This window comes from Delphinus delphis, chromosome 6 (genome assembly GCF_949987515.2).
Source record: "Delphinus delphis chromosome 6, mDelDel1.2, whole genome shotgun sequence".
NCBI classification, from domain to species: Eukaryota; Metazoa; Chordata; class Mammalia; order Artiodactyla; family Delphinidae; genus Delphinus; species Delphinus delphis.
In genome coordinates, this window is record NC_082688.1 from 57,241,052 (window position 1) to 57,313,140 (window position 72,089).

Genomic DNA, 72,089 nt, shown 5'->3' on the forward strand with positions numbered 1-72,089 from the left:
GTGAGCTGAGTTGGGGGGTGGAAAGGTGGAGACTTGAGCCTCCACTAGGGGCCACCAGACACCACAAAGCAGCAGTTTCTGCTGTCTGATTCAACGTTAGCCACTTGTGTGGAGTTCTTGCAAGCCACTTAGCAGAAGAATGTGTCATACTGAGTCCTAACCTAGACTTGCGCCCTGTCCTCTATTTGCACCGAAAGTTTTGGTGCAGGATTCGGAGGCTTTTTGCTTTTAGAGAGCTTTGGTGAAAGATTCTCCTTGAAAGGATGGAATGCTTCGGTGCTGAGAGCTGTTTTTGCAAATCGTTCTTTTCTTACAGAGAAGCTGATAATTTAGAAACCACTTGGCACAGTCTCTGGTATCCTCAGAGACATAAGTGATGACTGAGTTCTCAGTTGACACTCAGGGGGAGAGTCTTTTTCATTGGACTTCTGATTGATTGCATTGAACTCTCGTCAGTTACTGTGAGAAGTTCCCAGTTTAGGGAACAGCTGGGAGGATGCTTTACCTTTGCCTGTTTCTGGGCCATGGAAACACTTTAAAAGCCATCTCTTTAGCACTTGGGAACCTAATCAATTGGATATCTCAATTTTGATTTTTAAATATGGTCTCTGAGTCTTAGGTGTTAGATGCAATGAAAGTGATGAGTAGCTTGGAAATGCTCTCCTGTCCTGCTGAAGCAAGCAGTCAGCATCCTTTCTGTGGCAGATCCAAGGCCTGTCATTCTCTTAAAAAGTCATCTTCTCTTAAAACCAGATTAAAATCCTTCAGTAGATCCCCACTGAGTCCAGAGTCCTTAGCCTGGCAACTGAGGGCTTCCTTAGTTGAAGCTGACCTTGATGCCAGGTCTTACCTGGCATCCCCTCATAGCCCGATACTCCAGCTATGGGGAAATGAGTGTTGTTCGTGGAACACACCAGGTTTTTCCACACCTTTGTGCTTTTGTTTATACTGGTACCAGAATATCCTTCCCCTTTGTCCATCTGGTAAATACCCACTCGTATTTCAACACTCACCCCCTCCCTAAATCCTTCCCTGAACTTCTGAGAAATCCCAACTCTATATCCCTTATACCTCTGCTGCACCCTGTTTTATAGCCTCTTTAGGGCTTTGTTGGAATGATTTGGTCATGTGGCTCTCACCGTTTCTATATCATAAGAACTTTGAAGGCAAGAACTTATGTCCCAGCTAGCTCTGTGTTCCTAATGCCTGCTGTCTAATAGGCCTTCAAGAAGTGTTTATTGAGTAAATGCAATGTGCTTCGATTTCTGCAAAAATCTTGTAGTACTGCTAGTTTAACAGTGATGCCAGGTAGCTTTTTCCCAGTAAGCTGGATGTGTTATGCTGAGGAGAAAGATTTCAGCTCAGGATTGGAAAGATCATGGTGCTGTCCAATCCTGAGTTCAGGTCAAAGGCACCACTGAATTATCACCATCTAAAAACTGGGAAAAGGATTTTATTGTAATTCATCATGTATGGTTTCTCTTAAAGAGATTGTATTGCCATTAGGGAGTCAGCCAATCAAGACTACACCCTCATCTGAGAAGCTCCAAAGAAGCTCTTGAAATTAACTTCTGGAGAAGCCTTGCTTGAAGGGCAGATTCTAAGCAAACTGTGACACAGAGCAAATTTGCCTTTACCCAGCAATTTTTCCTCCTCTCTGGTTCCCACCCTGATCTCTCAGATTGTAACTAAGAGATTCAAGATGCTCCTTTTGAAGATCGTCGACTCTCTGAATACCTTTGATTATTAATATGCCTTACCGTGTATTATAATCACATGTTTGTATGGTTATAGCCCTGTGAGACCTTTGAGCTTCTGGACATCAGGAAAGTATATCCTATTTACCTTTATATCCTTGGGCTCTATATAGTGCTACCATAGTCAACACTCAATAAATGTTAGTTGAATAAATGTCTAAATAAAAAGTATACAGATTTCCTACCTCATACTATGTTTATGAAGTTTCCTCAAATTTTCCTGGAAAAAACTATGCCCCTATAAATTTCAGATTAAGTAAAAGAACACAAAACTTAGCACACTTTTCAAGATTGCCCTAATTTGCAATTGGAACCAGAAGATTTCATACCCTCCATCTGTGGAGTACTTCATAGTTTAAAAAGCATAGTCACCACCTCTTCTCTTATTTGGTTTTTCTCATGACCCCGTGAGATGAGTGTTACTCTCAACATTTTACCAGTGAGAAAACTGGTGCTCAGAGAGGTTAGTGACACCCCAGAAGTTGCACAGTTAGCAATTTCCTGAGCCAGAGCTAGAACTTCAGTCTTTTGAAGATAACTCAGTGTTCTTTTCAATATAATACACCGCCTTCCCAGCTTAGTAACCTCTGGGCCTAGTGAGGTCTCTGATGGTAATGCAATACCAATTTTGGTTGCAAATTTAATTGAAATATTTTAAAACACGAGACTAGTGTTAGTGTTTTCCATTATTCCAAGAATTATGTAGTAAATCATTGAAAAAGATATGCTTGTATTTCAAGCATAACGTTAATAGTACACCTACTGCAAAACAGAACCACTAAAATACTCTTAGCTCTCTGCTGGTACAGTGTATGCAAAGCATGCTATATACTCTAAACTTTTGACTTAAACCTAACATAAGAGCAATGGAAAAATTCAGTAAGTGAAGATATCTGCAGCCTCTTCAATTTGTGTATTTGCTCTACCTATAGTATTAGGCAAATATGAAACTTTGTCATATCTATGCAATGTTTAACAATGAAATGCTTGGGAAAATAGCAAACCAAATACATGTTGTGCAGTAAATTTGGAAATCTGACTTTTTATAACCTTAGGCTTTGTCAGATTCTCTACAATGCTTCTAAATCCTTTTGCTTTATGGTTTTCATATATCGGCAAAAGATAAGTGTATGTAAAATTGGATATTTTCCAGGCAATGTGTCTTTCATTTGTAGTTCTTGAAGAGCTCAGCTATATGCAGTAATGTATTTATGTTTTAGAATGCTGACTATGGAATAAAGTACTACACTTAAATATACAGTACCTCTACCAACATTCCTTAAACTATTTGGATAAACGTGGTTGTGACTTTTATATAATTTATTGTGTTCTGTCAAATCATACTCATAACTCCTACTTTGTATTTTAGAAATTTGAAAACATATCTTATTTCTACCACTGGAATATGGTTTCCTTGAGGGCAACATCTGTAACATTAATAATTGTGTTTAGCTACCAGTAGCAGCAAAATTTACCAAGGGGCTAAAACAAATAGGGGTTGAATTATTTCATAGAATGATATATCCAGAGGAAAGCAGTTGCTAGGGTTGGTTAATTATATCACAGCAAATTTTGTTGCAATTTTCTTGGTCTTTTCCTCATGCTTGTTACCTCATGGTTGCAAGAGGGCGACTATCCCACCAGCCATCAAGTCACCAGTAAGGGCAGAAAGAAGAGGAAGTAAGCAGCAGCTATTTCTACCCCTTTTATTTCTCAGAAACCTGCTAGTAGAGTTTGACTTATTGTCTCTTGGCCAGAGCCATGACCTGGCCACTCTCAATTGCAACAAGGGGTGGTAAAGTGGGTATTTATCGCTTCTGGCTTTAATGCGGGATGGTGGCAAGGCAGGAGGTGGTTGGGAGGGACCAGCCAGCAGTGTTTGCCACCGAGTCCTCTGTCATCTCTCTGAATCTCCTGTAGCCCTAACACAGTGCCTTCAACTGCATAGTTATTTCAAACAGATGAAATCACTTCAGTATAATCCAATTTAGTAATTATTATGTTGGCCTTATTGCTGCAGGTGTTCAGGGGAAAGGAACTAATGTGAGTACCTGTGATGTGCTAGTAGGCAGTCCACATACTTTGAATCATTTAATCCTCAGAACAATCCCCATTTTATAGCTGAGAAAACTGGAGCTCATGTGGATTAAGAAGCTTGAGGCTGTAGCTAGTGAGGTGAAAAGATGGTTTTCAAACACGGATCTGAGGCCAAAGCCCAAGCTATTTCTTTCTTTTTTTTTTTTTTTTTTTTGCGGTACGCGGGCCTCTCACTGTTGTGGCCTCTCCCATTGCGGAGCACAGGCTCCGGACACGCAGGCTCAGCGGCCATGGCTCACGGGCCCAGCCGCTCCGCGGCATGTGGGATCCTCCCGGACCAGGGCACGAACCCGTGTCCCCTGCATCGGCAGGCGGACTCTCAACCACTGCGCCACCAGGAAAGCCCCCAAGCTATTTATTCTCTACCACACTGACTATTGAATGATTCAAATCACCTTGATATGAAGATCATCCTAGTATACTGGCACATTCTTGATATTCCTTATAACTGTGAAATGGAAAGTCTAACTCAATACTGTCAATGACCTTCTGTGATAAAGTAATAGGCTGTGACATCATTAGTTAGTTGTTCTAAACTGCATTTGTTTTTGAAAAAGTATGTCTGTTAAGCAGAGGTTAGGTGGGCTGCCAGAGTTGGGACTGAGCGAGAGGTAAGGTTTATGCCAGGTCCTGCTACATCTAGGGGTAGAGGCAGCACATCACCTTGGATTTGACTTTGTTCAGGGAAGGTTCATTTGCATGGGGCCTCTTAGTTATGCAAACTGAAGGTGAATACATACTCCTTGTTCAAGGAGGGCAGAAGGACCTTTGGTTGCTTCCTTTGGATGGCCAGGTTTGCAGAGCTGACCACTGGGGAGAGCTGGCACGAGTCCAGAGCCTTCAGGGCAGGAAGCGTTGAGACTCCAACCCCTGCTACTGAGATTCGTGTTAAGGAAACTGATTCGTTGGTCCATTGGCAGAAGATACCAGGGGATCAAAAACAGCTCCTCCAAGGGAAGTCTGAGGTGATGAGCAGAGCCAACGCAGCATGTGGCAGATCTAGGAGGCCTCTGGTAGGGTGTCCTAATCTGAGGAACGAGAGTGAGTAAATGAGTAGAGACTGGGAGCGCGAGGACTCACCACGGCATGCAAAGCACTGATAGAGCTGGCAGGGCCGGCCCTCCTCTGCAGCATCCTACAGCTGTGGGAGGCAACAGCAGGAGTGGCCTGTCAAATTCTACAGTTCTCTGCTTGCTTAGGGTTTGGTCATGACAACTTCCCCGTGGACTGGATGAGCCCAGGAGCTTTGGGGTGAGCTGTGAGAATCCAAGAAGGAAACCCCCAATTTGCAGCTCCAAAGGGTTAATGTAGAATCTGAAGTCATGCTCTGGAGAAGAAAGCAACTGTATTTTACAGAGAGTATTGTACATAGGTAATACCACGAAAGTCAATGACATAAAAATACTGCTAAGTTGAGGCTCTGCTGAGGAACTGAGATTTTTCTAGGCCTTCAGGTGGAGGCAACTAAAGGTACAGCTAGATAATTTGGTATTAAATTGTTGGGTCTGGAACCTAGAGGTAGAGAAGAATGTTAATGAAGACACCTTTTTAAGGAGAAGTGATTCCTGATGCAGATCGACAAGACAGAAATGAAGATTACGGAAGACAAGCCGGGGGGTCAGAGTGTGTGTTCACGCAGAGAACACAGAGTGACTAAATTGATAGGAAACAAGGGGTGGAAGAGCTGGGAGCAGAGATTAATGGGGCTAACCATGTAATTTATTTGTGTTTGAATAGGTAATAGGTTCCCATGTTCAAAATTCAAATGGTTCGAAAGTGTATAATAAAAATGAGTCCATTCCTGTCCCATCCGCTCAGTTCCTTGTCTTAGAGGCAACCAAGGTTTGAGCCCCTTACACACCTCTGGAGAGATATTTTATGCATATATAAGCAAGTATATGTGTGTGTGTATGTGTAGCTGCACGTTTTTACACAACTGGTTTTATAGCATATATAGCCTTCTGTATCTTGTTTAAAAAACTTAGCAATATGATTTGGAGATCATTTCATATTAGTACAGAGGGAGCTTTGCCATTCATTTTTCTTTCTTTAGAGCTGCAAACAACCTATTGCTGGCTGTGCCACACTTGAGCCAGTCCTCTCCTTATGGACATTTTTGATTGTTGCCAATGTGTTACAATGATTAATCTTGAATGTATATCGTGTGTGTGTGAGTGTGTGAGAGAGAGTCTTGCTAGAATAAATTCCTAGACAACCATGTGTTTTAACATGAAGATTTATTTATAAGGATCCTGACTCTGTTCTCTACAGCTACTAAAGAGACCAAGAAGACACCAGCTTTAGTTATTGGGTTTAGTTGAACCTCAAAGACTCCATTATAACAGTTAACAAGAAGTTCTGGAGAGCCTCGTTTGTTTTCCATCTTGCCTGAGACTTCCTAATTTTCCCTCACAGTCTGGGGATGGATGACATTATTTTCAGTCTGTAGTGAGATAGCAGCCTGAGTAGATACCTCTAGATCTTCTAAGATTGGTGCCTCTCCCCCTCCCACAGTCTCAGCAGGTAAAGGAGATGTTTAATTTTAAATGCTCCTACTCCAAAGGCATCCCTTTCATTCAGGTATAAGAAAGAGGCAAAGTAGAGATTTTGGTAACAAGGAGGGTTGGGCTGGGAGAGCAGACAATCAGGTCAATGAGAAAATGAAATTAAGATTTGTTATGGTGCATCTACTTGTAGATATTTGAGAGTTGGTTGTAATTGAATTTTTATTGTTCAATCGGAATGCAATATATCCACTGGCCTTTAAAATTTTTAATTGAGGACCCATATTTAAAGTTTTAAATTACTAGATCTATTTTGCTTTGGCCACTATATAAAACCAGAGTCCGTCTATAGCAGCACCTAACAGTTCCATACAATCAAAGTATGTTTCTCCATTTTATTTCCTGCCTCTACTATTAACTTGTCACTACCAACCTGCTTTTATCCTTTCACATGGTGTGTGATGGATTAAACTAGTTAGCTAGCCAGGTAGATTATACAGAGTACATTAACGCTTAGTGTTTTTGATGGAGCACTGAGCCAAACAAAAGCCATCTCTTACAGAAGACAATGAAGCCTGCTGCTTGCCATGTTCCCAACTTTGTGGTTCTCACTTTCCCCGAGTGGGCAGATAATAGCCATGTAATCATTTTAGTGCAGGCGCATTTAATTAGCTTCTTCCTTAAGAAGCTTCTATTATCACCTGACGGTCAGTCCTCTGAGTAGCCAGATATCCTTGCATCAGGCTTTCCTCTCTCCTGCCTGGGTCTATTTTTAGCAAAATGAGAAATTCCTGAAGCAAACTAACTCCATAGGGTTTCTGTTTCTAAGAAATGGGCCTCTGGGTTTCTGAGCAGGCAGCTCCAGAGGTTTTTTCCAATTCTCAGTGTTTTCGTTGCCCCAAGTTCCCGATGTTTTATTTTCTGCTATGTAGAGGTAGGATCGCATCGCCCCGCTGCTCCTCAGATCGCCCGCCACATGCACCGCAGGCCTGGCTGCTCTCTGCCTCACCAGGTGAGACGGGTGGCCTGTGATTAGCCCCCAGCTGATCCCAATTGCTGCTCAGGGCCCACGCCAGTGCGCACGTGATGCTGCTACGCGCTTGCTCCTAGCAGGCTAGAATTGGCCAGTCTCCGAGGAGCCGCCATACAGTTTCAGCGCGTCCTTGGGAAGGGCCTGGAATGTCTTTCTCTGATTCCGCACCCCTGCGGCCCGGTCCCTGCTTCTGAGGGATTCTAACACCTTCGGTCACCTGGACCCACATCTTCGGTAATGTTTGGTTTCTGGGCTCTAGGGCTCAGTTATGTTTTCTGGTTTTCTTACTTCCATGTGGATTCTAAACTCCTGCAGCCGCTTCTGGGGCTTGCTGGCTCGTTCGGGTCTAGGAAAAACAGGGAAGGAGCTGAGGGAGAGGCTGGTCGTCTGTTTTCTCGTCACCCCTGTAGCAGTGGAAAGTGGTCCAGTCCCAGGGCCCTGGTGCTGTAAACTCGCTGCTGACCCTCTCACCGTGGTGGCCTGGCAGTCATGGAATGAAAGCTGATCCCCAGCACACGCTCCCAGAGGCTGGCCTGGGCCCCACTGGCAAGCGAAGTGGGGGACATGGGGGTTGGGAGTGGGCAGTGAGACCCAGAGCTTTTCCTCCTTGCTTGTCTGTGGGCAGAGGCTGAGTTGTGTCCACCTCTCCTTCCCCACAGAAGAGGAGCACAGGACTTGGAATAAGCAGCTGCTCAGCCATCGCTCCAGGTCACTGCTACCTTTTTTTGTTTTTTTTTGTGTGTTTTGGCTGCGCCTTGGGGCTTGTGGGATCTTATTTCCCCCCACCAGGGATTGAACCCTTTCCCTCAGCAGTGAAAGTGCCCAGTCATATCCACTGGACCGCCAGGGAATTCCCCACTGCCACCTTCTACTAGTAATACTAATAAGGGTTACAACAGGAACAAATGATATCTTCCATGGTAATCAAAATGGGGCCTCTTGCCAGGATTTTTTTTTTTTTTTTTTTTTTTTGCGGTGCGCGGGCCTCTCACTGTTATGGCCTCTCCCGTTGCGGAGCACAGACTCCGGACGCGCAGGCTCAGCGGCCATGGCTCAAGGGCCCAGACGCTCCGCGGCATGTGGGATCCTCCCGGACCGGGTCACGAACCCGTGTCCCCTGCATCGACAGGCGGACGCTCAACCACTGTGCCACCAGGGAAGCCCTTGCCAGGATTTTTTAAAACACCAGCTCTCCCCACCCTCCATCTTAACGTCATTCATAACCTTCCTGAGGCGTGAAATGCTAGGTGCTCACATTATTGATCTACCATGTGTGGGTACTTCACATACACTAGTACCGGTCTTCTCAGCATTGAGAGCCTGCCTTTACCAGTCACTATATCCCAGGTGCTGTTTTAGGTTCTGCAGATCGTTCCGTTCTCATGATAACCCTGTATTGTAGGGCTCTTATCTTTCCCGTGGCACCATGTCCCCACACCCTGTTTAGATCAAAGATGTCTGATAAATTAACAACAGAAGCAGCAGTGGCAGGTGCTACCAGTGATTGAGTACTTACTCTGCACCAGACACTGTTCAAAGCCCTTTGCATATTTTAATTCATTTAATTGCCACAACAACCGTATGAGCTGTGAGGAAGGTGTCATTATTTATCTTCATTTCACACATGAGAAAAATGAGGCAGAGAGGTTAAATAACTTTACTAACCTCACCCACTGATAAAGCTTTCTAGCAATGCTAACATTATTCCTATTTTAAATGTTAATAATAAGAAAATCAATGATATTTGAGAAGCTCACTGAATTTGAGCAGATTGACCCAAGAGGAAGGTAGAATTTGTTCCTCTTTCAGAGACAATTATTCTTTTTGTTTAGGAAAATGCCTTAAGGAGCCTGTTTTGTTGTTGGAAGCAAGGTCTCTGGGCATGCCTGGAATTGAAGTTAGAACATAGATGAGGAAACTGCTCTGCAGAGTAAAGTAATAGGAAGTTTGGAGTTATCCTTTGATACCTTGAGGTGGTAGAAGGACCTGGAAGAGAAGAAGGTAGGAATGGAAGAGAGAGAGTGGAGCTCAGTAATATGGTGGGAGGTTAGGTTCCTTGAAGGAAAGCAGTCATTGACAAATTCCCCTTGGAGGGAATGGTCAACAAATTTCTTGGAACTAGGATAGCTGAAGTTGTTTCTGCACATGTTATACTCTTCTCTCTTGAACTCAAACCTGCAACATAAGTTTGCTACTCACTCAGCATACTGCTTTGGAGGAGTAAAGAGAGAGGACATGGGCCAGGCTTTCTAGGCATTGACCAGAAGTGAAAAGATTTAGACACTTGGGCCAGAGCTGGGGGTGAGTCTGAGTTAGGTGGCAGCAGAGACACAAACAGAAGTTAGACTCACTTGGAAACTGATGGAAGAGACCCCCACGCTAGCTAAAGGATGTATGTACTTTCAGGACTTGGTCTTAATTAACTGAAAACATTGTCTCAAATGGAACTAAACAAGGAAGTTTATTATCTCCCACATTAGGTGGTACAGAGGTAGGGTGACTTCCGGTTGGTTGATTCATTAGTTCAACTGTATCATTAAGGATGTAAATGCCTTTAGTTCTCCTTTGCTATCTTCTGGGTTGGGATCATCCCTAGGGTGGTAGCAAGATAGCTGCAAAAGGTGCCTCCCAGGCTTAGAGCTTGGATTCTTATGGAATTGAGTTCTGCTGGACATAAACTTTAGTGTCAGGCCTACTCACCTGTCTTCACCAAAGGGCTGCTGATTGGTACTTGATGTCTTCTTTGTAGAATTTCTTTGTTCCTTAGCCAGGGTACCCTGGTGGAATAAGGAGAAATGGGAGGTAGGGAGAGGTAAAACTTAGCCTTTTCTAGAAGAAAACAACAGCAATCACAACAAAAGCCCTCAGGATGTGTGGAGAAATCCATGTTTGGGATAATAAATGTATAAGGTGAGCCTGGAACATTTTATATCAGAAAATAAGGAAACCAACACATTGGCTCCTGAATCTTTTCAACACAATCCCCGAAGTCTTTGAAGGACTTCCACTGGCCAAAGATGGAACACTTTGAGAATCAAAAAGAATATAACTGTGAATGGATTGAAATACATACGATATATTATGTATAATTTATAATAAACAAAAATAATCAGTCACCTTTGAGGAAAGCTAGGGAACCAGTCCATTATTCTGAAAATAGGTAAATAAGGGCACTTTAACTTGGTTTTCCTGCATAACCTATACCTCAGAGCAACCAACTATTTGATGAAAGTTTTTCTTTTTAGAAAAATTCCAGTTAATGAATGGAGATAGATTTTAAATATCAAAATTCCAGTCCTTAATGAGATAATTGATCTAAGCAATTAACATCAATGCCTGCTAAGACCATTAGTTGAAAAGCTGATAGGGAACTTTGTAATGGATGAATGAGGCTGGCAGCACCTGAACTCCTTGATCAGTGTTAACATCAGGCTTATGTACCTCCTGATGTGATGCAATAGGAAGTACACAGCGCCACCTATGAAGTCTTCTTGCCAAAAAAATTGAATCGAAATATAATCAAGCCTTCTGGTTTACAGGAAATATTGGGACATAAGAACAGACTATAGTATATGAACTTTTTTAGATTCTGATTTAAACAACCCGACTACTAAAAAAAATATATGAGACAATAGGAGAACACTAACTGAATGTTTGATATAAAGGTATTGTTAACTTTTTAAAATGTGATAATGGCATTATAGTTATATTTTTAAAAGCCCTGTTTTTAAATAGCTACATAATGAAATATTCACATTTGAAATAATATGTGGGATTTGTTTCAAAATAATACGGTGTGTGCATGGGGGAAGTGAGTGAGGGTATAGATTGAGAAGCTTGGCCATATATTGATAATTGCTGAGGCTGGGTGATGAGTACATGTTCATTCTAGTATTCTGTTGGGCATACGTTTGACCTTTTCTGTGGTAAAATGTTGAAAAGAATCAGCTATGGTCAACCTGTTTTTTTTTTAACATCTTTATTGGAGTATAACTGCTTTACAATGGTGTGTTAGTTTCTGCTTTATAACAGAGTGAATCAGTTATACATATATCCCCATAATCTCTTCCCTCTTGCGTCTCCCTCCCTCCTACCCCTCTAGGTGGTCACAAAGCACAGAGCTGATCTCCCCGTGCTATGCGGCTGCTTCCCACTAGCTATCTATTTTACATTTGGTAGTGTATATATGTCCATGCCACTCTCTCACTTTGTCCCATCTTACCCTTCCCCCTCCCTGTATCCTCAAGTCCATTCTCTAGTAGGTCTGTGTCTTTATTCCCATCTTGCCCCTAGGTTCTTCATGACCATTTTTTTGTTTTTTAGATTCCATATATGTTAGCATATGGTATTTGTTTTTCTCTTTCTGACCTACTTCACTCTGAATGACAGACTCTAGGTCCATCCACCTCACTACAAATAACTCAATTTCATTTCTTTTTATGGCTGAGTGATATTCCATTGTATATATGTGTCACATCTTCTTTATCCATTCGTCTGTTGATGGACACTTAGGTTGCTTCCATGTCCTGGCTATTGTAAATAGAGCTGCAATGAACACTGTGGTACATGACTCTTTTTGAATTATGGTTTTCTCAGGGTATATGCCCAGCAGTGGGATTGCTGGGTCGTATGGTAGTTCTGTTTTTAGCTTTTTAAGGAACCTCCATACTGTTCTCCATAGTGGCTGTATCAATTTACATTCCCACCATCAGTGCAAGAGGGTTCCCTTTTCTCCACACCCTCTCCAACATTTATTGTTTGTAGATTTTTTGTTGGTGGCCATTCTGACCGGTGTGAGTTGATATCTCATTGTAGTTTTGATTTGCATTTCTCTAATGATTAATGATGTTGAGCATTCTTTCATGTGTTTGTTGGCAATCTCTATATCTTCTTTGGAGAAATGTCTGTTTAGGTCTTCTGCCCATTTTTGGATTGGATTGTTTGTTTTTTTTGATACTGAGCTGCATGAGCTGCTTGTAAATTTTGAAGATTAATCCTTTGTCAGTTACTTCATTGGCAAATATTTTCTCCCATTCTCAGGGTTGTATTTTGGTCTTGTTTATGGTTTCCTTTGCTATGCAAAAGCTTTTAAGTTTCATTAGGTCTCGTTTGTTTGTGTTTATTTCCAATTTCTCTAAGAGGTGGGTCAAAAAGGATCTTGCTGTGATTTATGTCATAGAGTGTTCTGCCTGTGTTTTCCTCTAAGAGTTTGATAGTGTCTGGCCTTATATTTAGGTCTTTAATACATTTTGAGTTTATTTTTGTGTATGGTGTTAGGGGGTGCTGGGAAAACTGGACAGCTACATGTAAAAGAATGAAATTGGTCAACCACTTTTGAATCTTTGCAATTCTGGCTTCTGCTACTTTGGCTGTACACAGGGAACATGATGAAAACGCTTCTGGCAAAGACAAGCGATGGTATTGTAGAGGCTGCCTTGTGAGTAAGGACTGCATCCCAGGGCCTCTTTAAATATGTCGGACTATTGTTTTTCAGGTTTCAGCCACACTGGTGTATTGATCTTACTTTTCTTGTTCTCTGCTTCCCCTCCTCTCATTCCCACCATATTCTGGACTGGTGACAGGATTCAGTGGAACAAACTGCATGTAAACTGTAGAGGATTTGTTCTAAGGAACTGTGACATTGGCTCTTAATTAGTATGCTTCTCATTGCTTGTGCTTTGATTCTGGGAGCTAACCACGGACCACAAGTCAAAAAACTGTCCTCTTCTACTAGTGGCTAAGACTTGACGTCACTTCTCTACTGCCAAACATAATGTCTTTTTTTTTTTTTTTAGTTTAAAATGTTTTTAATTGAGGTATAGTTGATTTACAGTGTTGTGTTAATTTCTGCTGTACAGCAAAGTGATTCAGTTATATACTTATATACATCTTTAAAATATTCTTTTCCATTATGGTTTATCATAGGATAATGAATATAGTTTTCTGTGCTATGCAGTAGGACCTTGTTGTTTATCCATTCTACATATAAAAGCTTACATCTGCTGACCCCAAACTCTCACTCTATCCTTCCCCCAGCCCCCTCCCCCTTGGCAACCACAAGTCTTTTCTCTATGTCTCTGAGTCTGTTTGTTCTCTATGTCTGTGATTCTCAAACACAAAGTCTTGGATCCTGTTAAAATGTAAAGCCCATGAAAAGTGGCTGACTCTGTAATCTATTAGTTTTCAAGTTAAAGTTCCAAGAAAAAACTCATTCTCAGAGGGTTCTTGCTGCTCTGGATATAGCCATTTTCAGTGACTCTAGCAAAAATGTTCAATCCAAGGATGGCATATTATCAGTTGTAAAATTTTCTCCATTCAGCTGTTTTCATACTCTTGGCATATTCTATGTGTTGTATATACTAGAATCTAAGATGGTATCTGATTTAATATAGAACTGTACACTTTTAATTTTTAAAATTTTAGTTTTTATATGTTAAATTTTAAATGATATTCCAAGAAGAACATGATGTTCAGGGGCTCTGCTACTTGATCAAATCTGAAAACAGACCACTGAGGTATAATTATTTACATTTTAGTGTGAGTAAAGGATCTGGGGGTGAGTTTGATGGGATGCAGAATAGCTATATTCTGGGTGAGAACAGAGAATAGAAAACCCCAATCCATCCCTTTTCTGGTTTAAGATTGTGTTTCCTTGACAGCAATATTTAAATAGAATGACTTAAGTGAAGATTAAACTCTCTTAAAAGCATCACTCAGGCTGAGATAGATGATGTTTAAGTGTAGTTCTAAGTTCCAAGTTTCCTGGGTGTTTGTGACTGAACTTGCCAGGTCATAGGCTGTGCGATTTATTTCTTGCTTTAAAGGATAAAGCTAGTTATAATGACACAAAAATGGAAATTAATCAGAAAGTCTTTCATTCTTTCTCATCTTTGTTTAAGTAGTTCAAAATCTTAGCCAAGGGTTGGAGACAATTGTTGACAAGAAAGGAAGCTTTCAGCCTGGGCATGGAAGTTGAACGAGTCTGAGTGGAAAGGGAGACATTTAATTTAATTGACATTTTTAATCTGGCAAATTGCAAAGAAGGGCAGGAAGCACTTAGATGATCTGCTAATTAACTGTTGTCTTAGGCATTTCCCTCAGCCCAAGGTGGCCGGATGTTGCCAAGGGACATCATGTTAAAAGGAGTAACTAGAACCCTGAAGGCTCTGATTCTTCACAGTACTTGGTGTCTGTGTATTGTCTATAGTTATGCTCTGTAGGTAGAATGTCATTTATTGCTACAAGGATGAAAACAAGTATGAAAAAATATACTCTAAATCTATGTGGTATTTCCCATTCTTGTTGGATCCAATCTGTATATTATCTCTCTCACAAGTCAGTTTCCACGCTAACTTCTCTCATGATACACAGCACGGTTGTACTGTTCACTGGCCATGTGTGGCTGCTGAGCACTTGGCATGTGGCTAGTCCGAACTGAGATGCGAGTATTAAATAAATGTTAGATTGGGAAAACTAAGTATAGAGAAAAGGATATAAAATATCTTATCAATAGTGGGGTTTTTTTTGTTTTTTGTTTGTTTTTTTGTATTTTTGTGGTACGCAGGCCTCTCACTGCTGTGGCCTCTCCCATTGCAGAGCACAGGCTCCGGATGCGCAGGCTCAGTGGCCATGGCTCATGGGCCCAGCCGCTCTGCGGCATGTGGGATCTTCCCAGACCGGGGCATGTACCCGCGTCCCCTGCATTGGCAGGTGGACTCTCAACCACTGCGCCACCAGGGAAGCCCATCAATAGTGTTTTTAAAATGTTGATTACATGTAGAAATGAAAATATTTTGGATATATTGGGTTAGATAAAACATTAATTTCATGTGTCCTTTAAAAAACGTTTAAATATGGCCATTAGAACACTTAAAATTACTATGTGGCTCACACTATATTTCTTTTGGGCAGTGCTGCACTAGGAAATACTTGTGACGTGCCTAATTTGTGGTATCTTGAGATCTGTGGGGTGAGATCCAGGGTTGGATTCCTTGGTTTGAGTTTTAGTTTTCCACTTCATACATGTGTGGTCCTGGACAAGTTCTATTCCTCTCCAAGCCTCAGTGTCCTGGTATGTGAAATGGACAGAGGAAGAGTTGCTGCTGCATTGGGTGGTTATGAGATTGCCTGTTGACAGTGGTTGGGTCAAAGCAAGTTATGAGTATTATTCTGTACTTTCTGCTGTTTCTCCAGCCCCATTGCTCTCCCCCAGAGCTACCTTCTTCTCTTGCCGAGAATCACAGACTCTGTTGAAAGGAGGTGTAGGCACCAGCCTTCCTAATTCATCTTTCCCACCATCTACTCATTTATACCTGCCTTCATCTTCACACCTATGTATATGCCCCTTGAGCGTTTGAGGATGGGGGTTGCATGTTCAATTTCTTTGTTTCACACGCAGTGTTCTCCGTAATAGAAAACACGCACAAGATCATTATTTAAATTGTGAAAAAGGGAGAAAGTGACTTATCTAGGAAATACAAATTTGGCAATTGTAACAAGTTTAAGGGGTACCGTTGGAAACATGCTGAGACTCTATGCATCGCCACCATAATGTCTTTTGTTTCTCATGGCAACCTACAGCATTGTCAGATTTATCTATTGACTTCTGCTCTAAAGCAACATCCAGCAAGGATTCCCTCCCAGAAAGAAAACCATGCATTGTTTCAAAATAAAGAGAATGTGTAATGTCTAAAAAATCTTTTGTTAAACATCATTTGCTGTTCCAAAATTCTGCTTGCCTGCTTTTCTATTTCTCTTAAGAGTAAGAACAAGCTCCTTTATGCCTCAAATGAGCTAAAATTAAATTGTGATAGGACGTCACCCTTAAACCTGACTTATGCAGGAAGGAATTTAGGATGAGGTGACCTACTGGCCCTCAGTCTTTGCTCTGAGGAAACAGAGGGGGGGACACAAGCCTTCCTCTGCAGTGCTGGAGGAGGCTTTGCTGCAGGTACTGGGTGCCTCCCCCCTTTCAGCTATGCCCAACGTCAGAGGAGCTGCTCACAGTCTAGAGTCCAGGCCCATGTGGCTAAAGGAAGAGCACAAACTTCAGGCAGAGGACAGAGCCGAGCAGGGACTGTCGTGTGGTCTGGCCCTGTATACCCTAGGGAATCAGTCTCTTGTCATAACACCCATATCACTAAGATGAAATAAATCTGATAAAGTGCTGGCCCAGACTGGGGCGGCTTCGCTGATTTAGCAGCCTTTAAGACTGGCCACCATAGTATTCTGTGGAATGTTGTTCATCCAGTATTGTGGGGTACAAGAGAACTAGCCTCAGTGACTTCACCCAGATGTAACTTGCATGTACCCACCTGAGTGGGTATTGGTGGAGCATGAGAATGGCCCCAGATCCTACTCAAAGAAACTTCACTATCAGACATATTCAGAAAGTAAAGTATAGAAAAACTCTAAATATTAATTCAGAGATTTCATTTATTTGTGGTGTCTGTACCAGAGGAATTCTGCTTCCTGAATTATAGGACTGATAAAAATACTCCACTCTCCTTGGCAAAATGCAGGGAACAAATAATTTTACACAAACCTCAGAAAGCCACATTGCACAAAGGAGGTGACCAGAAGGCCACTTGCTTCTGGCAGTTTCCTCAGACAAATTTGTAAAACAAGTAACAGTTGACTCAACAACCACAGGCTTTGGTCTTGTTTCAATTCTTTCTTCTGTGGAACTGGCCTTTTGCCTAAAGTCCTCTTTGGACCTACACTATTCTGTGTCTCTATTGTCCTCTTTTGGACGAAGAACACCCATTTTCTGTTCAGATAAAATGTGCTCTTGTGAGAATGAAACTAATAATGTTTCAGTGACCTTCCGAGGCTTCCTGGTTCCCACCATATCAATTTCAAACTCCTTTGTCAAGCTTGGGGACTCTCCACTATTGTCAAACACATAGTCTTTTCCCATGAGTGCATTCCATGCCTCTATTGATTTTTTTCATCTCATCTAAAATTACCTTCCACTCCTCAGGTTCTGGCTGACATCTAGGCTTCTTTTAAGTTCTGCCTCTCCTGAGAAGACTTCATTGTTTCTTTCAGCCTTTCCAACTGCATTTAGTTGGTCCGCACACCATGGACACACTGCCCTGCATTGTTCACTGTTGCTTCAGATGTGTAAATTGTATCTCCCAGCTCGTGGTAAGCACCAGTTGACACTTTACTTTTCACCCCTCAAACCTAGCTACTGGTAAGGATACTTGGGTCTTACTACGAGAGATGTTTCCAACAATTAGAACTGCACCAAATGGAATGTGGTCCCCTAGGACATAGTGAATTCCTTGCCACTGGAGGATATCAACTACAGACCACTTGAAAGGACCTTCCTTAGTGCATAGATTGTAGTTGGTGTTTTACACATTTTCGATGAATGACTAAATGTAGGGTATCAGAAAAGAAATTCAAATATCCAAGTGGGTATCTTTCAGAATTCTATCAGACTTCTTTAATGCTGAGCTTCTATTCTATAAAATGATTGTTCTCTAAGAAATATGCATTTGTTGAATTCATGGAAGTCTTTTCTCATTTGAAAATGATTTCGTGTTCATCACCTCTGTTGACTTTAGCAGACTTGTGAGAGGTGTGAACCTTCTCCATTATGTAAGTGTTATACATGAAGAAAATGATGGAAACACAGTAAGGTTGTGCAGAAAGTACATGAGAGAAGAGGGACACAGAAATAACCAGAACACATTGTTCTCCATGCTCTGATCTCAGGCCAGTTAGTGGAGGAGGGAGTGCTTGGAAGAGAACTCAGAGATAGTAATGGGCAAAATAATCCATAATTGAACTCACTCTTCTGGTATAGTTCTGATCTCCCCATTTGTGCTTGGGTCTGTTGAATTTTTTTTTTAATTTATTGAGGTATAGTTGATTTACAATATTATACAAGTTTCAGGTGTATAACATAGTGATTTACAATTTTAAAAAATTGTACTCCATTTATAGCTATTATAAAATATTGGCTATACTCCCTGTCTTGTACAATATATCTTTGTAGATTATTTTATACATAGTAGTTTGTACCTCTTAATTCCCTACACCTACCTTGCCCCCCTCCACTTCCCTCTTCCCACTGGTAACCATAAGTTTTGAAATACCTATTAAATCAGAACTCTATGCAAAAGTGGTTGATTTTACTCTTGAACAGAGAGTTAGAATTGCATTTGGGTGAACATTTTTAGCTGAGTCATAGTTCCTATTTTGTTACCTAGTGGTAGAGTCCAAAAAACTCAGAAAATTAGAAAATTCCAAACCATGGGTCTTCAGAGGGTATACATATTTGGAATTTATTTCCTGCTTTGGAAATGTTATTTCAATGGAATGGTTCATAGTAAGTCATCATATAACAAAGAATGCTTATTTTAAAAGTAGAATATGTTGCAGGCCTGAGGTAAACCATGTAGTATTTTGCTAATACCTTCCTGTAAAGCATGACGGTGTAATATCAATTCAGCAACAAAGTTATCAGTCATATATTCTGTGCAAATCATTTTACTGAGCTCCTGTCAAAAACTTTGGTTATGCTCCCTCTTGAAGAGGCCACCATAAAAAGACCTGGGCAGCATCATAAACATGAAGTAGGAGAGTGTTGATCAGTGTGTATGATATGTGATTGTTTTTATTTTCTATTACTGCATAACAAATTATCACAAATTTAGCAGGTTAAAACAACATATTGTCTCAACAGTTTCCATGAGCCAAGACTTTGGGCAAATCTTAACTGGGTCCTCTGCTTAGGATCTGGCAAGGCTGAAGTCAAAGTATTAGTTGAGTTGTGTTGCTTTCTAGAGCTCAGAGCCCTCTTTCAAGCTCCCTCACGTTGTTGACAAAATTCAGTTCCTGTGGTTGTAGGACTGAAGTCCCCATTCTATTGCTGACCATCACCTGGGGTCTGCTCTCTGCTCCCAGAGGCCCCTCAGTTCCTTGCCATGTAGTCCTCTCATAGGCCTTCTCACAATGTGGCATCTTATGGCTTCAAGCCAGCAAGAGAATCTCTGACTTCCTCTATGACTTACAGACCCTCTTTTAAAGAGCTTATCTTATACATCAGGCCTATCCAGGGTAATCTCCTTTTTGATGAACTCAAAGTCAACTGATTAGGGACCTTAATTACATTTATAAAAATCCTTTCACTCTTGCCATATAACATGACCTAATCACAGAAGTAAAGTCCTGTCATATTCACAGGTCTGGTTCATACTAAGGGGAGGGGATTATACAAGGCATGCACATGAGTGGGGGGAATCTTGGGACCACCTTAGGATTTTGCCTACCTCATCGGGCAATTAGAAAGCAAAAACATTATTCTGTTTGTTAGGGGTTGGGATGGGGTTACTGGAGGGTATGTTTTTTCCAACACCAATTCTCCTACACCAACTGGGTGTCCTACTGTTCAATTCTGACACTAACTACCTGGAGTTAGCAGTAGATCTCACAGGTAAGGGCTCAGTCTCACCAGATGCTCTCACCTTGGATGCCAGCTGCAAGTTCAGGGGTCCACCTGCACTCTGCCTGGAGAACTACAAATTTAGGGGTTCCCAAGATCACCCCTCAGGTTCAAGAATTCACTAAAATAACTCATAGAACTCAGGAAAGCACAGAAATATGAATACTGGTTTATTATAGAGGATTCAAATGAACGGCCAGGTGAAGAGATAAATAGGGTGGCAGGGTCTGGGGAGTCCAGGGCACAGCACTCCATACTCTCTCTAGGTGCACCATGCTCCTGCCACGTTGTTGTGTTCACCAACCTGAAAACTTCCTGAACCTTGTTCCAGAGCTTTTATATGAAGTTTCATTATGTAGGTGTTATGGACTGAATGTTTGTGTCCCTCCAAATCCATATGTGGAAGCCCTAAGACCTAATGTGATGATATTTGGAGAAGGAAGATAATTAGGGTTAGATTAGATCATGGAGGTGGGGCCCTCATGATGGGATTAGTGGCCTTATAAGAGGACAGAGAGATTTCTCTCTCTTTCTCTGTGTATGCATGTGAGGACATAGAGAGAAGGCGGTCATCTGCGAGCCAGGAAGAGAGGCCTCAGCAGTAACTGAACCATCTGGCACCCTGATCTTGGGTTTTTCTAGCCTCTGGAACTATAAGAAATAAACTACTGTTCTTTACGCCACCCGGTCTGTGTATGTTGTTATGGCAGCCTGAACAGGCTAAGACAGTAGGTATGGTTGATTAAATTATTGGCCCCATGACTGAACTCCATCTCTAGGCCCTGTCTCCTCCGGAGGACTTCCTTGGTGGAGTAGGTTTGCAAGTTCCAACCATGTAATCAGGTGGTGGTTTCCTCTAGTGACCAGGTGCCATCCTGAGGCTATCTAGGCCCCTCCCCCATGTGTCATCTCATTAGCATAAACTCAGGTATAGTCAAGGAGGCCCCTTATGAATAACAAAAAGCACGCTTATCACTCAGGAAATCTCAAGGGTTTTAGGAACTCTGTGCCAGTTACCAGGGACAAAGACCAAAGGACAAATATATCCTTTATTATACTACAGAGGGTATTACCAACTTTGTGTGCCAAAATCTTGACAGGAAGTGTCCGTTTGCCTCAACCAATTCAGGTACTTCTTAGCAATACCTGGAAAAGTTATGTAAGCCTATTCATATATGTATACATTAAAAAATACACTAAGCTACTATATATAGTATACATATTTAATATGTGTGTTGTGTACATATATATATACACACACACACATTGAATATCTGTGATTTTGTTTAACACAAAATTTCTCCACTCAAGGAAATGGTTAACCAGTGTTACTAAGGGGATAACTCTTTCCTTGCTTTGTTCTAAATTTTCTTTCTCAGTACGTTCATGGTTATTCCTGATCTCATACCAGTCTACCTCTGACAAGGATCCACGGTAGTTTGGAAGTCTCATTTCGGTGCCAGGACTGATAAAGGACCTCTGGAGAAATGTCAGTCTTCCTGGATGTACTTCGATTATGTTTAAGCTTTGTGGAGGTGCCTTCAGCAACTGGGAGTCTTCAGGTGTAGTTTGCCCTGATCATGTTTATGATTGTGTTCCTAGCCAGGGCTGAAACTCAGGCTCATTGCCCTCAGCTGTTGCCTGATGCTTAAGAAGAACTGCTTTTCCTCTCACTGTTATTTTAGTGGGGTTTTACAATCTATTTTTTACTTTGAGAACAAGAAGGGTAATCTTCATGCAGAGAAATGCTTCCAAAAGTTTTCCCCATTTTCCTTCAGATATGTCCATATTACACTCTCAGATGTGTCCCTTGGCTGCAGCTGTGTTTGTTGCCGTTTCATGTCCACGTATGCTCATGCTATAGATGTAAACTGCTTTAAACTGTTCCTCAACTCTTCCTTGGTGACTTAACACAGCTTTGAACTGACGCTGTGTACAGAATGATGAGTGTCCTTTTTATCCTTGAGCATTACCAGGCAAGTAAGCAATGCCTGTTCAAGGGTGTCAGAGAGGTCCAGGTAATTGTCAGGAGCAAGAAAGGAGAGGAAGAAGGGAGAGGAAAAAGACATGGGAAGGAAAAGATGAAAGTATAGAGCAAAAGGAGAGAAAAAGAAGCTAGTCCACCTTGTAGCAGAGGACCAAAAAAGCCTCCAAATAAACCCAAAGCTACTCCAGGTCACAATCATTGATGAAACCTATTTGAAACATAGGTTGTTTTTTTTTTTTAAATATATCTTTATTGGAGTATAACTGCTTCACAATACTGTGTTAGCCTCTGTCGACAACAAAGTGCATCAGCCATATGCATACATACATCCCCATATCCCTTCCCTCTTGAGCCTCCCTCCCACCCTCCCTATTCCACCCCTCTAGGTGGTCACAAAGCCCTGAGCTGGTCTCACTGTGCTATGTTGCTGCTTCCCACTAGCTATCTATTTTACTTTCAGTAGTGTATATATGTCGATGCTACTTCCACTTCACCCCAGCTTCTCCCGTGTCCTCAAGTCCATTATCTATGTCTACGTCTTTACCCCTGCCCTGTCACTAGGTTCATCAGTACCATTTATTTTTTTAGATTCCATATATATGCGTTAGCATACAGTATTTGTTTTTCTGACTTACTTCACTAATTTAGGTTTTTGAGGTGTTCTCCTGTAGAAGTAGCTTACGCAGGGCTCCTAATGTGCTAACGGAAGACTAGGAACGTAGATAAGGGACCAAATGGGGCAGAGAAATTAGGAAGAGTGCGTAAGTGGGCTGTGGGGAGCCTGGAAGAGATCGCAAGGTAGGGTGCAAGATGGTCCTGGTGTGGTTTGTGGGGCACCTTGCTTCAGGTCTCAGAGTGAGGGGTGACAGAGCAGGACTTAGAGAAGGGCCTCCTCACCCCATTGTGAAGCACACTGATCTCTGAGGCCCAGACCATGAAGGAGGGCAGCATGTCTGATTATGCGACCGTGACAAAATGTCAGAGAAATGAAAACAAATGGCTGAACAGTCCCTGGAGGGATAAAGAGTTCAGTTATTAAGTTCCCTGACCAGAAACATTGCGATTTAGTCATCTAGAATGATTTTATTCCATCGTCTATTATGGGCTGCACCACATAAATCTGTGTTTTATTGCTGGAGTGAGATGCTGGAGAATTTCAAGATAACTTTTGGCACTGTCTGAGTCAGCTCACTGCTGAGCCCACAAGTGCCTGTGGAAAAGTAGCAGCAGTGATATTAATCACCTTCTTTGGGGCTTTTCCCCCTACTCTGCTAGAGCTTTGTTTTGTCCTTCTTCTCTGAAAACAAGAAACGAAAAACAAAACCCAAGCCCTGCCCCGCAACCCTTTAAACTACAAGTGTCTCAGGTGGAGTTAGAGAGCGGGGTAGTCAGGAAGGAGAGGTGGTTGTCACGTGCTGGGATGATTGGTGGGCGTAATGAGGTGTCATTTGTGTGATGCTGTTGTTATGTCATGTATCTTATGTCTAGAATTCTCTGGGCTGTGACTCTTGAAAAAAGGGATTGAAACAAAGAAGTGGTGTCAAGGAACATGAGAGTTTGGCCAGTTTTCTTCTTTGATCCGCATATTCAACTGGTGCATCACAAGAGTGTAAAGGAAGATGAGAAATAGGAGGTGGATGGGTGAGGGATTTGAACACACACAGATACACAAACCCATACACATACATACATATGCTCATGGGGCTATGAAAAGGCAGTTTATTTGGGACCAACTGCGTGGACAGTTGATGCCCGTATTCTCTGTCCCACAAAACTCTCTCATCAAAAGCTAATTTAGGGCTTCCCTGGTGGCGCAGTGGTTGAGAGTCCGCCTGCCGATGCAGGGGACACGGGTTCGTGCCCCTGTCCGGGAAGATCCCACATGCCGCGGAGCGGCTGGGCCCGTGAGCCATGGCCGCTGAGCCTGCGCGTCCGGAGCCTGTGCTCTGCAGCGGGAGAGGCCACAACAGTGAGAGGCCCGCGTACCGGGAAAAAAAAAAAAAAAAGCTAATTTAATTTCTCCTCTCTACTACTGCTACTTTTTAGTCTTTTTTTTTTTTTTTCATAGTCTCAATCTTATTCCTTTTTCCTAAATTATCTCCTCAAGGTTCCTCTTCCTGCCTCTGCTTTTGGGCAACTGCCTCTGTTCATTCGGTTTCCAAGGTCTTCTCTATGTCGATGACTTCCAAATGTATATACTAAGCTCTGCTCTTTCTCAAGCAGGAATCAGTGCTGCATTGCAGCGCTGGGTGAGATAAAAGGAGGTAAGACAAAGCATAGCTTGTCCTTGCAACTACATACTTGGGTCTGTGAGGGGCAGGATGCTGATGAGCTCTGTGTAAGGAACAGGCTGGAGTCTTCCCTATGTCCTGATGTCTGAATATGCTTGATTTGGTCTGACTGAATTAAACAAGGTAGGGCCTGGTGAGGACTTGGAATGGAGGCTCTTTTGGAATTCTGTGCTTAGAAGACAATTTCAGAGTAGTGATTAACATGAGCCTGGGAGTCCAACTGCTTGGATTCAACCCTGACTCCACCACATACTGTGTGTAGCCCTCTACATATTCAGTTCCTTAAATACAAAAGAGGGTCATAATCGGATGCTCCCCTACAGTTGTCATGAGCATTAAATGAGATAATGCATGTAAAATGCTGAGCCCTGCACAAAGTAAGGACTCACTGAATCTTAGCTCTTACAAGCCATTTGGCTTCTTTCCCTCCCCAAAGAAAGAAGAACGCCTTTTCCAAGAAACCTATGACAGAAAGCAAAAGGCATTAATGCGGAAGGCTCTTTCTTTTGTGAAATAAGATGCTGCCCCCAGGTCTGGAGCTTTGTGACAGGTTCCTTTCCTGCTCATTATGAATAGGTTGATGAGAAGTAGGTGGGTTAAAGATGAGTGAAAAGCTTTGTGAGGAAGTTTATCCTATTTTCTGGGCCCAGCTCTTGGAAAGCTGATTAAATGAGGCTGGGGCTGTGCAGGCTGCCCTACTTACGGCTTTTGTCAGCACTTCTTTTATAGATTCTAATTTCCAGGGCCTAGAAAGGGCTGTGTTGAAAATATTCTCTGAGGGCTTGAGCTTGGTGTAGAAGATCTTTATCAGGCACCAAATAATCTTGTCAAGTTTTAAAAGCAGAAGTGAGAAAGAAAGGAAAAAGATGTTGGAAAGGGAGGATGAAAGAGGAAGACAGCGAAAGAGACAAAAGAGAATGAAGAGGTAGAATGGTGAGGGAGAAAGAGGGAAAGAACGAATTCCTTTAAGAGTTTCTAAGACATGCCTTTATTTTATTTATATTATTTTTTAAACATCTTTATTGGAGTATATTTGCTTTACAATGTTGTCTTAGTTTCTGATGTATAACAAAGTGAATCAGCTATATGTATACATATATCCCCATATCCCTTACCTCTTGGGTCTCCCTCCCAGCCTCCCTATCCCACCCCTCTAGGTGGTCACAAAGCACCGAGCTGATCTCCCTGTGCTATGTGGCTGCTTCCCACTATTTTGCATTTGGTAGTGTGTATATGTCAGTGCTATTTTGCATTTGGTAGTGTGTATATGTCAGTGCTACTCTCTCACTTCGTCCCAGCTTAACCTTCCCGCTCCCCGTGTCCTGAAGTCCATTCTTTACATCTGCGTTTTTATTCCGGACCTGCCCCCTAGGTTCATAAAAACCATTTTTTAAAAGAAATTGTATATATATGTGTTAGCATATGATATTTATTTTTCTCTTTCTGACTTCCTTCAATCTGTATGACAGCCTCTATGTCCATCCACCTCACTACAAATAACTCAATTTTGTTTCTTTTTATGGCAAGTAATATTCCATTGTATATATGTGCCACATCTTCTTTATCCATTCATCTGTTGATGGACACTTAGGTTGTTTCCATGTCCTGGCTATTGTAAATAGTGATGCAGTGAACATTGTGGTACATGTCTTTTATTGAATTACGGTTTACTCAGGGTATATGCCCAGTAGTGGGATTGCTGGGTCGTATGGTAGCTCTATTTATAGTTTTTTAGGGACCCTCCATACTGTTCTCCATAATGGCTGTACCAATTTACATTCCTACCAACAGTGCAAGAGGGTTCCCTTTTCTCCACGCCCTCTCCAGCATTTATTGTTTGTAGATTTTTTGATGATGGCCATTCTGACTACTATGAGGTGATACCTCATTGTAGTTTTGATTTGCATTTCTCTAACGATTAGTGATGTTGAGCATTCTTTCATGTGTTTGTTGGCAATCTGTATATCTTCTTTGGAGAAATGCCTATTTAGGTCTTCTGCCCATTTTTGGTTTGGGTTGTTTGTTTTTTTGATACTGAGCTGCATGAGCTGCTTGTAAATTTTGGAGATTAATCCTTTGTCAGTTGCTTCCTTTGCAAATATTTTCTCCCATTCTGAGGGTTGTCTTTTGGTCTTGTTTATGGTTTCCTTTGCTGTGCAAAATCTTTTAAGTTTCACTAGGTCCCATGTGTTTATTTTTGTTTCTATTTCCATTTTTCTAGGAGATGGGTCAAAAAGGATCTTGCTGTGACTTATAGAATGTTCTGCCTATGTTTTCCTCCAAGAGTTTTATAGTGTCTGGCCTTACATTTTGGTCTTTAATCCATTTTGAGTTTATTTTTGTGTATGGTGTTAGGGAGTGTCCTAATTTCATTCTTTTACATGTAGCTGTCCAGTTTTCCCAGCACCACTTACTGAAGGGGATGTCTTTTATCCATTGTATATTTTTGCCTCCTTATCAAGAATAAGGTGACCAAAGGTGCGTGGGTTTATCTCTGGGCTTTCTATCCTGTTCCATTGATCTATATTTCTGTTTTTGTGCCAGTACCATACTGTCTTGATTACTGTAGCTTTGTAGTATAGTCTGAAGTCAGGGAGTCTGATTCCTCCAGCTCCGTTTTTCTTTCTCAAGATTGCTTTGGCTATTCAGGGTCTTTTGTGTTTCCATACAAATTGTGAAATTTTCTGTTCTAGTTCTGTGAAAAATGCCATTGGTAGTTTGATAGCGATTGAACTGAATCTGTAGCTTGCTTTGGGTAGTATAGTCATTTTCACAATGTTGATTCTTCCATTCCAAGAACATGGTATATCTCTCCATCTGTTTGTATGGTCTTTAATTTCTTTCATCAGTGTCTTACAGTTTTCTGCATACAGGTCTTTTGTCTTAGGTAGGTTTATTCCTAGGTATTTTATTCTTCTTGTTGCAGTGGTAAATGGAGATGTTTCCTTAATTTCTCTTTCAGATTTTCTGTCATTAGTGTATAGGAATGCAAGAGATTTCTGTGCATTAATTTTGTATCCTGCTGCTTTACCAAATTCATTGATTAGCTCTAGTAGTTTTCTGGTAGGATCTTTAGGATTCTCTATGTATAGTATCATATCATCTGCAAACAGTGACAGTTTTACTTCTTCTTTTCCAATTTGGATACCTTTTATTTCTTTTTCTTCTCTGAATGCTGTGGCTAAATCTTCCAAAACTATGTTGAATAATAGTGGTGAGAGTGGTCAACCTTGTCTTGTTCCTGATCTTAGTGGAAATGGTTTCAATTTTTCACCATTGAGATTGATGTTGGCTGTGGGTTTGTCGTATATGGCCTTCATTATGTTGAGGTATGTTCCCCCTATGCTTACTTTCTTGAGGGTTGTTTTTCATAAATGGGTGTTGAATTTTGTCAAAAGCTTTTTCTGCATCTATTGAGATTGTCATATGGTTTTTATCCTTCAGTTTGTTTATGTGGTGTATCACATTGATTGATTTGCATATGTTGAAGAATCCTTGCATTCCTGGAATAAACCCCACTTGATCATGGTGTATGATCCTTTTAATATGCTGTTGAATTCTGTTTGTTAGTATTTTGTTGAGGATTTTTGCATCTATGTTCATCAGTGATATTGGCCTGTAGTTTTCTTCTTTGTGACATCTTTGTCTGGTTTCGGTATCAGGGTGATGGTGGTCTTGTAGAATGAGTTTGGGAGTGGTCCTCCCTTTGCTATGTTTTGGAAGTGTTTGAGAAAGGTAGGTGTTAGCTCTTCTCTAAATATTTGATGGAATTCACCTGTGAAGCCATCTGGTCCTGGGCTTTTGTTTGTTGGAAGATTTTTAATCACAGTCTCAATTTCAGTGCTTGTGATTGGTCTGTTTATATTTTGTATTTCTTCCTGGTTCAGTCTTGGAAGGTTGTGCTTTTCTAAGAATTTGTCCATTTCTTCCAGATTGTCCATTTTATTGGCATATAGTTGCTTGTAGTAATCTCTCATGATCCTTTGTATTTCTGCAGTGTCAGTTGTCCTCCTTTTTCATTTCTAATTCTATTGATTTGAGTCTTCTCCCTTTTTTTTTTGTTTGATGAGTCTGGCTAAAGGTTTAGCAATTTTGTTTATCTTCTCAGAGAACCAGCTTTTAGTTTTATTCATCTTTGCTATTGTTTTCTTCATTTATTTTTCATTTATTTGTGATCTGATCTTTATGATTTCTTTCTTTCTGCTAACTTTGGGTTTTTTTTGTTCTTGTTTTCTAATTGCTTTAGGTGTAAGGTTATGTTGTTTATTTGAGATGTTTGTTTCTTGAGGTAGGATTGTATTGCTATAAACTTATCTCTTTGAACTGCTTTTGCTGCATCCCATAGGTTTTGGGTCGTCGTGTTTTCATTGTCATTTGTTTCTAGGTATTTTTTTATTTCCTCTTTGATTTCTTCAGTGATCTTTTGGTTATATAGTAGTGTATTGTTTAGCCTCCATGTGTCTGTATATTTTACAGATATTTTTCCTGTAATTGATATGTAGTCTCATAGCGTTATGGTCAGAAAAGATACTTGACAGAATTTCAATTTTCTTAAATTTATCAAGGCTCGGTTTGTGACCCAAGATATGATGTATCCTGGAGAATGTTCCATGAGCACTTGAGAAGAAAGTGTATTCTGTTGTTTTTGGATGGAATGTCCTATAAATATCAGTTAAGTCCATCTTGTTTAATGTATGATTTGAAGCTTGTGTTTATGTATTTTCATTTTGGATCATCTGTCTATTGGTGAAAGTGGGGTGTTAAAGTCCCCTACCATGATTGTGTTACTGTTGATTTCCCCTTTTATGGCTGTTAGCCTTTGCCTTATGTATTGGGGTGCTCCTATATTGGGTGCATAAATATTTACAATCGTTACATCTTCTTCTTGAATTGATCCCTTGATCATTATGTAGTGTCTTTCTTTGTCTCTTATAATAGTCTTTATTTTAAAGTCTATTTTGTCTGATATGAGAATTGCTACTGCAGCTTTCTTTTGATTTCCAGTTAAATGGAATATCTTTTTCCATCCCATTACTTTTAGTCTGTATGTGTCCCTAGGTGTGAAGTGGGTCTCTTGTAGACAGCCTATATATGGGTCTTGTTTTTGTATCCATTTAGCCAGTCTATATCTTTTGGTTGGAGCATTTAATCCAGTTACATTTAAGGTAGTTACTGTTATGTAATATCCTATTACCATTTTCTTAATTGTTTTGGGTTTGTTATTGTAGGTCTTTTTCTTCTCTTGTGTTTCCGTCCTAGAGAATTTCCTTTAGCATTTGTTGTAAAACTGTTTAGTTGTGAAGTCTCTTAGCTTTTGCTTGTCTGTAAAGGTTTTAATCTCTCCGATGAATCTGAATGAGATCCTTGTTGGGTAGAGTAATCTTGCTTGTAGGTTTTTCCCTTTGATCACTCTAAATATGTTCTGCCACCCCCTTCTGGCTTGCAGAGTTTCTGCTGCAAGATCAGCTGTTAACCTTACGGGGCTTCTCTTGTATATTATTTGTTGTTTTTCCCTTGCTGCTTTTAATTTTTTTTTCTTTGTATTTAATTTTTGATAGTTTGATTAATATTTGTCTTGGCATGTTTCTCCTTGGATTTATCCTATATGGTATTCTCTTCACGTCTTGGACTTGACTGTTTCCTTTCCCATATTAGGGAAGTTTTCAACTATAATGTCTTCAAATATTTTCTCTTATTCTTCTGGGACCCCTATCATTTGAATGTTGGTGTGTTTAATGTTTTACCAGATGTGTCTGAGACTGTCGTCAATTCTTTTCATTCTTTTTTCTTTATTCTGCTCTGTGGTAGTTATTTCCACTATTTTATCTTCCAGGTCACTTATCCGTTCTTCTGCCTGTTATTCTGCTATTGATCCCTTCTGGAGAATTTTTATTTCATTTATTGTGTTGTTCATCATTGTTTGTTTGCTCTTTAGTTCTTCTAGGTCCTTGTTAAACGTTTCTTGTATTTTCTCCATTCTGTTTCCAAGATCTTGGATCATCTTTACTATCATTACTCTGAATTCTTTCTCAGGTAGACTGACTATTTCCTCTTCATTTGTTTGGTAGGTTTTTACTTTGCTCCTTCATCTGCTGCATATTTCTCTGTCTTCTCATTTTGCTTAACTTAGTGTGTTTGCGGTCTCCTTTTTGCAGCCTGCACGTTCTTAGTTCCCGTTGTTTTTGGTATCTGCCCCCAGTGGGTGAGCTTGGTTCAGTGGCTTGTGGAGTGGACTGGTGTTTGTGTTCTGGTGGGTGATGCTGGATCTTGTCTTTCTGGTGGGCAGGGCTGCATCTGGTGGTATATCTTGTGGTGTCTGTGAACTTAGTGTGATTTTAGGCAGCGTCTCTGCTAATGCGTGGGGTGTGTTCCTCTCTTGCTAGTTGTTTGGCATGGGGTGTCCTAGCTGGAGCTTGTTGGCCATCGGGTGGAGCTGGATCTTAGCATTGAGACGGAGATGTCTGGGAGAGCTCTCGCCAGTTGATATTACATGGGGCTGCGAGTTCTCTGGTGGTCCAAGGTCCTGAACTCAGCTCTCCCACCTCGGAGGCTGGGGCCTGACACCAGGCCCAAGCGCCAAGACCCTGTTAGCCACACAGCTCAGAAAAAAGGGGAGAATAAAAGGAAGAAAAAAAAAGATTATTAAAATAAAATAATAATAATAAAAAAGAAGAGAGCAACCAAACCAACAAACAAATCCACCAATGATAAAATGTGCTAAACTAAACTAAGATAAACATAAAAATCAGAAACAAATCAGTCACAGGCAGCAAACCCCAGGTCTACAGTTATTCCCAAAGTCCACTGCCTCAATTTTGGGATGATTTGTTGTCTCTTAGAGTATTCCACAGATGCAGGGTACATCAAGTTGATTGTGGAGATTTAATCCGCTGCTCCTGAGGCTGCACAGAGAAATTTCCCTTTTCTCCTCTTTGTTCGCACAGCTCCTGGGGTTCAGCTTTGGTTTTGGCCCCACCTCTGCGTGTAGGTCACCCCCAGGCATCTGTTCCCTGCTCAGACAGGAGGCGGTTAAAGCACAGCTGATTAGGGCGCTCTTGCTCACTGAGGCGAGGGAGGGGTATGATAGTTATAATTGGAATGCAGGGTGAGCCTGCAGAGGCAGAGGCCGGTGGATGTTGCACCAGCCTGAGGCACACCATGCGTTCTCCTGGGGGAGTTGTCCCTGGATCCCGGGACCCTGGCAGTGGCGGGCTGCACAGGCTCCTGGGAGGGGACGTGTGGAGAGTGACCTGTGCTCGCACACAGGCTTTTTGGTGGCGGCAGCAGCAGCTTTAGTATTTCATGCCCGTCTCTGGGGCCTGCGCTGATAGCCACGGCTCGTGCCCCTCTCTGGGCTCGTTTAGCCGTTGCTCTGAATCTCCTCTCCTCCCGCACCCTGAAACAATGGTCTGTTGCCTCTTAGGCAGGTCCAGACTTTTTCCTGGACTTCCTCCAGGCTAGCTGTGGCGCACTAGCCCCCTTCAGGCTGTGTTCACACAGCCAACCCCAGTCCTCTCCCTGGGATCTGACTTCCGAAGGCCAAGCTTCAGCTCCCAGCTCCCACCTGCCCTGGCGCGTGAGCAGACAAGCCTCTCGGGCTGGTGAGTGCTGGTTGGCAGTGATCCTTTGTGCGGATATCTCTCTGCTTTGCCATCTGCATCCCTATTGCTGCGCTTTCCTCCATGGCTCCAAAGCTTGCCCCTCACCACCCCTGTCCCCGCCAGTGAAGGGGCTTCTAGTGTGTGGAAACTTTTCCTCCTTCACAGCTCCCTCCCAGAAGTGCAGGTCCTGTCCCTATTCTTTTGCCTCTGTTTTTTTTTCTTTTACCCTACCCAGGGATGTGGGGATTTTCTTGCCTTTTGGGAAGTCTGAGGTCTTCTGCCAGCATTCAGTAGGTGTTCTGTAGGAGTTGTTCCACATGTAGATGTATTTTTGATGTATTTGTGGGGAGGAAGGTGATCTCCATGTCTTACTCCTCCACCATCTTGAAGGTCCCCCAAAACATGCACTTTAAAATAGCTCCTCTATGTCAGGCATTTCTCCCTTTTGTAACATCCTTATCCAGGGCCTGTACTCTTATAATTAATTGGAAAGAGCTACACCACAGAGCTTCCTGCTGCCAGTCTGTCACTATGGTGTGTTCCCTCTTCCCATAAGCTGAACTCGCTGTGGATTGCTTGCCCCTTATTCCTGCAATTGTGTTCACTGTATTCCTCTCCCATCAAAGAGCTACACCAACCTGATCTCTGGCATCCTTCAAATTTTGGGTTGGTATTGTTTCCCTGGAAGGATCTTCAATTCCCTTCCTGGAGGCTACTGTATGGGCTCAGAATTAAAGGAAAGACACAGACGAGGATCCTCAAGGGAACCAAGGCCACAATGAGGTCTCACTGTCTGAATACCCACCAGGAGTTCCAGGTATTCTGGAATGTTGAGTGCCTTGAGCATGGGGAGTTCTCATCCGTGTGGCAGAGGCTGTGGTAATGACTTGAGAGGGTCTGGGGTTGCGTTCTCCAGGCTGGGGCAGGCATGCCCAAAAAGGGTGTGCGTGATGGTGCCTCCACCCCTACTGGAAAGTGGGGGTTCTCACCATGCACTAAAGGAGCATCACTGGGGCTGCCCCCTCCTGCTCTGAGAGCTGTGGATATGGGTAATCAGTAATGTACAGAGAGGGGCCACATTCTGGAGCTCCCTGTTCCCTTTATCGTTTGGTCTAGTTCTCTCCACACTGGAAGTGGTACCCATGAGAGAAGCCTGGAGGACTGACTGCACATGACTGCTTTCCTGTTCCTTGCCAAGCCCCACAGAAGCACTGTAGAGGAATAAGATCCATACAGACTCACAAGTACAGAGAGAAGAGCAAAGGGGACAACTGAAGAAGAAAACTTTCCATGTATTTTAGGAAGCTGGAATGTGGAGAGGAGACCGGTAACTGATTGAACAAAGTAGAGACGGTGGCAACTTAGTGTCAGTTGGGAGTGGAGATAGTTGGTCCTGTGGAACTTCAGAAAGTTCCAGGACCTGGATGGAAGGTGGAGTATAAAGCCGAAAGCAGAGGCGTTGGTGGAAAGCCTGAGTACAGAGTGGTCTGACCCCCAGGTAACTTTTCCCCTTACACAGCTAGGCTGTCACTTTTCTGAGTATGAGGTAGAGAGAGGCAGGGTGGTGGCAGTGATGAAACTCAGAGCTGAAAATGAGAGGAATTTAATGAAGACGCACACATGGAATTGTAGAACACCCTCACTCCCACTCTTTCCCTCAGAGCTTCCAGAAATCCCATGTACAGCTATAATTATAGGCAGGGGATCAGATGAGGCTTCTCTGGAAGAGTTTGGGGTCCCACCAAGTACAAGAAGCAGTTTATAAGATGTTTACCCTGTGGTAAGCGTCATATGTTGACAAGTCTCATGCACATACACCTGATTTCCAACCAGCTTTTAGTAATTCATTTCTAAATCTGAATGGCCAAGCAGGGAACACAGGATATTTGATGGATTCTTTCAATCTATAATAAAGAAACCAAAACAAGGAACCTAGAATCCCCTTCCCCACAAGAAAAAGAGACAATGCAGGAAGCAAAATGGTATCTAAAATGTTCATAATTATATTCTAAGAGAGATGGGGTAAATATTTTTGGCTGGCGCTCAGTCTTTAAAGCTGATATTCGAGGCTTCACCTGCAATGTCAGTTGACCAGAATCCTGGAGGGAGGAGGAATGATGGGTCCCTGCATCCAACCCCTAACCTTTGACCCTAGGGCTTAGGTAGGTCCTAGAGGACTGATACAGAAGCCAGATCAGATCATTAGCTTTATTAATGAGGGCCCCTTAGTTGCCAAAGGCCAGGGTGAAACCAGGCTAGAGAACGCGGACGGGACCTGTGGTCACAGTGGAGGTGGAAGATGTTTCTCTGGAGCCTGGACAGTGGCTCCACCTGTGGGTGAGCTGTCTCCACTGAGTGGACTCTGAACAGCTCTGCCTCTGCAGGGGGGCCACTGCCCGCCTCACAAAGCCGGTGCTGGCACAGAGGGGAGCTGCAGGGAGGCTGGAAGGCAGTGGAGGTCTTTCAGGTGCTGCCACTTCTGGAAAACCGGGAGGAGTGCTGGAAATGCTTCCTGCTGCACGCAGGATACCATGGTTATCCACTTCTGTTTCTTCTCTGGTGTGTGACTTGACAGATTGGGCTCTTCAGTGGACAAATACATTCTCCTCTGGGGAGGAGTGGGCGAAGCGGGGAAAGAGGAACTGTAAAAATTTGTTTGAATATTACTGTCTGCCATGGGGAGGGACATATAAACTGGCTCCTCGAGAGACCTAGAGTTGATGGAATGAAAGTGTCCCCAGCGAGGACTGGGGGATTTTTCCTCCAGCACTGACAAGTAATTACACAAAGGCAATACTGTGACCAATCATTAGTAGAAGAGAGCTGGGAAGAGGAGCCTCTGGGGATTTTGAACCAGACAATCTGGGTGAGGAGGCCAACCCTTGGTCTGTTAATAGCCGATGACATCAACCAGGTAATATCAGTATTAACAAGGTAAGCTCCCAGAGTCAGGACCAGCATGGGTTCCTAAAGAGTCAGAAAAACCTATTCCTATTTCAGCTCTTCCAGCCTTAACCTTGTGACTCTGAGAAAGTCTATGGCCTTACTTTCCCCGTGTGTCAGTTGTCACTTGGAATTGTTGCAAACGTGAAATGGGAACTCATTCACCCCATTCATTTGAGAAATCTTATTTAAACTCTGAACTTTTTGGCACCTATCACGCGTCAGGTGCTCTGCTACAGGTGTAATTAAAGAACTTGGCACATAGAAGTGAACACATGTTAGTTTCTCCTCTCAGACTATTTCAGCTCTTTGGGTATTCAGCAGTCCCAGTCAGAGCCTCATGAATTCAGAGCTTCAGTGTAGGGTTGGCTGTTTGGAAAGTAGGAGAAAGTCATTGTAGATCATCATTCATGCTCTGGCTAGGCCTGCATTAAGAATGCTCTGGCATTGTTTCCATCCATCAGAGCTGTCTGCATTGGTTTAACTGTTCTGAACCCTGAAGCCTTCTACCGAGCAACAGCTACTTCCTTCTGGCCTTCCCAGCCTGGCACCTCTCAGCGGGGCTCAGCTCCATCTTTAGGACACTGTTTATGGTGGCAAGAGGCCCTTCAGTGTCTGTGGCCTTTGCACTGTGGACAGTACGAGCTGAGGTCACCTCCTTTCCTCAGAGGGGAAATGGTCTGATGAGGTGCCCTGGGTCACCGGGTAGGCTGCTGTCTGCTTGCAACTTGACAGTATGCAGCTGAGTGAGGATGACTAGCCACTTAATGGATGTTAATTACTGCTCACAGCATCCCTGTAGGTCAGAGGACAGGAGGAGTCTGATGTCAGGGCTGACACGCTGTGGCTGGCGGCAGGCTGGCACTTACATTTGATTAGGGTTGTGGCTAGTTTAGCACAGCCAGAGGGACCCAGATGGGAAGTCCGAGACTGATTTGTCTGACTTGCAGAGGGACAGTTCACGGTTACACTCTCTTCTTCAGTGCAATTTCCACTATGTGCTTCTGCCTTTGTTTCCTCCATCCCACGCCTGCATACTTGGCACTGATTTAAACCAGGACTCTGGAGGTGCAGAGTCTGGTTTCTGAGCTCTCCCTTCCTTGATAGAATTAGAACCAAAAGTTCTGGAAAGTGTGGGTTTAACCCAAGTCCTCATTTGCCGAATCCCTGCACTGTGGCTTTGCAATGCTTTTGTTTAAGTGTAGAGGCAGAGTAAAAAACACAAGAGTAATTAATGGCATTACAAATTGGAGAAGCAAATGGCAGTTCTCTTAATGCTAACCTCTGGTTCCTGTAATAAAGCAGAGATTTGTGTAGGCTTCTATGCAGTGCATCACTTGAAAACATCATCTCCTAAGCACTCATTCGTTCCATTTTAGCCGAGGTGGCATATGGAAGGCTTCAGTTGTGCATATTTATTGGGATTGAAATGGACTCTTAAGAGGTGAATGCTGAGGGGAAGCATCTTGTGATATTAATAGAGCCCATATATGTCATCCAGAGGATGACTGATGGGCCGGCCCTTCCCCTCTTCAGGAGCTAGGGAACGGTTCCCTCCAAGACCAGGGCAGAACAATGTGTGTTTTGACCGTCCTGCATCATCTCCAGCTGTCTGGAATTTAGGGATACTTGAATTCAAGTACAGATTGGGGAAAAGTTACCTGACAGAGAAAGTAAGAGGCAGGGTTTCCCTCTTATTTAAGTGAGGAGTTTAACATCACTGAGAGAGCCGTCAGCCTTGGCAGCACCCATGGGACACGCTTGGCCTCTCTCCATTTCTGTGGTAAATCCATCAACACAACAAGGGCTCTCGTTTCAGAAAGAGGGCTCTGGAGGTGAACACAGTTGAGTCAAAGGAAGAGCGTTCAGTTTTGATTTCACAAATGTGTGGAAGCAGCCCAAGGTACTGCCTTGGACTTGCTATGAAATTTAAAACTATTTTCAGTGAGAATCTCTAATGTGTACACAGTACAGTTAAATAGGAATTAATACATAATATACTAGCTGTTGACAAAGGTGTATTTTTTCAGCTTTTAAAATTAAGATATAATTTACATACAGTGAAATCCACCCTTTTTAGGGTACGGTTCTGTGAGTTTTGACAAATGCAGACAGTCATGTAACCAACACTCAACCCAAATATACAATAGTGCCATCACCCCCCATCTCCAAATTTCAGTGTGCTCCTTTGTAGTCAATCCCTCAGCCCCTGACAACCACTGATTTGATTTTTATCTACGGTTTTGCCTTTTCCAGAATGCCATATAGGTGCCATACATATTATGTAGCGTTTTTAGTCTGGCTTTTTTCACTTAACATTGGAACATTGTTTCACTTAATATTGCATTTGAGATTCATCCATGTTGTTGTATGTATGAGTAACTTGTTTCTTTTTTATTGCTAAGTATTCTGTTCTACCTGGATGTACCACAGTTTGTTTATCCACTTCTTCCTAGGGGGATATTTGGATTGTTCCCAGTTTTGGGCATTGTGCATAAAGCTTCCTGTGTACAGGTTTTCAAGTGAGCATAAAATTTATTTCACTTGGGTCAATATCTAGCTGTGGGTTAACTGAGTTGTATGGTAAGTGCATGTTTCACTTTATAAGAAACTGCCACATGTTTTTCCAAAGCGGGTGTACATTGTGTATTTCTTTCCACCAAAAAAGAATGAGTTTTCCAGTGCTCCACATCCTTGACAGCACTTACTATTATCAATTTTTAAAAAAACTTAACCATTATAATAGGCGCTGAGTGGTATTTCATCATGGTTTTAATTTTCATTTATGTAATTTTATTTTCATTTTTTCATAATTTTCATTTATGTAATGACTAACAATGTTGAGCATCTTTTCACATTTTTATTTGACATTTATATATGTTCTTCAATGGAGTGTCTGTTCATCTTTTACCTACTTGAAAGCAAACTGTTAATTTGATAGAAAAAAATGTTAATTATTACTATTATTTTTGATTAGGTGGAAATTTTCAGCTATCTAATAGCCTGACTAAATTATCTCCTCTACCCCCCAGCCTTTAGCCACCAGAAAGACATTGAGATAACAGTTAGTGTAGATAGTCATATTTTCTCAAAGCTAGACAGCAGAAAACTATATATGGAACCTTTTTTCCGGATGGCTTTGGAAATAAATAACTGCTTCCATTCTCTCTGGAGGAGCCTACCCCACCCCGTGGAATGGGGTCATTAAACCAAGCGCCCCTTATACAACTATAGATGGCTCTTTTAAGAAACAACTATAGATGGCTCTTTTAAGAGGATAACTTATTTTTCCTAGAACTATAAGGCACCAGAGGATTATAGGATTCTGGTTTTTAAAACAGCCCTATGATTTCCTCAGGACAACTATTGATTATTTGTGACTTGAAGTCTTAAATCAAGAAAGACAGCATGCTTCAGATGTCACTTTAAAAAATAAGAAGTTGATGCATCTGTAACATTTGACATAGCTCTTTTAGATGTAACATGCAAATAGAAGCAACAGCAACCTGTGCTACTTACCTGTTGAAGAAAAAATAAACAAGACCTTGAAATACTTTATTGTCTTGGTGGAATATACTTGTGGTGGACTTCCTTTAGCACTTTTCTCAGCTCCCAGTGTTTCCTTTCTTGAGATCTACCTTCTTTCTCATGTCATTTCTCATCTTCCACAGACATGGAGACCTTAGCAACTGTGTTTGTAGTACCTAACTCCACCCACCTTCTTGGGCAGAATTGTTGTGATCAAAGATAGTTTCCTGACTCAGTCTGGGCCATCCAGGTATTCTCTACTGATGCTGAATCTGACATGATGTCAGTTTGGAGGGCATGGCATTTCTTGCCATTGGACTTGGAGTTAGAGAAGCCCATTCTGCCAAAAAAAATAAAAAAATAAAAATAAAAAAAAATTGAGGCTGATTCTGGGAAAGTCCAAGATTAAAGACAGAGAAAGGGCACTGTTTAGCTTCCTGATGGCCCAGGTCTCAGTTTCTGCTCCTTCCCTAAGACCCTCTGCACTTGAAAACCATGAAGCTCTTCAATATGCTTCCATTGAATTCTCTCTTAGATTAAAGGTAGCTTGAGTTGGCTTCTACTATTGCAATCAAGAGAGTCTCACCTGAGGTAGCATTAGATGATCTTGGCTAGGAAACCCTTCTATCTGACCTGGCATCCTGCAAAGAATTCTGAGTCATAAGTGACACAAATACAGGGCTTGATAATGCCAGATGAAATACTGGAATTGAGAGGGGACAGACAATTCGAAGGTAAGTCTTAATGAAGAAATGGAATTACTTCTTCATTTCAAACTCGAGTCAGATTCCTAGAATCTTAGCTATGGAACGGATCTCAGAGGTTATACAGTTGATTTTGTCCCACCTTTCACAGAGAGCAGAAGGCCTCTCTTGAATTCGGCAGTTAGCCATCTGACCCCTAATTATACTAAATCATTTAGTTCAGTTCAAAAGGTCTACACAACTCTAGAAAGATAAATGTTATTTTCTGTTTTAAAATTCACAATTTCATCCCCCAGACCCTCTTCCAAATATTTTAAGACAGTTTTTGCTTTTAATACTCTCTTGGGATTCCTCTTCTCCTTTACTTCTAAGGCGATCAGTAGATAATGAAGAAACTTTTGCTGGCAGGCATTCCAATTTGGATTCAGAAACACTGATCAAACTTTTTGCTTCCTGGTTGTATGTTGATGACTCATGCTCACAATGCCTTAGCTCACATCTTTTGCAATGTGTGCATTCGTAAAAAACTTTGTGTGCTTGGGACAAGGACATTTTTGACAGTATGAAAAAGACTCAGTTCACACAGACTCCACTTATATCAAGAGTCCCACTCTTTGGGGGCTCACACAGACTAATGCTGGGAAAGAAAAAAAAAGGCACCAATGCTGGTTCCTGAACATAATAGATGCTCAACCTGTTTGGTGAACCGAGTGAATTATTGGTGACTAAGTCAAAACTGTTCCACGTAGAGAGAATTTGTTTATACCTCTTTCCCCCAAACTGGAAAGAAGGTAGCCTTGAAGCTTGTGATTAGATTTCTCTCCCCTAAATTCAGAACAACAGCTAATATAGAGTCTGTAAGAAGAGCCCCAGTTTGTAGCTAGTTTTAAAGTGTCACAGACAAGCTGGGATTGGAAGTTCTCAGAACTCCAGAGGTGTTGGGCTGTGTCAGACTGATGAATTATGTAAAACCTGTTTTCCCTGAGTATTATTAATCATCCTCAAGCAAATGAAGACATGCTGATGAATTTTTGGCAGTTTTTACCTGCAAATGCCAAAGGAACCAAACCAAATTAAATCTGTTCTCTGCAAGACCCATCACCCTGTTAAACACCCGATGACTGACCCAATTCAATTTGAAAGATGTGGTTCTTTGGAAACTTAGTTTGCTTGCAGTTTCAGACTCCTAAAGTTTCTTTCTTGAAAGTGTAGCCCAAAGTCTTATGAATAATGACTTGGAAAATGAATGGATGGAATTCATTGTTGTGATTTACAGAGGACCCAGCATACACTTGACTCTGTATTAGTTTACCTATTTACCTATGTTGTCTCATTGGTGGGTATTACCAAAGCCTAGAAGTAGGTATTACCATTCTAATTGTATGAATAAGAAAACAGACTCAGAGAATTTATATAAATTTCTCAGGTCATACAACTTAATAGTATTGAGCTAAATACAGCCCATGCTTTTTCTGTTGTACCGTGCTTCTCCCAAGGAGAAAATCCACTGTACCTATGTGCTGTGCATTGCACACTTTGAACTGTATCTGAAGAATTAGGGTTTACCGTTTTATTTCCCCTAATGCAGAAAAGTTTTAGAGAAAAGAGTTTTAGTGTCTTCTAATGATTTCCATTAGGTTAGCGTCATGTGTGGTACCTCTCCTTTCTCACTCTCAGCTACCTGTGTGCTCTGATGTTTCTGAACCAGGTCATTTCCTTTTGGTAATGACTAAAATACTAGTGCTCAGGTAAGAGAAACTCATCCATGGCCATGAGTTTGCCAAGCGAGCCATGTTTAATGTGCCTCTGAAATAAGTGGTCTCTGAACATCCCAGCAGGACGCGAGGGAGACTGAGAAAAAGTAGCAGACTTTTAGCTGACTGTAGATGGTTTGCAAGGGATGGCACTGGGCGCCTTATGTCCTTGTCTAGCTCAGTGTTCGTGGTTTTCTTCCCCAGTACTACCTAAGTGCCTAAAAAAGAAATTGAAGGATCATTTTGGGGGATGTTGACTGCCATTACTAGTGTTTCCCTTGACAATTACCTGGCGTGCCCATAGCGGTAAGAATGGTGGCTAATGCTCCAGAGATTGCTTAGGTGTTAAATGGAGTCCTTTAATGTATCTCCTGACAGCAAGTCCCATCAAGAATGGACCTGGTTGATTGGCGTCAACCTCAGAGCTGGTCATGTTCCAGAGAAGAATCCAGGAAGCAGGGTCCTGGCCAAGGTGTCTTGGGTCTTTTGGGGGACTTGGGGCTACATCTCCTTCATGCATGTTTGGATGGTCATCAGCCCTCTTTCAAGGACTCAAAGGCACTAGAACTGCTGTTAGAGGAGAAGCTCCATGGAATGCTTTACTAATGACACAGATTATGTAAACTGACGTGCATTTTGCTACTTTTTAGGACGACCTGAAAATTACCTTCACTCTTACTTATTTCACTTAGTTTGTCCTCCCTAAATTATAGAAATACTAGAGCTTTCAATAATGATTTCAGACTTGGGCGTCTCTCCTTTTCACTGTTTTAAGCAACAGATGTCCCTATTTTGTCAGAGAGCTAGTGAGATATACAAGAGCATGTACTCCTGAATCTCCGTCTGTCACTAACTGTGTCGCATAAAGCAAGTGACATTCTTTCTGAGCCATGTTTCTTTTCCTCACCTGTGAAGTGAGGTGATTGTGTTGTCTGCCTTAGAGGACTGTTCTGAATAAGGATTAAATGTGAATGAAATTAGCACAGAGTCCGGCATACAGAGGATGCTCAAAAATGTTTATTTTCTTTTGCTAAATGAATACCATTTCTTTCTATTTCTAGAAGTCCCTAGAGCCCTCCCTTATCATCCCTACACACCATACATACACATAACCTGTTTCCAGGCAAACATCTCAATGTATGTGGTAGTGCTTGCAAGTTGCAGTCAGCATTAATAAGTTAAAACTTTCCTCACAGTTCTTCTCTTGCACTGTCCTCCTCCACAGTTTAGGACAAGAGAACTATGAATTAGAACTGCATTGCATATTGCTCAGTTTTTTCCTGACTTCTAATTAGGACCTCCTTGCATGTACACATACACAGTCACACTCCCCGCCCCAACCTTTACATTTTGTGCTCCTCCTCCTTCCTTTATAGATATCCTCATTGCACATGTTTTTCATTGTCAGATGTTTTTTTGCTGGAAGCAGAAATAATGAGCATGTACTCTCTGAAGTGGTACAGTAATGTGTTGGGTAACATTATCAAAGCCTCATGAAAAATGTCCACCTATCTCATGGGCTAGCCAAATGGGAAAGTGGCAGAGTTGTTGGGAGAGGAGTAACAAAGGAAAAAAAATATTGATTTCTCCAGGAGGAAAGAAGGGAGATAGTTAGCAATGGGTGAGTCTTTATTTCCCTAGAGACTGGATTGAGTGTATCAACTGTCTCAGAAGGAAAATGAAAACAAATCCCTCTGTGTTCCACTGCCCTTCATAGGGAAAGAGTACTCAGTTGCTTCACTTTTTGCTAGGCTCTTTCCAGGGGCTTATCTCCTTGCTGAAATAATCTCTCCTGGAGCCATTTCCAAATTTTAAAACTTCGTTCTGTCTTTTTTCCTGAGCCATTCTTTCATCAGTTTTACCTTCCTCTGGCTTGAAAACACCTGGTAATGCCAGCCAGATTCTTTGTGAGTGAGGTGCTCACCTGACAGTACGGTAGTAGACAACCTCCAAGATGACCCTAGTGACCCCTGCCTCGTGATATTCACAGCCTTGTGCAGTTCACTCCTACAATGTGCTGGGTGGAGCTGTGTTGCCAGCAGAATACGGCAGAAGGGATGGTGTGTCTCTTCTGAGAATAGATTATAAAAGCTTCCATTTTGGACACACGTATTCTCTCTTGGATCATTTGCTCTGCAGGGAAGCGAGCTGCTCTTTTTTGAGGGCACTCCAAAAGCTCTTTGGAGAAGCCAGTGTGGTGAGGAACTGAGGCTTTCAGCCAACAGCCATATCAGTAAGCCTTCTTAACATTTTATCTTCCAGCCCCAATCAAGCCTTCAGATGACTGCAGCTCCCCTCAATAGCTTCACAGCAGTCTCCTGAGAGACCATGAACCAGAGTCACCCAGGTAAGCCAATTCCAGATTGCTGATTCTCAGAAACTGTGAGGAAATACACGTTTGTTGCTTGAAAGTACAGTCGAAAACTGAGAAGGATGTGAGATGTTACCCTATCTGTAAGCTAAATTAGCCGACCACAACAGTTTTATGGACAACAGTTTTATAGTAGAAGTCATGGGGCTGCTGAGTCAGAGGCAAAAGACTTGTATTATTCCCAGCATAGCAGTCAGTGTGAGGTCACATCTGCTTTGGTTCCTCTTGCCTCCTAAGTCCTATGGGGCTGTTGTAGGGATGGGCATGGGTGGGTACTCCATACACAGTAGGTTTGCCTCACAGGTGAGGAACCATCAGCATAGGAAACCTTGATTTTTTATAAGAGGGTTTCAAGAAAGTCTACTCAAACTTCACCCTGGAGGGAGACATTCTTTTTATTATACTGGATGGCAAACAGTTCTGGCCTCTTCCCCAGAGGGATACTGTCTCCATCTTGCAAGGTTGTTTACTACACAAATATCCTGATAATCTGGACCAAAAGCTGTCAGCACCTCTGCTCATAAGAAACACAATGGGTCCAATGGAGACTTGTCTGCCAATAGCCACTGGGTTTTGGAATAAGTTTTTGTGCAGCGATAGATAACTAATGCGATGGCATACCTGTGTCTGTGCCTCACCTGTCAGAGCCACTGGACTGATGGCATGTGTGGTAGAGTTGGGTTTATTGACAGAGAATGAGTGTGGCTTTAGTAATAGGTGAAAGTACAAGGAAATCCTCTGGTTTTGGAGGGTGATGAAGAGAAAGAAGAGGAAAAAGATGTCAGGAAGGGGCCAGCAGGTAGAACTGGTTATATTTGATATGCTTAGCTTCCTCTAGGAAAAAATGCTTTACCTAGAGAATAGATTTGTAAAAGAAGAGAATTCATTACTCAGCATCATGCTCTGTTAAAAAAAAAAAGAAAGTCTTTTCATCATCACTAGTAAACTACTTTTTTTTTTTTTTTTTACAGACTGTGGCTGTGTTGGTTACTTTTCACACTATTTCCCCTAGGGAAGGAAAATGAGGGGCAGTTAATTTTGAACCAATCCATAGAGAGCCAAATTTAGAGAATTCTCTTTGAAAAGTACATGAAGGAAATTACTTAAAAAGATTCTTTTTGTTTATTTTATTCTGTGAAAATGAGGGCTCAAATAAAAGATATCTTGGGCTTTCTGCCATTAGACAATATATTCTATTCTTCTCATGAAATCAGTTGAGTGGACAAAGAATTGAGAGTGATTTTAATTTGAAATGAGATTTGGCTTTATGTTTCATTCATTTTTCAGGATATACAGTTTTAGGAATATTAAATGATGTTTGTCATGGAGCCATTTTTAGAAACACAGCATAGGACCCAAGAGTGAGAATGAGTTTCCATCGGCCCATAAGAAAAAGAGGACCTGAGTTGCTCAGTAGATGACATTACTCCAGGCCCACCCCAGCTGGGATCCATTTATTGGACAGGGCTCAGGGATGCTTTCTTAGTTCTCCAATACATACTTCCATAGCTGGTTATCCAGATGTTAAGCAGGAACTCTCTATAAAGGCACTCAGGGTAAGTTTATAACGTTGCTTATAGCTTGAGAGATTTGAGAGCGTAGGTTAAATGTCAGCTCTTTAATTCAATTTGTCTTAATTTCTTTATATCTTAAATGAGAACTGTGATACTAATCTCTCATGCTGTTGTGAAGTTTGAATATGTTAAAGGAGACAAAGTTTAGCATTGTGCTTTACTTATAATAAATGCTCAGTAAATTAACTCTACAGTTATTAATCCAAAGATATTAGAAATGTTCCTCCATGGGTTATGTCATTTCAAATGTAGTATAGTCCTGTTAGATAATCTCTGGCTCTATCATATTCTATTTGATTACATTAGGCCAATTCATACTTCTTATTTGTACAGAGGTCTCATTTATATGATGTTAGTTACGTACTTCACTTCCCTGGCACATGGCAAATTCTCTCAATAAATGCTGGCTCTTTATCTTGTCATTTTGATACTAGGAAAATAATAAATGCCACCCTATGACCAAACTTGGCAAAGCCTGGCTATTCTCAAAGGATATTGATTTTAACTTTCTCTTAAACAGGAAGGCTATTTATGGAAAATTTCCCTAGAGGCTGGAATTCCTAATGGGTTCAACCTGTTTTTTGTCTAAAAACCACAAACTTGGTCTAAGAGGAAGCCAGGGCTGTGAGTTATCCTGCAGGTGTGAGTAGGAATGTGATGCCCAGTCTTTGCCTTTTTGATATGACCTTTGCAGGGGGACCCTAGTGGTGTAGGCAGCAGGCATCACTCTGCGCAGTATTTCTAGGGCTTGTCACAGTCTGGAGAAAATCATCTTGCAGCTCTGGCAGTGAGAGCATGCATTTCATATCCCAAGGGCCTCACAATGTTTTGGGGAAGAGACTGAAGGTTTGGCAGATGCTGTCGGTGTGCTGGACACATTGCCTTGGTGCTCATCACGCTTGTGCGTGCCTCCCCTGTGGCTTCTGCTGAAAGGACCTGCAATTCTTTGCTTAGGGCCTTCTCTGACCATGGGAGCCTTAAGTCGCGGGCAGGTTGGAGGTACGGGGGAGTTAATCCTGGGAAAGGAGGGACTTGAAGACTAAATGCCAAGCTCCCTTGCCCCGCAGGTGTGAAAACTCCAAGGTGTCTTCTGTCTACGCTGTCTTCCAGAGTTCCCCAGTGTGACTAAGCCTCCATGTGCCCATATTGGTGCCATGATGGATAACATTCTCTCTGTCTGCTTCCTTTTCTCTTCTCTCACTTCTCTCCTCCCTAAACAATGCTTCTTAGGATCATCTCCCAAACACATGCACATTCTTGTCTCAGAGCCTGCTTTGGAGAAAACCAGCCTAAAACAAAGAACCACTCACATTGCTTCACTTCCTCCATCAGTGGTTGTAACAGGTCCTGTGTGGGTTCATTCCCCATAATCCCCCTTCTCTGTATCACATAGAAAGGAGGGAAAGAAACAGGGAACTTGATGTCCTAACCATTCACTCTATGGGTGATTTCAAATTCTTCATCTCATTTATATCTCATTTCAGTGCTATGATGTAGTAGTTCCATTTTACAGACGAGGAAACTAAGACCAGAGGATTAAGTATCTTGATTGAGGTAAGGCAGCTTCTAGATGGAGGAGATAGACCTGGATCCCAGGTTTTCTGATTCTGTTCTACAATGTTCTTATTTCCACTCTATTTCTGAAGGTGTGAACAGATCAGGGGGAGGAATAATGTACATCTCTGTATTCTGTGTTAGACATTTTAAAAAGAGGCATAAAGCACATTATATCACACCAAAGTTTTCATATAGCAAATAGAATAAAATTCCAGCTCCATCCTATGGCCTGAGCAGTCTCCCATGATCTGGCTCCTATTTGGTTCTCTGGTTCCACCTAGTATCGTTCGCTCTCTACCCCACCCTGTCCTATTCAAACTGATTGTCCCTGTGTTTTGTGCATACACCAAACCTGTGTCTATGTCATACCAAACCTGTGTCATCATACCTGTGGTCTGTGCCCTTGCTGTTTCCCCGGCCTGAATGCTCTTCAGGTCTTTGCAGGGCTACCTCCTTGTCAGCATTCTAGTCTCTGTGGAAATGACTTCCTCAGAGAACTCCTGACCGTCTTAGCTAAAGCGCGTGCTCCCTGCTCCCCTCGCCCTGCCCATCCCCAGGCATTCTCTTTCCAGTTTTCCTTTTTCACTATATTCAGTGCACTCGTTTGCTTCTTGTTTGTTTCCTAACCCTACTTAGCCTATAAGCTGATGGAGGTCAGGGATCTCTCGTCTTGTTCATTACTGTTTTCCCAGGGCTTAGAACAGTGCCTGGCACACAGTTTTTGTCAAATGAATACATAAATAAATGAAGGTGAGACTGTAGACAAGGAACATTCTAAGCATGTATACAAAAGAAGCTTAAAGCATATTTTGTGTACAACTAAGATTTATTTACCCGGTTCTTTGTAATCAGCAGAGTTAATATAACTTGAAAGCAAATGCATCTTGCTGACATTTTGGAACCGGTGTGCAAGCATTAATACCAATCAATTTAAGTGTGTGTTTCACAGCATGCCATTCGGATGAGAAACACTGGAAAGGGAGAAGGTGGACAGCTTCTTAGCTTCTTTTTTCTGGCACATTTAACATCATTCCACTAAACTGGGCTCTGGGTTTAATTAAAGATTGCTTGAGGTGGGGAGAAAAGATATGGAGAAAGTCTTAACAGTTTTTTACATTTTGGACTTCACCACAACATTTTTGGTGTTTTTTAATTTAAAAGGCCTATAATTTAAATCCTCGGAAATCTCGTTTTTTGGCTTTCCTATCTCTTTTATTTTGATATTTGTATTTTTGATCAATGAGTGTTTTAGGGGAAGTGAGAGCTAGAAAATGATATGCCTATGCTCGTATTTTTGTTTTAATAACATTCTTTGCCTTTTCTGATTATGAAATTTATCATTAGAAAATTTGGAAAGTAAAGAAAATGGAAACAAGAAAGTAAATATTATCTATAAGTCTATCCCTTAACAATTACTACTAACATTTTGGTGTGTTTCATTCCAGTTGTTTTTCTGGGATTATGAATATCTATGTGCAGTACAGTTCTTCAACTCTAAGATACTATCTATTATGAAATGCAATATTGGTTTAGCTGCTGTATTACCTTTAAAGGTAAAGATCCATTTCTTTTTTACTAAAAAAATAATGGCAATTACATACCATTTTCTTCTCACAAAATTTGAGATTAAGTTTCCTTCTCATTCCAAGTCTAAAGTTAATTTCAAATTTCTTTTGGCCACCCATAGCTGTACCGATCATCCCTATTATGTGCTGCTTCCCATCATGTGTGCTTCAAATCTTGACCCCATGACATTCTTTATCTACAGTCTTGTGTCAAAGTATATTTAAAAATAATGGGATTTATCTGCATTTCCTATGTGGTTAAACTCACAATTTTTTCTTTATGAAATTACACGTCACAAGTTTCTCTTGAAATTCAGCCAGAAGCTTTTACTCATGAATTTTTGGTGCCCAAATAATAGTCTTTGATGATGCATGAATCAGTCAAACCAAACTCTCCCAGTTTTAAAGATAGCATGATACGTTTGGAGAGACCGGGCACTGTTCCCATATGCATTTCAAGAAATGACAAGTGTGTCACAACCTAATCTACTTGGCAGTTTGTACGTTCTTTTTGATATGAAGTATTAAACGCATGCTAATTTTTAAAAAAATATCAAGCTGTGAAAAAGTATGCACTGTAGAATCAAATATATACATAATGTATGTGTAACAATGTGAATGTCTTTATTTTAGCACAGAGTATTTCAGCTCTGCTGAACATTAGAATCACATGGATATGAAAAATAAATCTAGGTCAAAATCACAACCTCAGAACTTCCAGAGAGGCCAAGGGAGTAATATTTACTTTTTAAAAATAACACACACAAAAATACACTACTTCTCAGAACTTCCAATGAGTAGCTAAGATTGAGAACCACTGTTTTAGTAGCTGATATACCAGGGTTACTCTTAGGGTAGGAACCATCTTTATTTGGGAGAATACCTTGATAAACAGCCTGGGATAGGAGGCAGGACCCAGAGAGGACTGTTGTTCAGGACTTCAGCTACAAAAGAGAGAGTTAAGTGGCTTGCATGGGAACATGATAGAAGGTATTGCTCTTAAAGGAGGAGAGGTGGTGAGAAATGGGAGGGTGAGGAAAGATGTGCCCATCAGTGCGAGGCTGGGTGATCTAACAGGCAAATGGCCAGTGGTAGTTTAATGTGGTAGAGGGGCTAAAAGTAGTTTTAGAAAATCGTAATATTGTTCAAATGGTTTACATATTGTTAAATGGATTTCTCCCCTATCTTCCTTCCAAATACTGGATTCTATTATACTTTTTTTTTAATGTTTAGGGACTTCCCTTTATTTACTTTATTTTTTAAAGAAATTTATTTCTTTAACATCTTTATTGGAGTATAATTGCTTTACAGTGGTGTGTTAGTTTCTGCTTTATAACAGTGAGTCAGCTGTACATATACATATATCCCCATATCTCCTCCCTCGTGCGTCTCCCTCCCACCCTCCCGATCCCACCCCTCTAGGTGGTCACAAAGCACAGAGCTGATCTCCCCGTGATCAGCTGATCAGCTGGTCTCCCTGAGGCTGCTTCCCACTAGCTATCTATTTTACGTTTGGTAGTGTATATATGTCCATGCCACTCTCTCACTTTGTCCCAGCTTACCCTTCCCCCTCCCCGAGTCCTCAAGTCCATTCTCTAAGTCTGTGTCTTTATTCCTGTCCTACCCTAAGTTCTTCAGAACCATTTTTAGGTTCCATATATATGTGTTAGCATATGGTATTTTTCTCTTTCTGACTTACTTCACTCTGTATGACAGATTCTAGGTCCATCCACCCTACTACAAATAACTCAATTTCATTTCTTTTTATGGCTGACTAATATTCCATTGTAAATATGTGCCACATCTTCTTTATTCATTCATCTGTTGATGGACACTTAGGTTGCCCTGGCTATTGTAAATAGGGCTGCAATGAACATTGTGGTACATGACTCTTTTTGAATTATGGTTTTCTCAGAGTATATGCCCAGTAGTGGGATTGCTCGGTCATATGGTAATCTATTAGTAGATTTTTAAGGAACCTCCATACTGTTCTCCATAGTGGCTGTATCAACTTACATTCCCACCAGCAGTGCAAGAGGATTCCCTTTTCTCCACACCTTCTCCAGCATGTATTATTTGTAGATTTTTTGATGATGGCCATTCTGACTGGTGTGAGGTGATAACTCATTGTAGTTTTTTTTTTTTCTTCCTATGACCACATTGTCTGCACTATCCTAAGCATCACCTCCACCTCAGGCAGAAGCAAGGCCTTCTCTACCTGCTCTTCTCACCTCACTACTACTATTTTGTTCTATGGCTCAGGTTTCCTCAGCTATTTCTTGCCAACCTCAGGCTCCACTCTGGAGATGATCTTCTCCTTGCAGTACAGTGTGATTACTCCCATGTTGAATCCCCTCTTCTATAGCCTACAGAACAAATAGGTGAAGGAAGCTATGGGAAGAATGTTTAGAAAATATTTTCATCCTCTCTTGTAGTGTACACAAAATGATAATGAAAGAGGAGCTGAACTATTGTGCTACATGATCAAACAACGGACTTTAAGGAGAGTTTCTTGATTGTCCATGCCTCATTGTAGTTCTGATTTGCATTTCTCTAATGCTTAGTGATGTTGAGCATCCTTTCATGCGTTTGTTGGCAATCTGTATATCTTCTTTGGAGAAATTCTATTTAGGTCTTCTGCCCATTTTTGGATTGGGTTATTTTTTTGATACTGAGCTGCATGAGCTGCTTGTAAATTTTGGAGATAAATCCTTTGTCAGTTGCTTCATTTGCAAGTATTTCTCCCATTCTGAGGGTTGTCTTTTCATCTTGTTTATGTTTTCCTTTGCTGTGCAAAAGCTTTTAAGTTTCATTAGGTCCCATGTGTTTATTTTTGTTTCTATTTCCATTTTTCTAGGAGATGGGTCAAAAAGGATCTTGTGGTCTGTGACTTATATCATAGGGTGTTCTGCCTATGTTTTCCTGTAAGAGTTTTATAGTGTCTGGCCTTACATTTAGGTCTTTAATCCATTTAGAGTTTATTTTTGTGTATGGTGTTAGGGAGTGTTCTAATTTCATTCTTTTACATGTAGCTGTCCAGTATTCCCAGCACCACTTGCTGAAGGGGATGTCTTTTATCCATTGTATATACTTGCCTCCTTTACCAAAAATAAGGTGACCATAGGTGTGTGGGTTTATTTCTGGGCTTTCTATCCTGTTCCATTGATCCATATTTCTGTTTTTGTGCCAGTACCATACTGTCTTGATTACTGTAGCTTTGTAGTATAGTGTGAAGTCAGGGAGCCTGATTCCTCCAGCTCCGTTTTTCTTTCTCAAGATTGCTTTGGCTATTCAGGGTCTTTTGTGTTTCCATACAAATTGTGAAATTTTTTGTTCTAGTTCTGTGAAAAATGCCATTGGTACTTTGATAGGGATTGCATTGAATCTGTAGATTGCTTTGGGTAGTATAGTCATTCTCACATAGTTGATTCTTCCAACCCAAGAACATGATATATCTCTACATCTGTTTGTATCTTTAATTTCTTTCATCAGTGTCTTATTGTTTTCTGCATACAGGTCTTTGTCCCCGTAGGTAGGTTTATTCCTAGGTATTTTATTCTTTTTGTTGCAGTGGTAAATGGAGATGTTTCCTTAATTTCTCTTTCAGATTTTTCATCATTAGTGTATAGGAATGCAAGAGATTTCTGTGCATTAATTTTGTATCCTGCTACTTTACCAAATTCATTGAGTAGCTCTAGTACCTTTCTGGTAGCATCTTTAGGATTCTCCATGTATAGTATCATGTCATCTGCAAACAGTGACAGCTTTGTTTCTTCTTTTCCGATTTCGATTCCTTTTATTTCTTTTTCTTCTCTGATTGCTGTGGCTAAGTCTTCCAAAACTATGTTGAATAATAGTGGTGAGAGTGGACATCCTTGTCTTGTTCTTGATCTTAGAGGAAATGGTTTTAGTTTTTCACCATTGAGAACGATGTCGGCTGTGGGTTTGTCATATACGGCCTTTATTATGTTGAGGTAAGTTCCCTCTATGCCTACTTTCTGGAGGGTTTTTATCATAAATGGGTGTTGAATTTTGTCAAAAGATTTTTCTGCATCTATTGAAATGATCATATGGTATTTCTCCTTCAATTTGTTAACATGGTTTATCACACTGACTGATTTGCGTATATTGAAGAATCCTTGCATTCCTGGAATAAACCCCACTTGATCATGGTGTATGATCCTTTTAATGTGCTGTTGGATTCTGTTTGCTAGTATTTTGTTGAGGATTTTTGCATCTATGTTCATCAGTGATATTGGCCTGTAGTTTTCTTTCTTTGTGACATATTGTTTGGTTTTGGTATCAGGGTGATGGTGGCCTCCTAGAATGAGTTTGGGAGTGTTCCTCCCTCTGCTATATTTTGGAAGTGTTTGAGAAAGATAGGTGTTAGTTCTTCTCTAAATGTTTGATAGAATTAACCTGTGCAGCCATTGCGTCCTGGGCTTTTATTTGTTGGAAGATTTTTATTCACAGTGTCAATTTCAGTCCTTGTGATTGGTCTGTTTATATTTTGTATTCTTGGTTCAGTTTCAGAAGGTTGTGCTTTTCTAAGAATTTGTCCGTTTCTTCCAGGTTGCCCACTTTATTGGCATATAGTAGTAATCTCTCATGATCCTTTGTATTTCTGCAGTGTCAGTTGTTACTTCTCCTTTTTCATTTCTAATTCTAATGATTTGAGTCCTCTCCCTTCTTTTTTTTCTTGATGAGTTTGGCAAATGGTTTATCAATTTTGTTTATCTTCTCAGAGAACCAGCTTTCAGTTTAATTGATCGTTGCTATTGTTTCTTTCATTTCTTTTTCATTTATTTCTGATCTGATCTTTATGATTTCTTTCCTTCTGCTAACTTTGGGGTTTTTTGTTTTTCTTTGTCTAATTGCTTTAGGTGTAAGTTTAGGTTGTTTATTTGAGATATTTCTTGTTTCTTAAGGTAGGATTCTATTGCTATAAACTTCCCTTTTAGAACTACTTTTGCTGCATCCCATAGGTTTTGGGTCAGCATGTTTTCGTTGTCATTTGTTTCTACTTATTTTTTGATTTCCTCTTTGATTTCTTCAGTGATCTCTTGGTTATTTAGTAGTGTATTGTTTAGCCTCCATGTGTTTGTATTTTTTACAGATTTTTTCCCTGTAATTGATATCTGGTCTCATAGCATTGTGGTTGGAAAAGATACTTGATAGAATTTCAATTTTCTTAAATTTACCAAGGCTTGATTTGTGACCCAAGATATGATCTATCCTGGAGAATGTTCCATGAGCACTTGAGAAGAAAGTGTATTCTGTTGTTTTTGGATGGAATGTCCTATAAATATCAATTAAGTCCATCTTGTTTAATGTATCATTTAAAGCTTACATTTCCTTATTTATTTTCATTTTAGATGATCTGTCCATTGGTGAAAGTGGGGTGTTAAAGTCCCCTAGCATGATTGTGTTACGTTCGATTTCCCCTTTTATGACTGTTAGCATTTGCCTTATGTATTGGGGTGCTCTTATATTGGGTGAATAAATGTTTACAATTGTTACATCTTCTTCTTCGATTGATCCCTTGATCATTATGTAGTGTCCTTCTTTGTCTTTTATAATAGTCTTTATTTTTAAGTCTGAAATGAGAATTGCTAATCAAGCCCTCTTGTTTTTTTTGCAGTAGACCCCAAATTTATTTATCAATAAGTTTACAATACAATTTTAGTAAGTTAACAAACTCAGTGTTACAAAGTTATCTATATAAAATAGATTTTTAAAATACATGCTTTTAAACATTGGATCATGACTCTAGTGCCCCTTTTCAGAAAATCACTAAAAATTTCTATTTCAGAAATATGTCACACCTGCCTGTCTGTTATCATTCAGGTGAATTCCAGTTATTTGGAGACCTGCCTACTAAAACTTGATTTACATAATCGTTCCGTAGTTTTTGGATGGATATCTGCCCCTGTGTTGAACAGATTCTGTTTAATATTTAATCAGTAACCACTACAATTGAATCTTAACCTTCAAGGAACATACAAGCAGCCTGAATTTAGTTGGAGAGATAGACAGATGAAGAGATGACTGCAATGCAGTTAATAAGTAAATTTGGTGATTGAAAGATGTGTGGGTTCTATGGGAGCACCTGGAGAAGGTGTAGTCAGTTCATAAAGACAATGCCTAATCTAATCTAAAAGGATGCTTAGAAGTTTGCCTGATAAAGAAAGAGGAAACAGTATCCCCAGTATGTGGGAGAGAACAGTCAAGTCTCAAACCAGCTTTCTTTTGATTTTCATTTGTATGGAATATCTTTTTCCATCCCCTTACTTTTAGTCTGTATGTGTCCCTAGGTCTAAAGTGGGACTCTTTTTTTTTTTTTTTTTGCAATATGCGGCCCTCTCACTTTTGTGGCCTCTCCCGTTGCGGAGCACAGGCTCCAGACACACAGGCTCAGCAGCCATGGCTCATGGGCCTTGCTGCTCTGTGGCATGTGGGATCTTCTCGGACCGGGGCACGAACCCATGTCCCCTGCATCGGCAGGCGGACTCTCGACCACTGCGCCACCAGGGAAGCCCTGAAGTGGGACTCTTGTAGACAGCATATATACGGGTCTTGTTTTTGTATCCATTCAGCCAGTCTGTGTCTTTTGGTTGGAGTGTTTAATCCATTTACATTTAAGGTAGTTATTGACATGTATGTTCCTATTACCATTTTCTTAATTGTTTGGGGTTTGTTATTGTAGGTCTTCTCCTTCTCTTTTGTTTCCTTTCTAGAGAATTTGCTTTAGCATTTGTTGTAAAGCTGATTTGGTGGTGGTGAATTCTCTTAGCTTTTGCTTGTCTGTGAAGGTTTTAATTTCTGCATCAAATCTGAATGAGATCCTTGTTGGGTAGAGTAATCTTGCTTGTAGGTTTTCCCCTTTCATCACTTTAAATATGTCCTGCCCTACCTTCTGGCTTGCAGAGTTTCTGCTGAAAGATCAGCTGTTAACCTTATGGGGATTCCCTTGTATGCTATCTGTTGTTTTTCCCTTGCTGCTTTTAATATTTTTTCTTTGTATTTAATTTTTGATAGTTTGATTAACATGTGTCTTGGCATGTTTCTCCTTGGATTTATCCTGTATGGTACTCTCCGTGCTTCTTGGACTTGATTGACTATTTCCTTTCCCATATTCGGGAAGTTTTCAACTATAATGTCTTCAAATATTTTCTCTTCTTCTTCTGGGACCCCTATAATTCGAATGTTGGTGCGTTTGATGTTGTCCCCGACGTCTCTGAGACTGTCGTCAATTCTTTTCATTCTTTTTTCTTTCTTCTGCTCTGTGGTAGTTATTTCCACTATTTTATCTTCCAGGTCACTTATCCGTTCTTCTGCCTCAGTTATTCTGCTATTGATTCCTTCTAGAGAATTTTTCATTTCATTTATTGTGTTGTCCATCATTGTTTGTTTGCTCTTTAGTTCTTCTAGATCCTTGTTAAACGTTTCTTGTACTTTCTCCATTCTATTTCCAAGATTTTGGATCATCTTTCCTGTCATTACTCTGAATTCTTTTTCAGGTAGACTGCCTATTTCCTCTTCATTTGTTTGTCTGGTGGGTTTTTATCTTGCTCCTTCATCTGCTGTGTGTTTCTCTGTCTTCTCATTTTGCTTAAACTACTGTGTTTGGGGTCTCCTTTTCACAGGCTGCAGGTTTGTCATTCCTGTTGTTTTGGGGTGTCTGCCCCCAGTGGCTAAGGTTGGTTCAGTGGGTTCTGTAGGCTTCCTGGTGGAGGGGACTTGTGCCTGTGTTCTGGTGGGTGAGGCTGGATCTTGTCTTTCTGGTGGGCAGGACCACTTCCGTTGGTGTGTTTTGGGGTGTCTGCAGCCTTATTATGATTTTAGGCAGCCTCTCTGCTAATCGGTGGGGTTTTGTTCCTGTTTTGTTGCTTGTTTGGCATAGGGTTTCCAGCACTTTAGCTTGTTGGTTGTTGAGCGGAGCTGGGTCTTAACGTTTAGATGGAGATCTCTGGGAGAGCTTTCACTGTTTGATATTACGTGGAGCCGCGAGGTCTCTGGTGGACAAATGTCCTGAATTCGGCTCTCCCACCTCAGAGGCACAGGCCTGACACCCAGCCGGAACACCAAGACCCTCTTACCTCCTTCATATCCTGCCAGTCACATTGCATCTATTCTTTGGTGAGGATCCTTTTCAATTATTTTGAGGATCTTCTTTTTTATGTGGAGTTCCAGTCCAGTAGTGAAATCTGTTTCATATTTGTAATCAATTTTCAGGTCTGGAAGGAGCCCAAATTGGTAAGTTCCAAATAATAGCATCGCCCCCGTAGATAGAGAATCTGCACTTGAATGTTCTCCGGATCACAGCCATGCTACCCTAGGAGCTGAGTCATATTCTAGACTGGCAGCCAGATGTTTTCAGCAAAGGAATAACTTCAAATCTCCAGCCGGGGTGTGAGGGCAGCTCGCCGACTCCTCAGGGGCTGCAGTGGCTGAGGGCCAATGTTGGCACTGTCTGGGCACTATGCCCGTGCACACACCATTCAAACTAGCACCAACATCTATTATACTCTTTTTTTGGCTGCATTGGGTCTTCGTTGTGGTGCGCGGGCATCTCATTGCAGTGGCTTCTCTTATTGTGGAGCACGGCGCACAGGCTTCAGTAGTTGTGGTGCACGGGCTTAGTTGCTCTGCGGCATGTGGGATCTGCCCGGGTCAGGGCTCGAACCCGTGTCCCCTGAATTGGCAGGTGGATTCTTAACCACTGCGCCACCAAGGAAGCCCCTGTTATACTCTTGAGTGCTTTGTGTGATTTTGCTTTTCTTGGTGGAAATTGAGGAAGAAAGGAGCTGAGCAAAAACCTCAACTCTGGATTGATGTAGGATGGAACAAAGGAGGATCCTGGAGTTGAGGTGACTGAATATATCAGTTCAGAAAATCTTAAAAAGGGTTTTGCTTTTTCATGGGGCATGAAATTAGTGGTTTAAGCCAATTTAGTTCAACACGTAACTCCAGGAATCTTCACAGGCCGTGCCATTCAGCACACACAAACATGTCCCCATATCTCTGTATTCATATTTTAAAATAAATTGGGATCATACTGCATACCCAATTTTGTGTCCTGATTTCTTCACTTAATATAATGCCATAACATTTTCCCATATCATTAATTATCTGAGAGAGCTTGAATTTTAATTAATAGTCCATCTTATAATCATACTATGATGTATTTGAACTTTGTCTTAAGGGATATAGTGTAGGATAATGTAAGTACTCAGATTCTACAGCCAGATGCTCTGCCTTCACTCTCCCAGCTGTGTTGCTTCTGCAGGCATTCCCACACTTGTGCCTCTGTGCTGATACAGTATTTCCCTTTACAAACCATTTGCAGTTTCAATGGCTAAAAATTGTGTGTAATTTTTCTAAATTTATGTTTCTTTGATAATTAGTGCATTTGAACCCCATTTCATGTGCTGTTAGCATTTTACCAATTTATTCTTCCCGCATCAAATTTTCAGGATGGAAATGTTAATTTATTTGAATGGATATGTGTCCACTTGCTCTGTTGACAAAGGAAAGTTGTGAATTATTGTAGAGAAAGCAGCTCTGTGGCAGAGGAGTGATGCTGGCTCATCTGCATGATCAAATAAATTACATATCTACTTCTTTGAGAGCAAATATTCCAAAATTACTTACCAGGTGGGATCAAACCCATCTGAAGGTATCCATAGGAAAATCTAACCAAGAATCCGGTAGAGAAATACTTATGAGAAGAAAAGTAGAAAACCAGTGAGCTGCCAATTGCCAGGAGCTGCATATTAGGATTTCATTAGAGAGTGATTTAGAATAACTGAGCATCATCAGCTTCATAATAGTGATGAGCAAAGCACAGGAGGTGCTGGGTACCCAACCTGCCAGACAGTCTGGCCACGTTCACTGGGCTGTGCATGGAAACCGTGGAAAACAACTTATACTCAGTCCTGATGGGCACTTCTCAGCAGATTATTTCACTAACAAAATCGGCATAACAATTATAATTGACGTATTTTGGGGTGGGAAGAAGCAAGAGTTTATTGAAAAGAGAAGGCTATGCTTCTTGCTTTCACTCTTTAAATAAAAATCAAGATGGTATTTTCTGAGTGCTTTAAAAGCTCTTTTTTAGACAAGGTTTGCCTGTCTCTCCCTGTATTAGGCCATTCTAGGCTATCTGTGCCCATGTCAGGCTGCAGAATATTCCCATGGCCCCCTTTGGCCTCCCTACCTAAGATTTACCTATTCATTTACACCATGTCTGCAGAGATGCCCTGATGAGAAAGGGTCATAATCAGTGCATCTGTGAGCCTGGGAATGAGAAAAGAGGAGAGAAAGGGAGAGCAATTCACAGCTAAATTTTAGGTGAGAGGGAGTAAAGGAGGAGGGCAATCTAAGGATGGGAAATTTATGAGCTGTTAGAAGCAAAATCCTCCCTGACTCAGCTGGCCAAGCAGCCGGGCTGTGAGTTAGAGGAAGAAAACGTGGTGAATGGACTTCCAGTTCAAAAGGGAAAGCTGAGGGCGGAGTGGGAAGCTTTTTAAGAGGAGGTGGATAGTGTCAGAGAGCCTTAGATACCATTTGCCTCTGTTAAAGATACTTGGAGAATATAGATTATACTTAAAAATAGCAAAGCAGTACAGGTCAGGCTTCGGCTCAGGGGAGAGGTAAGAGAAGGGCATTGGCAGAGATCAGCAGCCTTGGAAACAAATGCTTTCCAGGCAGCCAAAAGACATGATTAGAGAAGAAGAAATAGAGAGCTGCCAAGGATAGAACTTCTGAAAGGGAAGACCTGGAGGGAAATGGGGATGGGTTAGCAAAGCCACCACGTCCAGCCCGAAGTCTGGAAATGGGGGTTGCAGCAGTGCACTATTGGGGTTTAGCAAAAATAGTTAATTATTTTGAAATCCTTCAAACCCACAGGAAAGATCCCCCCCCACTCCACCTTCCTTTCTGTATACACACTCTCACTTGTCTTTTGACAAAATATCCAAAAGAAGGTTGCAGTCATTATATGTTATACCTAAATATGTCAGCATGAACCTCCCAAGAACAGAAATAGTTCCTGTGCAACCATAGCCCTATTGCTGCACCTGACAAAAATTTTTTAATTCAATAAAATTATCAACATAGTCTAAGCTCCGATTTCCCCAGTTGTCCCTAAAATGCCTTTTGTAGCTGTCCCCTCTGCCCAATTCAGGAGCCAATCAAGGTTCATGCATAGCATTGGTTTATGTCTTTTTAGTCTTCCCCAGTCTAGGAGCATCCCATTACCCTCCCCTGTTTTTTGTTTGTTTCTTTTGTTTTGGTTTGGGTTCTTTTTGTTTGTTTGTCTGTTTTAAAGACAGGGTTATTGAGGCCTATCTTATGTAATTATAAAAATATTTTAGAAGTTCACTCTCCTTTTGGTGTATGGTTTTATGAGTTTTGACAGACACATACATTGTGTTACAACCATCACAATCCAGCTGCAGAATAGTTTCATCATCCTCCCAAATTCCTTCCCATCTCTTTGCTGTCCAGCCTTCTCCCACTCCCAGTCCCTGACAACCATTAATCTATAATTTGGCCTTTTCCGGACGATCATACAAATGGAATCATATAGTATGGAGTCTTTTGAGCCTGGCTTCTCTTACGTAGCATTATTCATTTGAGATTCATCTATGGTGTTGCATGACAAACATAGTCACTTGTTCCCTTTTATTGCTGAGTGTGATTCTACTGCATGGATGTACCATAATTTGTTTATCCATTAGCCAGTGGAAAGAAATCTGGGGTTGTTTTCACTTTTAGATGATTAAGGATAAAGCCACGATAAACATCCAGGATAAATTTTCATATGAGCATGTTTTCATTTCTCTTGGGTAAATATTATACCGAGGAGTAGGATTTCTGCATGGTATGATAAGCATACATTTATCTTTATAAGGGACTGCCAAACTTGTACAAGCTTGTGTTTCTGTGACCTACCTTTGAGTTCCAGGTGCTCTGCTCTCTTTGTTTTTAACGATATTAATTCCTTCTGAAGAATCATGATTGTGGCCCTGCAGGGAATCCAGCATTCTGGTTTCTTTAGGCTAGTTCCTCATAAATAGACTCAGGTCAGTATTTCTGGCAGCAGCACCAATTAGGTGATGTAGTGTAGCTCCTACTGCACTGAATCAGGACACCTACAGTGTCAGACTGTGTTCCACTTCTGGAGATGCCAAACTTGTCCACTTAACTATGTTTGTGACCATAATTGTAAAGAATCATTTTTTCCCTTCATAGTGAATAAGTGATCTAGGGGATAGGAGGTTACTTTGAATAATATTTTGTGAATACTTTCTTCTCCAATAAACTTTCATTCCATTTGCTTTAGCATTTATTGATGATTTTGCCTGAATCAACTCTTATATTGGATTTCTGAGTGATGATTTTTTTTAAATTTAATTTTATTTATTTTTTATGTAGCAGGTTCTTATTAGTTATCCATTTTATACATATTAGTGTATATATGTCAATCCCAATCTTGAGTGGTTACTTTGACAGTCTATCATTCCTTCTACATTTTTTAGCTGGCATTTTTCTATAGAGAGGATTTTTTCTCTCTTCTCTCTCAACATTGTTTTGAATATCATGAGGACTTATATTTTTTCCATGTGTTTTAATTCATTACCATCATTGCGGGTTTTTTTTTTTTTTGGATGATCAAATATGACCAGTGGCTGTCCCCTTGGGCCAGCTGATGGGTTCATCAATTTTTAAGTATGTGCTTGCTTTTTTGGTACAAGGTGTTCCAGGATCATCTTGCATTTTTCCTATCTCAGACCTGGAATCAGGCATTTCTCCTAGGAGTTTTGGTGACTTTTACTAGAGGACAGTGCAGGAACCAAGCACTAATTGTGCCTCATTGCTATTGAGGTTCATTTCTTCTAAGGCCTTTTGAGCATACAGTTAGGAATTTTTTTTGTTGAAACCTCAAGTTCAAAATCAAATAGACCTTTACCAGCCCCATTTTATATTTCTTTTCCTCTCCCCTCCTTCAAGTAAACACACTGGTTCCTAACAACCTCAGGATATTTTCTAATTTTCTCTATCCTATAAAACACAAAATGTTTTCAGAATTACAATACCATTCCACTACCAGGAATAATCCTGCTAAGTAAAATTCAAGCGTTCATTGCATTTTCTTTGTCTTTACAACATAACAAGGATAATGGGCTCTTCGAGGGGGCTCAGGTAAACTTCACTGCAGGCTCTAGATTTTACTGGGTTTGTAAGCAGAATGGAATCCAGCTTTCTTAGATAGGTAGGGAAGGATCTGTAACTGATTTTGTAAATTATCTGTAATTGATTCATCAAAAATATATACATATATATTTAACATTCTGATGATGTTTTACACCTCTCCAGTAAAGTTTGCATATTATAATTTGAAATATTACTTGTCTACTAGTACTTCTTGTCTTAAAGACTCCTTTGTCTGATGTTAGTATAGTAACACCAGGTTTTATTTTTGCATCCTTTTGTTTAACTTTTCTATATCTTGCTATTTAATGTGTCTTGTATAGTGATGGATAGATATGTCTATGCCTTGATGGTTGTCATGATTTCATGGGTGTATACTTATCCCCAGACTTATTGAGTTGTATACATTAAGTATGTACAGCTTTTTACATGTCAATCATACCTTAATAAAGTGGCTCAAAAATGTCTCCTGTAACATATAGTTGTCATTTAAGTCTATCTTCTTCAATCTTTAAACTTTAAGGGTTTAATTTATTTCCATTTAATGTAATTACTAATACATTTGGGTTTAAATCTATCATATGACTATTTCCATTTATCCCACTGGCTCTATGATTTATTGTGACTGTTTCTGTTGTTTGTTTTCTTTCTTCTTAATTTCTTTGTCGTGTTGCTGTAATGTCTCCTGCAATGCCTAGTTATTTTTGATTGGTATTAGTCATTATGAATAAAAATTGTAGACATAGTTGAGGCTCTGCATAATGTTATATTTCTGCGAAGAATAATTACTTTTGTTTTTGGCAGCAGTTAAAATAGGGACAAATCACTTTAATATAATTAGGGAATGAGCTGATCCAAAATTAAGCTTTGGTCTTCCGGGTGCTGTTCTATTTTTGGTTTACCTTTAGTTCAAGGGTATACACCTTGGGAACCCCAAGTGAAAGCCTGAGTTTTGCCAGGATGCCTCCCTTTTTGGTAGACCTTGAACTCCAATTTTTTGCATCCTTAGCTCCATGAAATAGCTCAGGTCTACAGCCTCTCAAATGCAACTTTCAAATAAGTAAGATTTGAGAGTAAGTTGATCTGCAGCAAGCTCTTTATTTTAGTATAGACTAATTATCCAATTCTAGGGATGGAGTGATAAGCAAGTTTTTTCTTCTATATAAGTAGTTGATTATACTTTTGGATATGACAGTGCTATCTTAGCTTTAGGCTTTCTCCATCTTAGGTAATAGTATTCATCATTTTGAAGTTAGAATTTTGACATATGAGCTTAAAATCTATCAATTAAAGGATCACAAAGTTTTGTATGTACATATGTATTTATTTGAAGTATAGTTGATTTACAATGTTGTGTTAGTTTCTGGTGTACAGCAAAGTGAAAGAGTTTATCTATGTCTGTCTGTCTACCTGTGTATCTCCCTATCTATATTCTTTTTCATATTCTGTTCCATTATAGTTTATTACAAGATACTGAATATAGTTCCTTGTACTATGCAGTAGGACCTTATTTATCTATTTTATATATAGTTTGTATCTGCTAACCCCAGCCTCCTAATTTATCCCTTCCCTCCGTTTCCCCTTTGGCAACCATAAGTTTGTTTTTTATGTCTGTGAGTCTGTTTCTGTTTTGCAAATAAGTTCATTTGTATCATATATTAGATCCCACATATAAGTGATATCCTATGATATTTGTCTTTCTGTATCCGACTTTACTTAGTATGATCTCTAGGTCCATACATGTTGCTGCAAATGGCATTATTTCATTCTTTTTTATGGATGAGTAGTATTCCATTATATATATATATATATATATATACCACATCTTTACTCATTCATCTGTTGAGGGACATTTAGGTTGCTTACATATCTTGGCTATTGTAAATAGTGCTGCTCTGAACATGGGGCTGCATGTATCTTTTCAAATTAGAGTTTTCTCTGGATATATGCTCAGAATTGGGATTGATGGATCATATGGTAGCTCTATTGTTAGTTTTTTAAGGAACCTGCATACTGTTTTCCATAGTGGCTGCACCAGTTTACATTCCCACCAACAGGGTAGGAGGGTTCTCTTTTCTCCACATCCTTTCCAGAATTTCTTATTTGTAGACTTTTTAACGATGGCCATTCTGACCAGTGTGAGGTGATACCTTATTGTAGCTTTGATTTACATTTCCCTAATAATTAGAGATGTTGAGCATCCTTTCATGTGCTATTAGCCAACTGTATGTCTTCTTTGGAGAAAGAAGGTCTTCTGCCCATTTTTTAATTGTTTTTTTTTTTGTTGTTGTTATTGAGTTGTATGAGCTGTTTGTATATTTAAGCCCTTGTCAGTTGCACTGTTTGCAAATATTTTCTCCCAGTCTGTAGGTCATCTTTTCATTTTGTTTATGGTTTCCTTTGCTGTGCAAAAGCTTATAAGTTCGATTAGGTCCTATTTGTTTTACTTTCACTTTTATTTCTTTTGCCTTGGGATACTGATCTAAGAAAATATTGCTATGATTTATGTCAGAGAATGTTTTGCCTATGTTCTCTTCTAGGAGTTTTATGGTGTCATGTCTTATATTTAAGTATTTAAGCCATTTTGAGTTTCTTTTTGTGTATGCTGTGAGGGAGTGCTCTAATGTCATTGATTTACATATGGCTGTCCGGCTTTCCCAACACCACTGTTGAAGAGATGGTCTTTTCTCCATTGTATATTCTTACCTCCTTTGCTGAAGATTAATTGACTGTAGGTGTGTGGGTTTATTCCTGGGCTCTCTTCTGCTCCATTGATTCATTTGTCTGTTTTTGTGCCAGTACCATACTGTTTTGATTACTGTAGCTGTACACTGTTGTCTGAAGTCTGGGAGGGTTATGCCTCCAGCCTTGTTCTTCTTCCTCAGGATTACTTTGGCAATTCTAGTTCTTTTAGGGTTTCATATAAATTTTAGGATTATTTATTCTAGTTCTGTGAAAAATGTCATGGGTAATTTGATAGAGATCACATTAAATCTGAATATTGCTTTGGGTAGTATGGCCATTTTAACAATATTAATTCTTCCAATCCAAGAGCATGGTATATCTTTCCATTTCTTTGAATCATCTTAAGTTTCCTTTACCAATGTTTTATAGTTCTCAGCATATAAGTCTTTCACCTCCTTGGTCGGGTTTATTCCTAAGCTTTTGTTTGTTTGTTTTGTTTTGTTTTATGCTATTTTAAGGGTTTTTTTTTTTTTTTACTTTCTGATATTTTATTATTAGTATAAAGAAATGCAACAGATTTCTGTATGTTGATCTTGTATCTTACTACATTGGTTAATTCATTGATCTGTTCTAATAGTTTTTGTGTGGCGTCTTTAGAGTTTTCTACATAGTGTATCATGTCATCTGCGTATAATGACACATTTACCTCTTCCCTTCCAATATGAAGACCTTTTATTTCATTTTCTTGTCTGATTGCTGTGACTAGGATTTCCAATACTATGTTGAATAAAAGTGATGAGAGTGAGCATCCTCATCTTGTTCCAGATTTTAGTGGGAAGGCTTTCAGCTTTTCACCATTGAGTATTATGTTGGCTGTGGGTTTGTCATAAATAGCTTTTACTATGTTGAGGTATATTCCCTCTATACCCACTTTGGTAATAGTTTTTATCATGAATGGATGTTGAATTTTATCAAATAGTTTTTCTGCATCTATTGAAATTATCTTGTGGTATTTGTCTTTTCTTTTGTTGATGTGGTATATCACATTGATTGATTTGCATATGTTGAACCATCCTTGTGACCCTGGGATGAAACCAACTTGATCGTGTGTATGATCTTTTTTATGTATTGTTGGATTTGGTTTGCTAGTATTCTGTTGAAGTTTTGCAGCTATATTCATCAAAGATGTTAGCCTGTAAATTCATTTTTGGTATTGTCTTTGTCTGGTTTTGGTATCAGTGTGATGGTGACCTTGTAGAATGACTTAGGGAGTGTTCCCTCCTCTTCAGTCTTTTGGAAGAGTTTGAGAAGGATTGGTATAAGTTCTTCTTTGTATGTTTGGAAGAATTCTTCAGTGATGCAATCTTGTCCTGGACTTTAGTTTGCAGGGAGTTTTGTTTGTTTGTTTGCTTTTTACAGATTCTGTTTTACTTCTAGTGATTGGTCTGTTAAAATTATTTCTTCTTGATTCAGTTTTGGTGGGCTGTATGTTTCTAGAAACTTGTCCATTTCTTCTATGTTTTCCCAGTTGTTGGCATATAATTGTTCATAGTATTCTCTTAAGGTTTTTGTATTTTTGTGGTATCAGTTGTTATTCTCTTTCATTTCTTGTTTTGTTTATTTGGATCCTCTCTGTTTTCTTCTTGATGAGCCTGGCCAGAGGTTTGTTGATTTTGCATTTTGTTTACCCTTTCAAAGAACCAGTCCTTGGTTTTATTGATTTTTTCTTATTTGTTTAAAATACCACAGATTTTGAATCAGATCCTGGAGACACAAAGAGTAGAAGTGATAGAGGCAGAACTGGAGGTCATTACATAAGTATCTAGAGGCACTTATTCTAACTATTCTAGCAGTAGAGCCCAATGTCAAATCAGTGGTACCAGCAGTTCAATCTGTGGTATCTGTATCCAACAGTGGTGGTAGTGTTTTGTTTTTGTTTGTCTTTGTTTTTTATAAGAGTAGCCCTCGAGTGTACTTTGATGTGCTATTCCTGGCTGTAGAGCCTCCAAATCTAATTTTCAGCCTTGTTGGCAATTCCTTGAATTACATAAATTGTTCAAACCAATTTCTTTTCTATGTACAGTAGGTAGGATTTGTTGTTTGCAACTAAGAATCCTGACTGATACATAAACTTCAGACAGAGAGACAGATTCACAGGGTGTAAATAAACATAAGGAGCTTTAATGACACATATTATCCTTTGAGCACCAGAGGCCAAGGAAGGGTAAACTCATTAGCAAGATAGTGGTTTATGTTAATTGTTTCTCACTTCTCTAGACATGATATGTTGTATGCTGACATTAAAGGAGGAGAGTAATATTAACATCCCATGGGGCTTCATGGAAACTGAATTTTTCCTTCTGTGACAGGGGAGGAAAACCAATTCTGTTGATCAATCTTAGCAGTTGCAGCAGTGTGTCACTTTGGGTCCTCCAGGAAGAAGACAGAAAGAATTAGAAGTGCATGAAATTTATTGGGGAAAATGCCCATGAAGGATGAAGGAAAGAGGAAATAGGAGTAGGTGAGGAGAGCTTCAGATCATGATGCAGGTTTGACACCTGTCAAGGGAAAGAAGGAAGGAAGGAGAATTGTCTAGGAGGAGCTAGACTGTAGTGCACTTCTGAGAAAGTCTCAACCTGATTAATCAGGAGCCCTAAAGGAAAGACTGCCCATCAAAGGAATCCTGTGTTGGTCAAGAATGGCTGGTTTTTGTAACCCCATTGTACACAGTTATTGACTAGGAAAAAAGGGAGAGCATGAGATTGGCATGAACCTTCCACTGGATCCTGATGGTGTGACAGCTGGAGGCTGTCAGCCTGCTACTCACCTAAGAACAGGTTCTCTCCTGAAGGGAGATCTGAGTAGTGCACTCCCACATGTGTGGCTGCCACACATTAGTAGCAAGTTTTGGGGGAGAGTGTCCAATTGTCTTAATTGATCTAGGGGGTGAACTGTTCAGACATAAGTAATTTACTAATCCTTTGAAAGTATATACCAAAGACTATAAAGCTCTGGCATCTCAAATTTGTTAAATTCAGAATGCTATATCAAGTTTCTAACATTCAATTTAGCGCATAAAACTTTTACTACATCAGGGGACTATTCAGTGATGGGAAAAAGTAAGGGCTATTAAAAAATGGCTTTACCTCATAAAAAGGGTGGAAGGGGGAGAAGATGTTCCATACTCCAGGGAAATGGTCATCCAAAAGATTTTATTTTATTCACTTGATGAGTTTTAACAAATGCATATACTTATGTTTATATTCTGTTCAGCACTTGGAATTGTCAGGGTTTTTATTTTTAGTTACTCAAATGAGTATGCAGTGATGTCTCTGTAGTTTTAATGTGCATTTCCTAGATGAATAATGATGATTAGCATCTTTTTATGGGTTTATTGTTCTTCATATATCTTCTCTAGTGAAGTGTCTTTTCATATCTTTTGTCCATATCTTCGTGGGTTGTCTTTTTATTATTTAGTTGTAACAATTATTTATAGTCTAGGTATACATCTTTTGTCTGATATATAGTTTGTGAATAATTTCTTCCATTGTGTGATAAGGTTTTTCAATTTTTTGTACTGTGTCTTTGTCTTTCAAGGAACAAAAGTTTTTAGTTATAATAAAGTCCAGTTTATCAATATTTTATGATTCATATGTTTTACATTCTATTTAAGAAATCTTGGTGTCCACTCCAAGGTCACAAAGGTTTTCCTCTATGTTTTATTCAGGAAGCATTATAGTTTTAACTTTTACATTTTAAGCCTAAGATCCATTTCAAGTTAATTTTTCTTTTTTGTGGGATTTTTTTTTTATTCAAACAAAGTCACAAAAATTATAATCATCCTCATCAGTTCACTCAGTCCCATGTAATCTTTTTTTCATCTTGATCTTTTGTTAGCACTTTTATGAATTCATCAGTTTTCCATTAGAGTTCTGAAAATGCTTATTCATTCAGCTTAGCAGTATAGTCAGTTACCAGAAACCAGTACTTGTCAGAGTCTTTTCCATGAATTCCTTGAAGATGAAACCCTTTTATAGGAACATTTTTGCGAAAGCATCAGGGTACACTCAGAACTGTCTTTAAATGATGACAGACTTAAAAATGACCACAGTTAAAGATTTGATGAAAGTTCATAATAATGCAATTGACAAGGAAATTTAGTTATTTCTGAGATACACATTTTAAAGTAATAACTAGAATTATGACTTATAACATTATACCAGAACATATAATGTTTTTAGAAATTTCATGTAATGTCAAACATTTATATTAACATATTTCCACACAAATAACCCAAAGAAAGTTGAGTATTAGTTGTTTTTTTTTGTTTGTTTTTTTATACTGCAGATTCTTACTAGTCATCAACTTTATACACGTCAGTATATACATGTCAATCCTAATTGCCCAGTTCAGCACACCACCATCCCCACTCCACTGTGGTTTTTCCCACTTGGTGCCCAAATGTTTGTTCTATATCTGTGTCTCAACTTCTGCCCTGCAAACCGGTTCATCTGTACCATTTTTCTAGGTTCCACATACATGCGTTAATATACAATATTTGTTTTTCTCTTTCTGACTTACTTCATTCACTCTGTATGACAGTCTCTAGATCCATCGACGTCTCAACAAATGACTCAATTTCGTTCCTTTTTATGGCTGAGTAATATTCCATTGTATATATGTACCACAACTTCTTTATCCATTCGTCTGTCAATGAGCATTTAGGTTGCTTCCATGAACTGGCTATTGTAAATAGTGCTGCAATGAACATTGGGATGCATGTGTCTTTTTGAATTATGGTTTTCTCTTGGTATATGCCCAGTAGTGGGATGGCTGGATCATATGGTAATTCTATTTTTAGTTTTTTAAGGAACCTCCATATTGTTCTCCATAGTGGCTGTATCAATTTACATTCCCACCAACAGTGCAAGAGGGTTCCCTTTTCTCCACACCCTCTCCAGCAATTGTTGCTTGTAGATTTCCTGATGAAGACCATTCTGACCGGTATGAGGTGATATCTCATTGTAGTTTTGATTTGCGTTTCTCTAATAATTATTGATGTTGAGCAGCTTTTCATGTGCTTCTCGCCCTTCCATATGTCTTCTTTGAGAAATGTCTATTTAGGTCTTCTGCCCATTTTTGGATTGCATTGTTTGTTTCTTTAATATTGAGTTGCATAAGCTGTTTATATATTTTGGAGATTAATCCTTTGTTCGTTGATTCCTTTGCAAATATTTTCTCCCGTTCTGAGGATTGTCTTTTCGTCTTGTTTATGGTTTCCTTTGCTGTGCGAAAGCTTTGAAGTTTCATTAGGTCCCATTTGTTTATTTTTGTTTTTATTTCCATTACTGTAGGAGGTGGATCAAAAAAGAACTTGCTGTGATTTATGGCAAAGAGTGTTCTTCCTATGTTTTCCTCTAAGAGTTTTATAGTGTCCGGTTTTTAATTTAGGTCTTGAATCCATTTTGAGTTTATTTTTGTGTATGGTGTTAGGGAGTGTTCTAATTTCATTCTTTTACATGTAGCTGTCCAGTTTTCCCAGCACCACTTATTGAAGAGACTGTCTTTTCTCCATTTTATATCTTTGCCTCCTTTGTCATAGATTAGTTCACCATAGGTGCGTGGGTATCTGGGCTTTCTATCTTGTTCCATTGATCTATGTTTCTGTTTTTGTGCCGGTACCATATTGTCTTGATTACTGTAGCTTTGTATTATAGTCTGAAGTCAGGAAGTCTGATTCCTCCAGCTCCATTTTTTTCCCTCAAGACTGCTTTGGCTATTCGGGGTCTTTTGTGTCTCCATACACATTTTGAGATGATTTGTTCTAGTTCCATAAAAAATGCCACTGGTAATTTGATGGGGATTGCATTGAATCTGTAGATTGCTTTGGGTAGTATAGTCATGTTCACAATATTGATCCTTCCAATCCAAGAACATGGTATATCTCTCCATCTGGTGGTGTCATCTTTAACTACTTGCATCAGTGTCTTATAGTTTTCTGCATACAGGTCTTTTGTCTCCCTAGGTAGGTTTATTCCTAGGTATTTTACTCTTTTTGTTGCAGTAGTAAATGGGAGTGTTTCCTTAATTTCTCTTTCAGATTTTTCATCAGTAGTGTATAGGAATGCAAGAGATTGATGTGCATTAATTTTGTATCCTGCAACTTTACCAAATTCATTGATTAGCTCTAGTAGTTTTCTGGTGGTATCTTTAGGATTCTCTATGTATAGTATCATGTCATCTGCAAACAGGGACAGTTTTACTTCTTCTTTTCCAATTTGTATTCCTCTTATTTATTTTTCTTCTCTGATCGCCGTGGGTAGGACTTCCAAAACTATGTGGAATAATATTGGTGAGAGTGGACATCCTTGTCTTGTTCCTGATCTGAGAGGAAATGCTTTCAGTTTTTCAACATTGTGAATGATGTTTGCTGTGGGTTTGTCATATATGGCCCTTATCATGTTGAGGTAGGTTCCCTCTATGCCCACTTTCTGGAGAGTTTTAATCATACATGGGTATTGAATTTTGTCAAAAGCTTTTTCTACATCTATTGAGATGATCATATGGTTCTTATTCTTCAATTTGTTAATATGGTGTATCACATTGATTGATTTGTGTATATTGAAGAATCCTTGCATCCCTGGGATTAGTCCCACTTGATCATGGTGTATGATCCTTTTAATGTGTTGTCGGATACTGTTTGCTAGTATTTTGTTGAAGATTTTTGCATCTATATTCATCAGTGATATTGGTCTGTAAATTTCTTTTTTTGTAGTATCTTTGTCTGTTTTTGGTATCAGGGTGATGGTGGCCTCATAGAATGAGTTTGGAAATGTTCCTTCCTGGGCAATTTTTTGGAAGAGTTTGAGAAGGATGGGTGTTAGCTCTTCTCTAAATGTTTGATGGAATTCACCTGTGAAGCCATCTAGTCCTGGACTTTTGTTTGTTGGAAGATTTTTAATCACAGTTTCAATTTCATTACTTGTGATTGGTCTGTTCATATTTTCTGTTTCTTCCTGGTTCCGTCTTGGAAGGTTATACCTTTCTAAGAATTTGTCCATTTCTTCCAGGTTGTCCATTTTATTGACATACCATTGCTTGTAGTAGTCTCTTAGGATGCTTTGTATTTCTGCAATGTCTGTTGTTACTTCTCCTGTTTCATTTCTGATTTTATTGATTTGAGTCCTCTGCCTCTTTTTCTTGATGAGTCTGGCTAATGGTTTATCAATTGTATTTATCTTCTCAAAGAACCAGCTTTTAGTTTTATTGATCTTTGCTGTTGTTTTCTTTGTTTCTATTTCATTTATTTCTGCTCTGATCTTTATGATTTCTTTCCTTCTGCTAACTTTGGGTTCTGTTTGTTCTTCTTTCTCTAGTTCCTTAAGGTTTAAGGTTAGATTGTTGATTTGAGATTTTTCTTGTTTCTTGAGGTAGGCTTGTATAGCTATAAACTTCCCTCTTAGGACTTCTTTTGCTGCATCCCATAATTTTTCACTGTTGTGTTTTCATTGTCATTTGTCTCTAGGTATTTTTTTAATTTCCTCTTTGATTTCTTCAGTGATCTCTTGGTTATCTAGTAACGTGCTGTTTACCCTCCATTTGTGTGTCTTTTTAACGTTTTTACCCCTGTAATTCATTTGTAATCTCATAGCGTTGTGGTCAGAAAAGATGCTTGATTTGATTTCAGTTTTCTTAAATTTACTGAGGCTTGATTTGTGACCCAAGATGTGATCTATTCTGGAGAATGTTCCGTGCGCACGTGAGAAGAAAGTGTAATCTGCTGTTTTTGGATGGAATGTCCCATAAATATCAGTTAAATCTGTCTGGTCTGTTGTGTCATTTAAAGCTTCTGTTTCCTTATTTATTTTCATTTTGGATGATCTGTCCATTGGTGTAAGTGAGGTGCTAAAGTCCCCCACTATTATTGTGTTACTGTCCATTTCCTCTTTTATAGCTGTTGGCAGTTGCCTTATGTATTGAGGTGATCCTATGTTGGGTGCATATATATTTTAATTGTTATATCTTCTTCTTGGATTGATCTCTTGATCATTATGTAGTGTCCTTCCTTGTCGCTTGGAACATTCTTTATTTTAGAGTCTATTTATCTGATATGAGCATAGCTACTCTGGCTTTCTTTTGATTTCCATTTTCATGAAATATCTTTTTCCATCCTCTCACTTTCAGTCTGTATGTGTCCCTAGGTCTAAATTGGGTCTCTTGTAGTCAGCATATTTATGGATCTTGTTTTTGTATGGATTCAGGAAGCCTGTGTCTTTTGGTTGGAGCATTTAATCCATTTACGTTTAAGGTAATTTTTGTTACGTATGTTCCTATGACCATTTTCTTAATTGTTTTGGGTTTGTTTTTGTAGATCCTTTTCTTTTGTGTTTCCCACTTATAGAATTTCCTTTAGCATTTGTTGTAGAGGTGTTTTGGTGGTGCTGAATTCTCTTAGCCTTTGCT